A 61,228-nucleotide genomic window follows, 5' to 3' on the forward strand; every position below is an offset into this window, starting at 1 on the left:
TTATAAAGTGCGAACGCAATTAAAGACTTTTCAGTAGCATCTATTTTTTTTGAAATTTTTGCACATTAAAAAATATTTCATACATTGTCCTCGAGCGTATCACTTGCAATGTGCTTACTATATGCAGTGTTATAAGTCCTGGTCCTGGTCCGGATCCCATTAAATGAATGCTGTTAATCTAAGAAATTTCGTTATGCTTATGTTTTGTATTAAAAAAAATACAAACGTAACAGGAAACGTAACTTCATTCATTTTTTAAAAAGGCACAATATTATATGATTTAGAGGCCACGCTTATGTATGGCATTCAATTTTTACATAACTATAAATTGTGTTCAATGATAAGTCAACAACATGCATATTTGGATTTAACTCCATTTATTCTGCTAAAATATACATAGTTTTTTCCAAAGTAAATCCTATACCCTGGAACTCAAATTAAAGATAAATAATGTTCTTAAATTGCTTACTATGTAATCTGGACGGAGTGAAAAAAAACCCACACAAAATCAGCTAATTCCTTTGTATTGACAAATCTACGATAGTACTGCATGGAATTATCAATTGTGCAATTATAAAAATTTCTATAAAATCACCATGATTTAAAAAAAAACACAAACATGAACATGTACACATTATTTACATAATGTATTATCACTAACAATATTATCACAGGTAATATATTGTATAAAAGTGTTGACAAAAACAAAAAACAAAACAAACAAACACACAACCAATAGTCAATGAGTAGTGTAAATAATTGAAAAAATTCCTGAAAAATCCTAAATATATGTCACTATATTAAAGCGATGGTGATGGGGTAAAGTTATCTACTACCGGATATGTACCACAGCTTCCGCGTCACTGTAACTGAATCAGCTGGCCTACTTCTAAAGAGACGGGTACACAGACTACGTGGAGTCCTCGACTTCCTCCGCCATTTGTCTAGACGCCTCTAGATATCCTCGTCTACAATGGAGTCCGGACATCAAAGACATTACATTCCATATCGGTGAATAACAAGTATAAAAGTAAAATAAAGAGCATGGTGACACTCAAGACACTCAAACAAATCCATGTTTAAGTTTATGGAGCTTTCTTGAAATGTATAAACTTTACATAAATGTATTACGTTTAGTGGTGTAAATTTAAATAAAATCAACAAATATCAATAACAAAATAAAAATAACACTGATGTTGATTATTGATAATGAAAAATAACATGGAATGTTACGTGGTCCATTGTTATAGGCAGTTAAAACGGTGTGCAACAGACAAACCTTTTTGAACAAACGTGGTAAAATTCAATTCACACAACCAAATAAAATGTCAAGTAAATTGATATGAATTACAATTATATGTAGGCCTACATGATTTTCCTAAAAATAGTATCACAGAATTAACGAGAGACATGATCTATAAATAAGTTCATAATCCATACACCTTGAAATAACAAAACGAATTTGGGACATTTCAATTCAAGAATAAAATGCAAAGACATCGAGAATTGATACTATTATGTATATAAAGAATATGTAAAATTATATTATTTTTGTATCAACATGCTTTTGGATACAAAATATAAACAACAAAACCATTTTTTTTCCAAATCTTGCCATGTATTTTTATGTACATGTACCTATAGCTTTATTGTGACTCTTTTCAGAGAAATTTTACGAAGGAGACTCATCATTTTCTGCTATCGGTGGTTTTTTTTTGCTTTTAAATCGTAAAATATTCAGTTTTTCTCAAATCAATGACTTTACATTAATATGCAAGGATATCACAGTTGATGATCATCTTTATGATGAAAGCAATCTAGCACCATGTCACTAAGATAATATCGCCGGTAACTAAGTCACGGTCATTTGGCGCTGGGGGTCACCCTGACATTGCCGCCACCACCTGATTGTCTCACTACTTCTTATCCTGTCCCGTGGAGTCGGGACCTTTGGGCCTCTGACTGTTGAAGTACCCCCTCCTGAAATAAATGCAAGGATTGCACACAGGTGATGAAACATACAGGTAAACACACGTGATTGGAAGCATTCTTTACTTCTAATATAAAAAGGACACTCTCTCAAACAATACAAATATTATTTCCTTTCCATTTAAATTGATTTATCATTATGCTAAACAATTTTTCTTATAAAAATTCAAATATTGCTACCTTTACCAAATCAGATGCTTATTATAAAAACAATGCTGTCTACAGTCTCAGAATACCATCAACATCTTTTTACAATTAGAATTTCATAATATTGTTCTGCCTGGTTAAGTTCTTATGATTTTTTCTCTTCTTATCAGTGGGTTAATAAAAGGTATAACATGTGTCTCACTTTCTGATTTTGTACTACATATATCCATTATCTCGATAAAGGTACTTTAAGTAGGATTTTGCTGCAATTAATGGTAGCAATGTTTTGGACACAGAAGGAACAGGTGCTTGTTGTCATGACACAAGGGTAAGTGGGTGGACAGTTATCGTTATCACTCTCCTTACTTACAAGACAATGTTTCCGTCAGACAATTCTTGCACCTTTAACTGTGCTTGTGAAAGCTGAAAATTTTATCAATAAAAGGAATGAATAATATGATCAGAAAAAAAAGACATTGATGGTATTCCGAGTAGGTTGAATTATTTCAAAAGTCCGATGTTTTCTTATCTTTCATGAAACTGGGTTAATATTGATATCATATTTTACCGCGTCAACAATATTGTTGCAGCAATTTTAAGCATAATATCTAATAATTCAAATTTTACGCCGAAGTTCAATTTTGATTTATTTTTTCTACATCGAACGATTGAAACAATTCAACCATTATGTGTCTACCAGTTCCCAGGCTATCTCAACCGTGTAGAAACATATATAAATAATATGTGTTCTCTGTACAGAAGAGTCTACAGTATAAGGGAGTTGTTGTCCCCTCTACACAGAAGAGTCTACAAAGCCGTGACAACTGCCCGTGGCAGGGGAGTTGTCTGCCCCTCTAAGTGTACAGACACTCACAGCATGGTGTTGGCCTCCTGAAGTTCGTGAATTTTATTCTCTGTCTTCTCCATCCACTCTTTGTACTTCTCTCCCCATTGCTTGTTCAGCTGTCAAAGTTTTCATAACATGCATGTAATTCCATACTTTACAGTAATACTACATAAACTTATTCGACAAGGAAATAATATTTATTGCTGAAGCCTTTTTATTTGACAAGGAAATAATATTCATTGCTGTCAAACCCCACCTCTTCTATTTGAAAATGAAATATGTTATATTTATTGCTAAAACCTCTTTTTACAATTCTTTTAGAAGAAAGACTGCAGTATTCTGATGTTTAGTTTGTACATTTTTTCCAAAGCAGTACAAAAAGTTTGCATAAAGTGGTAATAAATGAATCCTTAGTTGTAAATCATGAATGAATAAAAATGCATATCTTTATGAAATAGTCATCTTAAAAGAATACGCATCAGCAAAAGGATTGGCTGCACTTTACTGATAGAAATAAGAAATTCTAAAGAATTATCATTATCCCTAAAAATGTAATAAGCATATTCAAAGAAATGATCAAATGTGTTTAATATCGAGCCAATTCCTCTTAAACTGGTGTTATTAACTCTGAATGTTTGCCTTCTTTCACTTTACGTTCTCTTAAAGCGGAAATCAATTATTCTCTCCCTTCTTAATAGTTCCATTTCCAAATTAATCTTTAAAAACTGATTCCTTGTCTTAAAATAAGTACTTATTTATTTACAATATAAATTAACGTTTGCAAATGATTAATTATTCAAAGTAAATAAAAAAAATTGTCAGATATTTTCTTAATTTATGTGACATAATGTATCCATAGTATGTTAATTATGTCACGCATCATGCCTCTTCCTCGTTCGATGCCAACTATAAATAAAACCAAACTACACCTCATAAGTGGAGTGCTGTTGCCATAGAACCCCCTTGAGCACAAGTGCAACCCTAATTCAAAGAATGAACCTTATGAACTCTAAACGCAAACTCACAAACTTCGTAAACTAATTCAATGAACACATGGGCAACCACCCAACTCATGCCTATGGCGTCACCCGCACTTCATATTTTTAAGATGAAACCCAAGAGAGTATTTTTTTTACTATCATTATATCATTGTAGTCAGATGTCAAGAAAACTAACTGTGTATGGATTTTAAACTTCATTGATTTTTTTTTTAGCAAAAAAAGTTAATAGTTTCTCTCTCTATTGTATGTTAAGCTACTGAAATTTTAACTGAATGTTATGTTTTCGTAAGATACTAGTATGCATTAACATGAACATAATGCCATGCAGTGTAATCAAATCTGGTAAAGACATTAATAAGTTATTGCACATGTGCTATTTGCTTCATATCACTGTTGAATTTTTATATTAGGTTTACATCACACTTTACATCATCTTTTTTCATATCTTCCCTGAACACTGTGATATCAATGTTCCATACATGGTAATAATATTAAATATTTCTTTGCAGAAAACAGATGACTATGCTTATAAAACGAAAAGTTTATTCTTATCTTAGAATATGTGGTGTTTATTTTCATTTAGATTAACATTGTACTCTTCTTCAATGTTTATCATTTAGATTAACATTGTACTCTTCTTCAATGTTTAGCATAACAATTCAAATGGGGTTTTTTTTAAATATATATAACTCTTGTATATATGTTTGTGTATATACATTTGATAACGTATCTAAAATATTGCAGGGTAAGGTATGTGAAACAAAGCTTTTATCTGTTATTTTTTCTAAGACTTAGTTGATGTTTGTACACCATTGAAAATTTATATGTAACTGTCATATGATCTGTTGACCTAACATGTTGTGTTAACATTATTTGTACTGCGTTATATCCTTTATATACTGTGAGAGGGCGGTCTAAGTTTTTGAACTTGTGCCCAATTCCAGTTGTTATTTTTAAAAATATGTTCAAATCAAACAAAATTTTTTCTGAAATTTTGGTTGATGGTCACCACGATTATTTCTAGTACTGTTTTACTAAGAATAAATATTTTCAACAGTTTGATTTTAATTTCTACATCCATACTTGTACATAGGGTGTAGTGTTGTTAATGAGTTTTTCAGTTGCCAAGCGATGTTTGTACACTGTTACGCAAATAGGAGAAAATAAAGGCAAGCATTGTCGGTAATTTACACATCATAAAAGAGAATGATTTTAAACACTTAAAGTGAAAATGAGTACAACTTACAGAAGGGTGTACTCCACTTAATTCAAAGATCAATAAGTGAGATTTATACTGAGGGGTATACATTATCGCAGAAAAAAATGCCTGTGTGCTTTACAGAGTTTTTGATAGTTTGCATGCTCTAACATTTCCAAGCTGTAGAAAGCTTGAAAATCGCAGTCAACATTAAGTTTGCAACAACAAAAAATTAATAAAATTCAACATTTAATATCATGAACACTAGTTGTATCTTATAAATGCATAATGAGGGGTGTTTTTTAGAACTTGATATAGAACGATATCAATGATAGAGACAGGTAAATATTTTAGCAAGTAATCGATCTACCGCATGCAAAATCCAAGTCCAAAATTGGGAAATGTCACGTGGTGTACAACTGCTGTGTGACACAGTATCATTTTTCCCATTCACAAATTAACGAAAACAGTATTGATTGTCTTTCCCTATCAGTTTATATCAATTCATTTCCCTTCCTCATAAGATTTTCAAACTAGGGATAATGTTTGATTTACTATTTATGATTATCCCCCTTTTTACAATAATATAATAAAAATTAATGCCTTAAAAATAGCTTTCCGATATGAAAATAAAAACTTAATAATTTACAAGATAACTTATCACACAAAGAGTGTGGGGGGTGTGGGAGGGGAAGTGGGTGGATGTGTTTGTTCATGTATGTGTTTATTTATAGTTCCCAGCATTATATTTTAGTGGATATGATAATATAATAACAAGAAGTGCACCTGATATTCTCATAATCTTGATAAGGAATCATTCTTTGCTTATTGAGGTGATAATTTTGGTTGGGGCATGGTCAAACCCAATAAAACCTGAAGGGCTTTATGATAGATTTGCTCACATCCCGACTGAAATAATCACCTCATAATATTCAAAAAATGATTCTTTATTATTTATATATATATATATATATATATATAAATATCAGCAATTATATGATTAAATATTAGAAAATTATTTGTGTGATTTTCATTCATTTCTTTTAATTATGCAAACCTTGCTCATGCATCAAAAATACGTTATTTGAATTTATTGGACTCTACATTTCAAAATTGATTCACAGTACATGTATAATCACAGACAAAGACACTGAAGAATGTAAATATTGAATGATACTGTTGGCCCCCATCCCCATCCCCAAGCTTAAGCTGGAAGGTGATTCATGTAAATTCTAAGTTCTTGGATTAAAATGAAGTGCAGTAGACATCACAGACATGAGAGGGGCCGCTCTCTCTTCAATTCTTCACCTAAAGCCCTTACCAACATGCACAATGAAATCATATATCTTTAACATTTAAATTTCAGATTATTATATACATATATCTCATGCTTTCATTCTGAATTGACTTTTCTGATTTCTTGCAAATGTTCTATGGCAAATGCACTCCAATGATAACACATACTGTGGTGTATTTAATTGATAGCATTTAAAGAAGAGAACATTCAATATGGAATAAAATTTACACAGCATTTATAAAATCATTATGCATAAACAAATAGTGTCTGATAAACTGTTTTCGTTTTCAAGCAATAATAAATCTGTGTATTTTATAACTTATCTCGTAAATTATTAGGTTTCATATTTGATAATGGAAGATAGCTTTTTAGAAAACAAAGTATTAACTATGCAGAATGGGGATAATCAAGATAAGTAAATGAAAAATTGTCATTTATGTTAAAGAATATTTCTTATTATTCTCAGCAAGCAATTTTTTCGATGAAAGAAATTTGATTGAAAATTAAAACTAAGGATCATATATCAATAGAATTATTTAGATGTTTTTTCCTCATTCCTACTAGCTGGTATCTATAGTATTTTATAATTTTTATTTTTTCACAAAGCAATACTAACTGCACCAAAGTAGTAAATCAAATTTACAATGAAGGTGTCTCTCAAATGGCATTATCAAGATAAATTTAAAACTTATGAGAAATTTAAGAAATTTCTGTATGAATTATATAAATTGATTTACTTATTACTTGCAGAAATTATCCCTTTTATATCAGTTCTCTACTAGTCATTCACAACAATGGCTCAAGCAATAACGTTACAGAGGTTAATTGACCTTAATTACTTGCATAAAGATAATCCAATTGATTAAAAGGATAGAAGTAGCACAAATCTTTCTCGAGACATATTTCTTGAGAAAATGGGGTGGACGCTAATTTCTTATCAGCTATCCTAGTCAACAAACTTCAACAAGAAATTGATTTTATGAATAATTAAGATTATTGAGTGTTAGAACAAAGCATAAACATATTTAAAGAGCAGTGTACAGACATACATTTACTTGAACATATATTTGGAGAATAGTAATCTGAAACAACCACTTACAATTTGCCCACAGACCAGGATGGAAATTAATAAAAATGCACAATGTCTTTTCTTTTGACTAACCTTTTTGCCATGTAAATTTTTTTTTATACTTTTTTAAAATACAGACATCAAAATTTGATTAATTTTAAAGACACAGTGGCTCAGTTGGCATTTTTCAAATTGTAGAGGATCTCATGAGAACACCTAAATTTCATAGTTTATCTGTTTTTTATGAATGAACTGATATGAAAGAAATTACTTATATGATCAGAACTCACCTCTATTTTCAGTTTTTCCTCATTCTCGCACCATGTTGCCTCCTTTATGCTGAGTTCTGTGACAAGGGAGTTAACCCTATCTTTGAGATCACTGTTTTCCATCAGTAGAGCTGTGTTGTCTGCCTGTAGCTCCAACAACTGTTGTTGTAAGGCCTCAATGAATGGTTGGTGTCCACACTCCAAATCCTGTCCAATGAAAAGAAAAAAAAAATATTGAAAACACTCTACATCCTGTCCAGTAAAAAGCATTGTTAGATTATTAGTGATTGACTGGTGACAATTCTAAATTTTAAAAAAATTTGATATATATGAGAAACCAAATCAATGTAAAATTTTGTAAATAGACAGTGATTACAACTGAGTAAGGTATAGGATTTGTACTGCAAGGCATGTATGTGCACAGTGTGCTTACTGTGTATTCAGGGAAAAAGTACTAGAGATTCCTAATTCTCCATGAGTACGTAATTCTGTGATTCAACTGTTTTGCATCAAATCAAGAAAATATTAAATTGTGGATGTCATATAAATATCATATTTTCATTTAGTTCATATCGGTCAGAAAAATAAAAGCAAGATTTTAAAATCCCTGAGATGTGCTTCTGGCCATTTCATGAGGATATTAATTCCTCGCAATGATGTAGGAATCTACAGTATCACATATGCCTGTCTGCTGTTTATAATCAGAGAATATATGTGCTTTCTTGTTAAAGTACTACTTGTACCTCTTCCATGGCCTTCCTGAGTGCCTCCATGTCTTTGGCAAACTGTAGCCGGAGTGTCTCCATCTCCTTGGAGCTGTTTCCCTGGAGGTTGGACAGCTTGCTTTCTGCGTCCTTCATCTGACTGGCATGGTTTTTCTCAGCCGACGCGAGCTGAGTCTTTAGATCATCCAGCTTCTTCTGGAAGTCTCCCGGTGGAGCGGCCGGTGGGGGTGGGGGAGGCACGGTCTGCTTACTGTCCCTGTATGTGAAATGTTTAAAAGAAGTAAAATCATAGTCTCTACAGCTTTCTCGTAAGGGGATTAATAACGCATTTAGATATCTGTAATTGTGTCATTGAACAGATCTACCGTCTTCCAAATGGTGTTCCCACTTCCAAAATTTCCCTCTCGCGTTTTAACACTGTCGTATTTTTGGCTTTTCGTAGCTCATCCAGTCTCTTCTTTAGACTAACTATTTCTTCCTCAAGCTATAAGATGAATACACATGCATGAATAAATTGTTGACAAAAACACGGTTCGGCCAGATAATAGATAGCTTAAAATTGCTACAATTAATCACATGGTTACAGAGAACATAATAAAAACACATTTTATTAAGTTTGGCCTCAGTAAAAAAACTTTTATGTATTAAGATTTGGTGCAATTCTTTGTGATGGAACTTGAATTAGAAAACTTAGTAAAAGGTATTCAAACTCTCTCTCTCTCTCTCTCTCTCTCTCAAAAATGGGCAAATCTTATCATTTTTTAATGTTTTTAAAAAAATATCATTTCTTCACATTGACTTGATATGAAAACTTAATGACAGCATGTTTTCGTTGTAAACACAAACATACAAGGACCAGTATAACAATGAGTTTTGTTTTAACCCTGGCAACTTAGATCAATAATTTAATTTAATCATCTAGGCTCACACATTGAACTTTTATGTGACGCTTGAAATTTGCATTGAAACCTGACGTAAGAGGGTCTTTTAATACTGAATAATATATCGTTTTTAGGAATATCAAATATTTATGAGAATGTGCTGAATAAATATCTTGGAACATAGTATAGCAATATATCTAAACAAAATTATTTAACTAATGCATTCACACAGTGTTGGAGATATCTGTTTTATATCTTTATAATATCTTTAAAAATATAAATTATTTCAAGTGTTTTGCATTATATAATCAAGAAATTATAATAATTTTTTTTTCATATGTAAACTAGCCTAAGACCAATTTTTGCCAATACCTATTATCACCACTACATAATTTGCATGGTACAATGTGACATTGCATTGCAGCAATGGACAAATACAGTTTTATGAGAATTGGTCCTCAAGCGGTAAAATTTACAATATAGGTGACTGCGGCTGATACTTGATTTACCCACCTCCTTGACTATCTACAATATAGGTGACTGAGGCTTATACTTGATTTACCCACCTCCTTGACTATGTACAATATAGGTGACTGCAGCTGATACTTGATTTACCCACCTCCTTGACTCTGTCTTTGAGGAGAACTTCATTCCGTTTGCTGTCATTTGTCAGAACAAGTTTCTTTGATGACGCCATCATCTGATTTCACACCTAAATGCAATCTAACAGTATTACCTTCTGTCAAATAGTTTTAAATTCCAAAATGACAATCAGTAAGCTTAAATAATTCTTAAATTATTCGATAGTTATAAATACTTCTTGATTCAGGGATGTTCATTCAAAAGTATAAAAAAAAAATCCTAAGATTTCCCTTTAAAAACGCCCCCTCTAGCTTGTCAGGTTTCAATACAAGGCTAAAAATAGAAAGTCGACGGGGATTTTGCATTGCATCAGCCATTATTAAGCCCGGATGATAACGCTGAAAAATTGTGCAAGGTATTCCGAGTTACTTCCGAATGGAGAAAAGATGTAAACATTATAATTCTCCGTAGGATATCTGTTTTCGTTCCTGTGAATTTTAACGAGGGAAAAATGATATTGTGTGAATGAAGTTATCTTGGAAATTTTCCCTTTCATCAATTTCAATTGTACTTCTTTCACAGGTATGTGTATTTTCTATTAAAAATCGTCCAAATGTGCAGCATAAATATCTTGGGACAGACTATAGGCTATATACATTAATTAGGTTAAATTATAATAGACTGTCAGTTAGCAGCTAGTAACTATATATATATAAGATGTTTGAAACTTCATGCACAAAAGGTTGATATTATTATTCTACATGCCTAATTTAAATATTTGCAATCATAATATATGAATAAATTAATTTTTTAATCAAAAATTATTTTTAAAAGTTTAGCTGGATATATGTATTTCTGTTTGGACTTTTATAAAATATATTTAATTATTACCACAACAACAAAAATGACAAATTTTTACATTATTTAATTAAATATATTCATTACACAAGTTTTTTTTGTATTTAATTGGGGAAAGTCATAAAATGCCACGGAATCAAGTTATGAAATTTTACTTAATGTCAAGTTTAGTTACGTAAAAGCAGGGACGTATATACTAAATATACTATATACTATAGTATATACGTCCCTGGTAAAAGTTAATATGGTGAACGCTTGTTGAATATTGCAAAAAGTTCTGAACTTCACTTACGCCTACACGTAAAGGATTCAGATCGGTTAACCTCTTGTAATGGATCCCAAAACTAGAGTAGAAGTGACTTTCCCTGTTTGAAGTTTGAACATGCAGGTTTCGTTGTTGATGTAAACTTGTTTGACCTTTAACCTATGGGTCACGTCAAAATTCTAATAAAAAGGGCTCTTATGATTACAGTCCACTAAATCTAAGAAGAAGGTAAAAGAAATGAGCAAAAATATTTTTGTTTTAATTTTTATAATGGATTGTTTTGGATCTGACATAAACAATATGACTTCCTGTCTTGCGCATATCCTACCGACTCCGGCCTAAAGAAGATTTTTTCTAAGAGGAAGGGTACTGTTTAAATCTTTGACCATCTTGTTTGTTGTGTTGTACATTTCATAAAGTCAGAAAAATATTCAAAACATAATAGATTTTTACCCTTATTTTAAAACCAATTAACTTTGAATATTGATAATTAGACTGAAGAATGGACAATGAATGTTGGATATTTTAAAGTTAACCAAACTCAGTTTCAGATGTCTTTCTTGGCAATTTTTGTAAAATTCATCAATATTTATGTATACTGCATCATTTACGATATATGTCACACACTAACATGAATTACTGTGCAAAATAAATTGCAATTTTTGAATTGGACTAAAGATATCCAGACTGTAATCCGAATTATCTCAGCAAATATATTTGAAAATAATTTCAAAGCAAATAGCAATGATATGCTCATTATCTGTCGATTTGTTTTCAGTTTCATGTTTTCGAAAACTGCATAAGTATTTTTTACCCAACCACACCAGCATATTGAATTGTGGATGTAACCATGGCTTCGGCTACTATTGAGCAAAACTCTGGTAACCATACCAATTCTTCAGATGCAAAAACAGGGTATGTCCAAGTTTAACCGTGAAGCAATCTTTTTGAAAAGATTTTAATTGTTTTAACAGGGAATATGTCATTAAATATGCTTGAAACAGTTCAAACCTGTTCTTAAAATTTCATTATCTCAGTTGACCAAAAGCGTGATTTTTAGACTTGACAATCTTTTTTGTTCTGTCCCCTCAGAGATTCTACTGGATGGAAATCTAAGCTGAATCTCCCACCAAAAGACTTGCGAGTCAGAACCAGTGTAAGTTGACATTACTTTTGTTTCATCATGTTGAAGAATGATGTGTTTTTTATCCTGTGTAAAAATGTAAATTGTTCATGCATGCATAATTGAAATTCACCCCGTTTTAGGATGTAACAAACACCAAAGGAAATGAGTTTGAGGACTTCTGTTTGAAGCGAGAACTTCTAATGGGGATTTTTGAGAAGGGATGGGAAAAACCGTCTCCTATTCAAGAGGCTAGCATACCTATTGCTCTAACAGGAAGGGATGTATTGGCTCGGGCGAAAAATGGCACAGGAAAAACAGGAGCCTACACTATTCCAATTTTGGAGAAGGCAGACCCAAGTAGAGATGAAGTTCAGTGTGAGTATTTTTATGGTTAAACAATATCTTTCTGCCTTTTCAGGATAGCGATTGAACCTTTAATTGCAGTATCCAAGTCCCTTTAGTTTGAGGAAATAATAGTTTTCAGCTTTTAAAAGATAATTTGACAAAATCAACATTGTTAATTAATTAGGGTTTTACTTAACATTTTATAGCACCCAATGAGCAATCTTTCAGACTTAACTCAGTTGTTTTAATTCAAATCCACCTGTCATCTCTCTTACTCCATGTACATAGTCAGGAGATTAACAAGAAGTCCAGTAGATATTGAATGTTTTTGTTGGTATTCCAATTAAGAATGGTCCCATTTACTGGATCCAAATAGAATGACGGCCCTGTTTTTTTACTTGTTTTATACTTCAACCTCTCTGTATTCAATGTATAGTGTGATGGAGATTCTTGGAATGATGAATTTTGAGATTCTGAGATGAAATATGCAGTCACTCACCACCAAGATCTGACAAGATCTCCATTGCCTTTAAGTATCCTTTCTGTTGCATTGTTCTGTGTTATTTGTTACAGCTCTGGTCATCGTGCCCACCCGAGAGCTGGCTCTCCAGACCAGCCAGATCTGCATTGAGATCAGTAAACATTTGGGGCTCAAAGTGATGGTCACAACAGGAGGAACAAATCTAAAGGACGATATAATGCGACTCTATGAACCAGGTGACCTTAACATTAACATATGGACCATAGGGGGGGGGGAGCCCCGGGAAGGGGACAGAAATTGGGTGTGGTGCCTTGTATTTGACTGAGAAGAGTCTCTCTTTCTTTCAGTGCATGTGATTATTGCAACTCCCGGTAGAATATTGGACCTGATGAACAAGAATCTAGTCAAAATTGGTAAATGTGGAATGCTAGTTCTGGATGAGGTAAGTTTAAATTGTCTTGCCATTCTGTTCCTCTTTGTTAATCAGATTTGACAAAATCATATTTGTAAACTTAGAAATGATACCCAATAGATTTCTATTCAGGTTTTATTAAAGTAGATGTGTCATAGTTCACAAGGAAAGACAAAGTGAATTAAAATATTTCCTTGAAAGATTTTTTAAAAATACCTACTTATCACTACAGTCAACTTGATTTCACATATTATACCACATGCAAAAAGTACAAGTTAAAGAGCAATTGGTTGCAAGATTGTAACGTCATTCAATTTCAAAAGGAAAGTTTTGTGCCAAAATATGATGAATTATGCTTAACGGTTGGTACTGCTTTGATTACAGGCTGATAAACTGCTGTCTCAAGACTTCAAGGGGATGCTGGATCACATCATTGCCCACCTCCCCCCGGACCGCCAAATCCTCCTGTATTCCGCAACCTTCCCCCTGACTGTTGAACAATTCATGGTGGGTAAACATGTCAAGTCTATGTCCCAGTTATATTAGCTGCGTTGTTTCTCTGCCACTCTCTGAGAATAATAGTACCGTACATAACATGCAATCTGGTTTATATACATGTACATGTATCAGAGGGGCATGCCTTACAATGAAAATTAATTGAAATTTATCTCTTACTTTGGTCCTGTCTGTAGTTTGGGTTAATAAATGAAGTAATGACACACTAATTCTTTATGCAGGTTTACTTGGAATAAACTTAGAAACTAGTTTTGAAACTAGAGATTTTCATTTCTATGGTTTATGGTTGCACTGGCTTTATTTATGATTGAAATAGGTATTGATTTTCTTGGTTTGTGTAATCTTTTGTGCAAGTTGAATAGTGTTTCTTTCTCTCTCTCCCTGTCTCTCTCATTATGAGTAAATGATCTTGGAATGATGAAAACCTTTGTCAGTTCTGCTGCTGAGTGAGATGTGCTGACACTTACAGTTTCTGACAAGATCCAAACCAACACTGAACGGACCTGCTCTTAGTTAAAGGATATTTGAGAATTTAGTTACAATTTGTTTTTTTTGTGGTGTTTTTTTTGTTTGTTTGTTTGTTGTTGTTTTTTTTTTGGGGGGGGGGGGGGGGGGGGGGGTTCTTCACGATTCCATGAAACTAAAATTACCAGAAAAGAAATAAAACTGTTGAGGCTTTGTAGATGGGGACATTTTTTTCCCAAGTTGCATGATAATGATTAAGTTGAAAATTAATCTAAGCACAAACCAATTTCAAATCAATAATATGTTTTGAATCTTGAGTGAAATACTTTCTAGTTGGTCAGTCTGAGAGGGCAAACGTTCAACTCTTTAGGTATATGGGTCATTGTTTTCCTTTGTATTTTTCATTATTTCATCCACTTAATTATTGATTGGATTTTTTTCTCTTAAAAGCGCATACTTTGCATTTTAGCAATAAAATTATTAGAATGTATTTTTCACCGACAATGGATCATTGTTTCATCATAGTCTTGGTATGATGAAAACCTTTTGTCAGTTCTGCTTCTGAGTGAACATGCTGACACATTACCACTTCTGACCAGGCTTTGTTTGAACTGTAAAAGGATGTGGCAACTTAAAAATTCTGTCTTTTAGATCAGGCTACCTTTGAGAAATTGATTGTTGCCCTTTTCTGGCTGATTGACCAAAAAAAAAAAAAATAACCAATCAAAATGATTTTAATCTGAGTAAAAAGGTTGGGGTTTTCTTGGAGGGGGTGGGGGTATTTTGTTGTAAGTGTATCTGTTGCATGACTTGGAAAAATACTGATTCAAGAGATGACAAGCTACCCTTTTACTTAATAGTTTTCTTGCATTAATTAATCATAGATGCCACTTAAAGGTTCACAGTTTTACCCAAAGTTGTCAATTACAAAATGCATGATTATGCTCTCTCTCCCCCTCTCCCTCTCTCTCTCTCTCTCTCTCATCATGTTTTGAGTAAATGATCTTGGAATGATGAAAACCTTTGTCAGTTCTGCTGCTGAGTGAGCTATGCTGATACCTTACCACTTCTGACCAGATCCCAATCAACTCTGATTGTAGCAACCTTCATACAATTAAGATATTTGTGAAAGGACTATGTGCGGTATGGTCAAATATCTGCCCCTGATTTCAACCAATTTTTAAATACACATGTAGTATCATATAAAAATCAAATCTTCACAAATCATTGTATAGAGGATGCCTATAACTTTAATCTTGATTTTAGTCATCATTGCTCATTCGCTGTTTATCTATAAAGTCACCTAAATGGCCTAATTCTTGCAAATTTACAAACAAATGAAAATATTCTCATTTTTGCACAATATTTTGCATTCGGAAGGATAGAGCGCAGGTCTGCTCAAGTGCAATTTTAACATATGTTTTTCTTCAGATAGTTATACACATTATACTAAAAAATGGTTCTTGAGCAAGCCTGCGCTCGATGTTTCCCAGTCAAAAAACCATCGGAAAACGACCATATTTTGCTACAAAACATCCATTTATCAAAATAATGTAATCTTCATGACGTCATTTCTACATTATGACGTCACTGTGGTAATAACCTTTTACACCTTTATTTCCAATATGATTTTAACTATCACCTAATTGTTAATGTCTTTCGAAAAAGTAGATTTTGGGGGCAAAAAATGCATAAAACCGCACATAGTCCTTTAGTTTAGATGAGTTGGATGAATTTCATTTTTTTTCTTTTCTTTTTTTACAATTTTCTTAAAACTTGTGCACCCTTTTATTAACGCAGAAATGAAATTATTAAGAAGTGTCGTCTTGTGGCCTACAAGTAAAATGTATATCCAAGAAATTTTGTCCATAATTGGGGTTTGGGGAATTGAAAATTAACAAAATGTGGCTCCACACTATCTAACGATTCCACAATAATTAAATGATTGATGATGTTAATTTTTCCCGAATAAAAGTATGTGAGTAGATCTTGGAATGATGAAAACCTTTGTCAGTTCTGCTGCTGAGTGAGAAATGCTGACACCTTACCACTTCTGACCAGATCCCAATTAACATTTTAAAAAAATAATTTTTAAGGGAATCAAAGATAATGTTAAGTTTTAGGTTTTCTAGAAGGTTTTCAAAACCTTTAAATGTCCTGTTGTTAAGGTTGACATTAAACAGATTGAGCCTCTTCCCCTTTCCTCTTTAGATGACACAGTAATTGATTTGATAGAAATATTTTAATGTAGATATATACCTTAGAAACAAGAGTTTGTTTTTTATTTCACAGCGAATGAACCAATAGATCTTGGAATGATGAAAACCTTTGTCAGTTCTGCTGCTGAGTGAGATATGCTGACACCTTATCATTTCTGACAAGATTGATATATAGAAGAATACTTTGGAAAATTCAGGTTGGTCTGATTTATTCCATTAATTATTGTATTTATTTCTTTTGCAGAGAAAACACTTGAATAACCCATACGAGATCAACTTGATGGACGAATTGACTCTGAAGGGGGTCACACAGTATTATGCCTTTGTGCAGGAAAAACAAAAGGTCCACTGTCTCAATACTCTATTTTCAAAGGTTAGTGCAACAAAATCTGGTTATGTTCTACCACATTTGATTTGTGTTTGTTTGCATACCTTACTAAAGACAGGGTTGTCTCTAACAATTGAAGCAGAAGAAAGAAATAAAAAAGGAGAAGGGGGGTCAGGGGGTCTTGCTTATAGCTCCCTTGTGTTTAAAATTGTATGCAATAATAGCCAGGTAATTAAGGCATTATAGGTGGGGGAATTCCCTGTCTTCCGGGTCTTAGAGACAACCCTGTGAAGATGTCAAAATTTACTGCTTAGAATCCTGCAGGGTTATTTTTTTCAAGAGAAACTCTTTTTTAAAACATTATTTTTCATGGAAGCATTCCTTACATATATTTTAGAGTTGTGATGTTTATTTTCCAGTTGCAAATCAACCAGTCGATCATCTTCTGTAACTCGACCCAGAGAGTGGAACTGCTTGCCAAGAAGATAACCGAGCTCGGCTACTCCTGCTTCTACATTCATGCCAAGATGAATCAGCAGCACAGAAACAGGGTTTTCCATGACTTCAGGCAGGGTCTCTGTAGGAATCTGGTGTGTTCAGGTAGGAACGGTGCTCAGGTGTTAAAATCCTTTACAGCAGCAATGGCCCTCTGTGCTCTTTTATAAACATTCTACTTTTCTTGGTGGGGTGTTACCAACAATAAAAACAAGATGGAGCAACTAAATGCATAATTTGACACTTTCAAAAGGGATGGAAAGTAATACTTGTATTACATTCTTAGAGTTGTCTTTCTTAATGGAGGGACAGTGACACTGAGGCATTCCTATGGTAGTTTTGATTATTGCTCACATTGTGTAGTTTAACAGCTGTTTCACTATTTTACACCTGTCCAATCTTCAGATCTGTTTACCAGAGGAATTGATATCCAGGCCGTAAACGTTGTCATCAACTTTGATTTCCCCAAGCATGCCGAGACATATCTCCACAGAATCGGTCGATCAGGAAGATTTGGACACCTGGGAGTAGCCATCAATCTCATTACTTACGATGACAGGTATTTATTAGGATCGTTCAGTCATGTAGTCAAACAAAAGAAAAACTTATCTGATGTTTCATGTTTTGATTAAGAATCAAGGGCCTAATTTTTAAGAAAATAAAATTCTTAATACTACATTGGGTTTATTTTGTTCAATTTTCAACTTGGATATTTGTTTGACAGGTTTGCCTTACACAAAATTGAAAGTGAATTGGGAACAGAAATAAAGCCTATTCCAAAGAACATCGACAAGTCTCTGTATGTAGCTGAGTTCCACATGATGAATGACCATGAAGAGGGAGGGGACACGCACTCACAGCGCGGGGGTGGACACTAGAATGCCCCGCCCCCATCATCAGCTCATTGTTTCATCATTTTTTGTCACAACATGCTGAAACCTCTTGTATTCTAATAAGAAAAACTTTCAAATGAAAGCCTTGAAGATCAACATATCAACCAAATCAGCTGTCAAGGGAGATCAGCGTGTATTCTCATTGTTATCTCATCTCATCATGAAATGGCATTATTAAGAGACAGGAGTGTACCAAGGGGAAGTAACTAGTGCTGTAGTTAATATGTCTCTAGATTTTGTAGACATTGGAAACAAGAATAAGAAATGTTTAGTGACATAAAATTCATTAATTTGCATATTTTGGAAAAAACAATTGTGTAAATAGCAAGGGAGAGAACAATTGTTGATACTGAATAGAAGAATCCCAATTTAAGCAAGCTGTCTATGCTATGTGAAGCACAAATGAGAAAGAAGAAAATGAAATCAAGTTTGAAACCACAAAAAAATGGTGCACTAAATGGGAAAACTACATCAATGTTATTTAAGGATGCTTTGTGTGGAAACCAGAGTAGAAAATGAGTCCCTTCACTTGATGAATCAGTTAAACTCTTCAGTTCATTCAGCAGACTCTCCAAAAAGTAATATATATTCTTAATGCAGATAAAAACTGGAACAATGGAATCTGCATCTGAATAAGATATTTATTGTGTTGATCTCACAGAAAGTGGAAGCATGTATATGTTTAAGCTCAGCGTCTCGGTACCCATAAATTTTGTAGTGAAAAAATTTGATACAGAAATTCACATTTGTTTGAAAAAATTCAGTATAGTGTCAAGTTACAGGCAAAATTAGGAATACACTGCTTTATATCAGAAAAAAAATGCTGTGCTAAGTGAGAGTATTATGGAAGAATATATGGTGGAAACCATGATTTACACTGCGAAATGTGATTTTCTGTAACAAATTTGACAATACCTCAGAATAGCTGTAACAGATATATGCTTCCTTACGAAACATTTGTACATTATTTATATTCATAGCTGTCTTTATTGTGGTGTCACAAAGTGACCATACAAGGAGAAACTCTCCCCAAATCAAAAGCAGCCTGAGCCTCTTCATCTGAACAGAACTCCCCTCCATTGTGGGGCTTATTCTCTCCAGCAAAATCAGACTTCTTGTACATAAACTAAGCCCAGTTCCTGGTGAGCTGGGTCCGACACTGGATCACCGTTGATAAAGTGCTTATGCGAATGTAACTTGACTGGTCGAGGTTGTATGTGTGAGCTAGTCAAATTTTGTATCTGAAATCCACTGTCACCACTATATATTCAAATGATGTATCTTGTTAGGGATGTGCAATTTTGTTTTCACTGTGAGAGTATGTTCCTGCAGCAAGATGTCAATGAGAACTTTCCTGCATGGGAGTTCTAAATTTAAAAAATGAAATAAGACAATTGAATAGATAGGTGAAGACTGAAGAAGAACTATGCAAACTGATGAAAAGAGCCTGGTTTTGAGTCTCACTGACAGCTTGCTGTATGGACGTACTTCATTGAACCAAATAGTGGTGTGTACATGTTACCATATGTGAAGCCTTCCTTTGGGCTGCCAGTCAGACGGCTTGTATGTCCGAACCTTGTTTTGACTGGATTTGTCTTTTGTACAGAAAGAGGAAGAAGTGCTAGTTAAGAACCACAGAAAGTACCATTTTTTTTCTCTGTCAGATGATCTCAGGGGTTAACTGTTAGTTGTCTACGAGCATATGTGTGTGTGTGTGTGTGTGTCTGAGTGAACGTGCAAGTGTGATCATTTGTGCCTTAATTAAATCTTTCTCTGCAGGATAGGAAAAAAGCACTTGCAGTCAAACTTGGCTTGTGACATGAGCTGGATCAAGCCAGGAAAAGAGAAGCGTGCTCAGATAGAAAATTTGACCCGTTTGTACACACTGATTTTTTACAGTAAGAGGACTGCTCCTTTTTCTGTGAATATACATACATGCATAGTGAAGATGACAAGTGCAGAGAATTTAGCAACAAATTTATTTGAAGGTGTTTATCAATTCTTAAACTGTGTTTTACACGAATGAAGAGAATGGAAAATACAAAGGCTTCAACAAAATAGGAAGAAAAAGACTTCCGAGTTATTTTGTGTCGTCCACGGAGAGCCACACCTTTGTGAGATTGTGTTCCAGAGACAAACTTCCGTTGTGACCTCTAGTGACCTCTAGCACCAGATAGTGACTGGTCCCATACAGGCAGCTTTCATATAATGCCAGAGATTTCAGTCTCCCCCCAACAGAAGTTTCTCAACACTGAAGGGCTAACACAGCTTATAGCAGCACCTTTCAGATGGACAAAGTCTTTTTTGCCAAAAAAACTTTTTTTCGTTTATTGTGCTATGTTGAGTTGTTTCCTTTGTGTATTTGTTAAAGTGTTTGTGATGATGTGCTAATGTTTGGGAGGGGGAGTCCTATTAGGTAAAGATTCTAAAAATGTGAAGAAATTGGGCAAAGTTGATTCAATTTTTTTTTTTCAAAATAATTTTAACTGGGGTATATTTTGATAAACATGTTTTGGATTATTTTTTTTTTCTCAGAACAGGAAGAAAAGTAATGTGTCAACGTGGAACCCTTATGGTTCCTGCTGCAGATTGAACTAAGATGAGAATGTTGCAGCTACGCTACATTCCTAAAATTTTACTGACCAACTTTCTTATTTCACCGTTGTCGAGGAAAACATTGCAATATTTTTGTGTTTAGAGGTTTGCTGACCATTTTAAATATTTGATTGAGTTGTAAGACTAGAGACCGCGTTATCAATCCAAGAGACAGTGCTTGCGTCCGCAGGGTTCTTGTTATTAATTATGGTTTTGACAGATATTTTTTATGCAGATGAAATGTTGACAAACAAGAATACTGGCGGTAAGGGAATTTTTTTTTTCTCGTGGGATTTTTGCAAGAAAGAAGCTTAAGATAAATTGTAATGATGTAGGAATGACAAGTCAAGGTCTCAGGAACTTTTACCAGTTCATTTAATCTTCAAAAAGTGGGACTTGCTGTGAAATGTAGGAGGGCACAATTTGGAACTGAGCAAATTTTGGAGTTTGTTACAAAATTTTAGGGTCTGGGATTTTGGATGGGGATGGGATATGTTAAATTGGATTTAATTGTTTCTAAGTAATTGAGTAAATTTTAGAAGTAACTTTGTAAGTTGCAATTGAAAGAAATGTGTTAAATGGTCCCACCTTGCTCAGATGTGCTCTCCAAAATAATGATGGGGCAGAACTGTGAATTGTTGAATTTTATCCATTGTTCAGCTATTTTTCTTTTTTGACAAACTGATGTTCGCCATGACTAGATTCAGAGTAGTAATGTTTCAACATGCTTCTAATCTCAACTTCTCAGGCCTTCCCAGCTAAGCTCAGAAATTGTCACCCCAACTGAATCACTTCTCAATAGTAAGAAGTACTGGTTAGGCAGAGTTTAATGTCTACTCTGTAGTTTACTTTATGTATTACAACAGCATCTACACGTGACTGATACAGCATTTCCCGTCTTAAGGTAGTCCATCCTTAACTAAGGCATATTTAGCAATTTTGATTGATCTATACTACACCAAATACGTATTTTAAAATTGTCATGAGGCTGACATAAACCAAACTCGAGAGTATGTATATATTCAATTAAATGAACTTATAAAGAGTAGCGTGCCCATTAGGGAAAAATTTATTTCTGAAAGTATGTATGGCAAATTATGAATTATTTTAGCATATTCGAAGAAAGGGAAAGCTTTTGCATGCATCTTTTTAACAAGAGAAATGTGAGAAAGTTACTTGTACTAAAAATTAATTTAAAAATGAATTTTTCCCCATAGACCTCAATGTTAACTTAAACATATGATAGATTTGTTAAAATTCATTTTTCCCCTTAATTTCAAAGGTGAATCTATTATTTAATAAACCCCTTATAAATCGCACTAAGGTTTTGTTGACCAAGCTTGTAATTTATTTTATATGGAATATAATATTTATGGATGGATTACCTTAAGAAACATTCTTCATTGATGCCCTCTTTATACTACCGATGAAGTTTAAACGGAAAGGCCCGAGAAGTTAAGATTCGACATGGCCCATTTCAAATACAAATTCTGAAATCGTTGTCATTCGAAAATTTTGAAATTGCTAAATATTCAAAAATGAAATCTAAAATCTGCATTTGTGTTGTTTTTCTTAACAAGGATACTAAAAGGAACTGGTATTTAAGTGGTCACAAAGAAATTTCTTCTGAAGTTTGTTGCCGTGTTCAAGTTATTGCAGAATGTTTTGGACATTGTCCAAATTTGTATCAGAATCCGTCAGTACGTAAACAAGACTGCTTGCCTAGCTTGGTCTTAGTACGACGTTTGCTCACTGCAGACCCGTGGCTGTGATCTTGCAATGATCTTTTAACTTGAATTTTTCAGTAGAACTACAGATCTTCAGCTAAATCGTTGTGGGTATTGCAGTAAAGCAAGATGCTGGGGATATGGTGTAATGCAACGAGTATTGGGGGTGGGGGCATATCACTGAGGAAGCCTATGGTATGATAAGGCTTAAGGAATCATTCGAACATTAATCATGTTAATTGTCTACTTACAATGTACACTATAGAAAACGGACGTAAAGACTCCATTAATTGTGTCGTGTAATTGTGATACTACTATAACATGGGTCACTTGTGTACGGTACTTGCCAAGTTCAGAATAGATGCCTGTTGGTGAATACACCATAATTATGTCGACGTCACGCACAATGGCCTTAATGACGTAACACGTAGTAACTTATGTACAAGATCATTCATGGCCTCGTAGCCATCCCCTCGGTTCAACTTGTCCCCCCTGGTAGGATTACTCGCTCAACTCACTCCTTTACTTTTCGGCAGATTCAAACAACAAAAAATGTTTACAAATATTCTTTCTTCCCTCTTACCATAGTCCAATGGAACAGACTGCCGGACAGTGTTGTCGCACTTCCAGATGTTGAACATTTCAAACTGGAGGTGGGCAAATTGAACCACCTCAGGCCTTAATTTTGCAAAAGTGCTTTTATGTCTTTTAATTGTAGATACTATTTATCTTATCTTTTATCTTCACTAAAATGTAATAATATTACTATCCCCTTTTCATCCTGTTGAAATCTTACTTTACTCACTTCTATTATTCTTTTAACAAGCAGCGCACCCTACTCAGAGTACTCAGAATTGAGGGCGAGTAGTATCGAGAGATAGATAAATAAAACAAAATGTACAGGTCCATCTTGGTAGGATTTTATCATTATAAGATACGTTCGTTAGCAAGGAAACCATTGTTTATGATGAAACGTCTGGTAAGTTGAAGACGAGTGAGCGGTCCTTTACCGCCTCTTGTAGACTTATACGAAGGATGGTGGTCGTTGAACGGATCAGTATAGAGTTCCCTAGGGCAAGCGGTACATACACAGGGGCCAAGCCCGTTTTAACATTAGTTTCAATGTAACCATAAATAAAGATGGTTACATTGAAATTGATGTTAAAACGGGCTTGGCCCCTGTGGGTACATACAGTAGAACGAAACCACAGCAACTTCGCGCGATCATAATTCCTACTGTCCAGCTTTTTTGTGCTGACAAAGTAAAGAATGCATTGTACCTGTATGTATCGGGGCAAACTTAGTAAAACCGTACTTGCAGAATGTACTGTAGCTATTAAATATAAGACGTTGAACAAAAAAGGTATCAAATGACCAGGACATATATTACATCGTCCCGTCGTCATTAAATTTCTGTTCACTCAAGATATTTCATATTGTTATACTTTCATGTTAAATACTGAAATCTGATTGGTTAAGACGCAGTTAATAATATTTTCTATTACCCTCAGCGTTAGCAACGCACTTAGCAACGGGTAACATTAAAAAATGTTACATGCGCGAAAATTATGCGCGTACGGTTCGCTGTAGAATTCACGTTATTCCTATATAAAAGCAGTAAAATTTTCTTAAAAATTAAGACATTCAGTATAACAAAATAAATAGTGCCTGTTTGGGAGGATAACAGTTGAAATTGACACCCCTCGAAAACCATTGTCAACCTCCGCTTCGCGTCGGTTGACAATGGTTTTCTCGGGGTGTCAATTTCAACTGTTACCCTCCCAAACAGGCACTATTTATATAGTAATACACAGGTCAATTCGAATTTGGGCCAAATCCAAATGAATGATTTTTGACAGTTATTCTTGTCAGAACTGAAAAAAAAAATTCAGTTTAATTCCGCGCTTCAACTTTTAAAGAGATGTGTACATGCAATATATATTTACATCTACCAAATATGATTTCCTGTAGACTATTTCTTACGGAAACAGTTCTTTCATAGCTCTATAGAAACAACCAGACTGAAATCTACTCGTCCCGTTTATTGATTGGTTGAAACCTACCGCGACCTAAGGAAAATCACGGACTGCACGAGATAATCGTGATGATTTCAGACTCGGAATCCCATATGCGTAGGAGTCGAGTTGGCTGTTTCTTTTTTTTTTATTCATTTGTTAAAAGAGAGATGTAAATAGAAACAGTAAAATGCTTTCTTTGATGATTCATGCAGGTCATTAAGGTAGCGATCATTGCGGAAAAATAATAAAACCCGCTAACGAGGGTGATGTATTTTTTCTGCGATGTCGCCACCTTCATATCCCGCATGAATCACCAAAGATAGCATTTTATTTTTTAAATGTATATAGGCTAAGGTTGATAAGGGGTGGGGGAAGGGCGGACCCCCTATTTAATTCATTTTTTTTTTTACATTTACACAGTGAATGTTCTTGAAATATAAACAAATGTTTTTACACATAATACAGTTAAAGTTCGAATTTGGTCAAACTCGGGGAAAAAAATCAGAAATGTTTAGTTCCCCTTCATTAACTTTTGAACGGATGTATATACATTTGCATGTATAATTTTGCAACTACAGGTATTTTACCAGAGAAATACAGGTCAAGTTCGATTATGGTCCAGGGCAAAGTTTTTGCGCTTTGAACTTAGACTTAAACAAACATTAGTAAGTAAGAACAGGTTTTCTGAACCCCAAAATCGTAGCAGCGTTATGAAGAGACCAAGCTAGGTACCAGTGATTCAAGGGTCTTTATTTACACCCACCAAGTAGGATTCCCGCTGCATGTATATTTTTGCGGAAATAGATGATAATTTATATTAGAAACTGGTAGACAAGACTAAAACCTGCACGACCCGTTTATCGATTGGTCGAAAGAGGGATGTGCGGCCATCTTGTACATTTGAGGATGAAAATGTATAAAAATTTCTTGAACTAGCTCGTCTCTGCCAAAATAAGTCTGCAGCTGCACAGTTCTACAGCTGATTTTAGTGATCGAAAAGGCATTGTTCTCTTCTTGAATGCATAATTTGCATACAAAAGAACATGGTCGGAGAACTTCATATCTTATGCTTTTTGGGTCACCTGAGGTGAAGGAGAGTTAAATTTGTGAAATTCATTGGCCCTGTCCCCTGAGGGGTACCGTAGTGCTAAAACCATCAAAATTAATGCAATTTAAAAAAAAATTCTTCTTCCTTACTAGTAACTACTGAACATCAAGCAGTCAAACTGCTGGCATGATTGTAATAAGCAATAAATAAGTTGTCTACAGTTTGGCTTTGTCTTTTTATGTCTCGGGTAAAGGGTTTGTTTCAGTACGGTAAATAGGGTTTATTGGTGTCCAGCTAGCGTAGCTTTTCACCGCTGCGACCCGAGTTCGATCCCCGTGATCGACAGTGGTTGTATGTGATAGGGTATGGCGGTCGCCCGCTTGGACACGTGGGTTCTCTCCGGGTACTCCGGCTTCTTCCCACACCAATGACCCCCTCGCGCTAACATCCGTGCCAACGAGAGATATTAATATAAGTTGTAGAACTTGCTTATCAATCGTTGTAAAATAAATAAAGTTCAGTTCAGAGTTTATTGTAATTGTTAACCTAAAGGACAGTTAATTAAAGTGTTCTTCCACATGAGCATAAAAGTCTGCAACTTGAACACTATTTTCTTGTGACTTTTCCTGCTGTTATATCCAGGATGTCCTTATCAGATGAAAATGGGTTTTTTTTATATATACAAAACAACGTCTCTGAGGTTGCTGAACAGACATTCAATACAGTCAAATTTTGACCTGAAAGTGGGCGATTTTTCGGATTTTTCCGTTCTGTTATATATAAGACATACTTGGTTTTTTTTTCTCTCCATATTTTCTCTTTTTTAAATCCAAAATAACACGAAGAATGCTGCACCAACTGCATGTATTGTTCAGCAACCATAAAGTTAAACATCTGATAAGCTTTCTGACATCCTAAAAGTCACAGGGCAAACGTTCTAAGAATAAAATACAAAAAAAAAATTATTTTAATACTCCCCAAATAGAAAAGGGAGCTGCCGCATGATAAAATAATTTTTTAATATGTAAAATATTAAAATTGGAAAAATTATTGTTGCGAACAAAAGTGGGGGAGGGGGGCCAACAACACGATCAACAAATCTTAACTATACTTAACTGATGAAACTATAGTTAACTAATCTTTAACTAAAGTTTACGGTTCATAAACTATAGTTTACAGTCGATTAACAGGCAGTCGGATTTTATTTAAATTAACGCCCTTGAATATTTCGCTCTTTTGTATTGAGAAACAAATTGTGTCTTAAAAACTAGTTCCCGTATTATTGATATTGGATACCAGCTAAGCGATTCGGCTCGGTTAGATTGGAGGACGGGAAGAGAAAAATCTGAAAATGAACGATGTAAGAACTTTTATTCAGTAGTTAGTAATTTTTATGGGATTTATCGGGGTTTTTTTTATCATATTTAGGGGTGAAATGTTGGCTTAGAATTTCGTAAATTGGGAAATACGAGATGCCGATTATCAATTGCTGCATTATCTGAAAATCGAAATTGTAACATTGTTTGTGAAACCTTTGCAAGATAAAACAGCTCATATTTTGTAGTAAAACTGATTGTAGATGGAATTTTCAAAGCGCAATAGAAAACCGTAATCCCTTTTGAATTGTATGTCTAAGTTTATTCTTTCGTTTTCACTTTTATTTCCCGGATATTGATAATGTCTGTTCTCTTTTTTTGAAAACTCAGACCAATGCGCTGGTATATACATGAATGTTTATTTAATAATTAACAAGGATGTTATGCTAACTCACTGACTCAGCACTGATTTTGCAAATTAAACTTAAATACAAGCCTGAAAAGTGATATATTGTCTGCTTATAAAAGGCAATAAATGAAAGGGCCATGCATAGACTTAAAGGTTCATCCGCCCAACCGTTGATTATAAGCAGATGATTTTATATCAAATGTTTAATGAAAAGCATTGATATCTATTAGAGCAGATGGTAATTATATGATGTAATGTACATGTAAGAAAACCACAGAATGGAAGGGATTATCTCTTGTTTGTTGATAAGCATTATGCAATATTATGTAGGGTTAGATGTAAATGTGACCTTGAAGGGAAATCCTGCAAACATTGATTTAAGTTTGCATTAGCAGGCAGTATGCATTAAATTGACATATGTTCTCACTGGATTAAACATGTTAAAGGAAATAAGTAAAAATCAATAAATTAAATTTCTTGATAATTATGATGCATTATGGGATGTATGAATTTGATTTCAGATACCTGAGTTAAGCTTACAAAATGTGCGGATAGCAAATCCAGAACATGTCACGGAAGTGCTACAAAACATGATCAGAGATGGGCAAAACAAACTACAGGTAACTCTTACACTGCTTTGATTACTTTCAAAACTGGAAATTAGTTTGTTAAGCAAGTTATAACTTTTGAAGATATGTACAATTGTACATGTACAGTACCGATCAGACCCAACCTTACAGAAAGTAAACCCAAACTAAACCCCGGGTTTACTTTCTGGGTTTACTAGAGTGGACCCAGAGTAAACCCAGAGTGGACAAAGAGAGTAAACCCCGATCAGAAGTATAACCCTGAAAGCAGACGCTACATGTGTATTCGGAATACACAAGGGGCAGGAATCACAGGCAGTAGGATGTTAAGATAAAATACAGGTCTGCTTCACACTTCAGTGCGTATAGTTGACTCCAAAAGCAAAGTAAACCCCGAGTGGACCCAAATTTTCAAAAAGTAAACCCAGAAAGTAAACCCCAGGTTTAGTTGGGGTTTACTCTGGTGTTAGGTTGGGTCTGATCGGTACTGTACGTATCATCAACATGTGATTGGTCACGCAGGGTTGTCATGCACTGAAATTTTTGGTACAGGGTCTGGGTCCTTTTAGAAGGAGAAAATGACTTAATTTTGGATGGTAAAACTGAGAAATGTTTCATAATCAATTAAAAAAAAAAGAGAAAGTAAAGATGAAAAGAGATATGTAATGGCTATTTTCATTTTATAGTGACCCATGTATCAGAAGTATTACACCTTCTTCCTCATACTAGTATATTTATATTCAGTGTATATTTCCCCTTATGAATCTGCGTTCAATTTCGTTCAATTTTCTATGAATACACTTTGCTAATTCATGCGCCATGAGCACAAATATAAACATCTTCACGTGTTTTGAGATTATTTTTGTAAGATTAAATGAAACTTTCAATCTTGCATAACTAATTTGATAAGTACTTTTGAAAAATAATAATTAAATTATATTTACTCCTTAATAAAAAAACATTTTTCTCTAAAAAGTTTCTACCTCTATATTTTTAGTCAGTAAATAACATGTTGATATGGCTGTTGCATGTATGTTCCTATCCCTGCCTGGGTGCGTATATAATGACTTCACAGCGACGATACACATATATATTTCATACAATAGACATAAATATAAGCATTGAATACCAGTACTAATTTGTGGATGTCTTTGGTCCTGTAACACACCAAGCGGTGCAGACAAATTATCATACCGTGCTAACGTGCGGTATTCATTTTGTCTGCACCTCTTGGTGTGTCATAGGACCGACAACATCCACAAATAAGCATTCATTGCGTGTACATAAGCATTCATTGCATGTACATAAGCATTCATTGCGTGTACATAGTATCATGAATTGGATTTATTAGACTGAAAAAATTGGAAATTTTCGAAGGTCCCAATATGTGACAAATGATTTAATCAGAGAGACTGATGATCTGTAGTCTTAGTGATTTAATCAGAGAGACTGATGATCTGTAGTCTTAGTGCGCAGACTCGTATGTGTAGTCATGTTTGTGTAATCATGGCATATTCTTAGATATATTTACCTGAATGAAATAAAATGAAATGAAAGTCTGAGCAGATCATTCAGTATTTCAATATTTCAATATAAAGATAATGTTTTGGGTAAAATTGTCTAGTTCATTAAATTTCATTGGATGTTTCAATGATTTATTGGACTGGTGTATGGTTTGGGACACTGCTAGCTTGTGTAGTCCTGTTATTGTGATGCCTTGTTAATCTTTTGTATCAGGTCACAGCTGATTTTGATTTCACGTTGACCAAATTCAAAGCAAATGGCACTCGCTGTGCTGGAACTCATAGTAAGTATGGATTAACTCCCCCTGCACCACCAACAGTCTCTAATCTAGCTAGCAAATGTCTGATGTTTCACACCACAAACAAACTTTATCAGCTGTAAAATTAAATTTTAATTGCTAAAATATTGTGGATAATTTTACTTTGTACATGTCAATATTGTCCAAGAAGGTTTCGTGTGTTTGAGACATCAGGCTGTGACCAGACATGGCTGTACAACCCCTGTTATGATGCAGTTAATCCACTGGTAGTGTTGTAACTCTGTGGTACATGTACACTAGTAGAGAACAAGAGTCCTATAGGATAGCAGTACAGCAGCGTTGACAGCTACCAATATTGATACTTCAAATTCTCCCTCTGTCAGTACATGTTGTGCATACAATTACCACAAAATTATCAGTTTCTAGATTTCTGTTTTAGGCTAGGAACAATCCAGAATCTAAATGTAATGAAAAAAGAATATACCCGGTACTTTTTATCAATTTTTGATCACAATATTCTTTAATGTGTTTTTTTTGCTAAGCAGTACATGTACTGGTATATGTGTTGTACCACAGAGTATTATAACACTGCCCTTAGACATGGGGTACTTAGACATGGATAGACCTGGTGTTGTATATGTTAAGTCAATCTGTTTCTCTTACTTGCAGGTGGTTGCTGACTTTGATAGAACTCTATCCAAATACACACATCGAGGCCAAATCTGCTCCACGTGTCATAGTACGTGTTACTGTAGCTGTCACAGGGTGATGTGATTTATGCACGCGCTGTACCCTTCAGATCTTCACTGACGGGGGCACATGCTGTACCCCTCAGGTGTTCCCTGACCGGGGCAATGTGTAAAATCTGTACTGACTGTGATTGAGTGGATGTACATTCTACAGTTTATTGAATGCTAGAAATCCCTTAATGATTTGAATTTTGTTTCCTCAGTTGATTTTACTCTTTAGTGGAGCAGTTAGATATGGCTCTTTCTGCAGATTTCTGTAGACAAGACTAGTTTGATTATTTATGATAATTATGATGGTTAAAAAATTTTGATGTTAAAATAAAGCATCAGAAATACATGTAATATGAAAAATCACCAAAAAAATGACAATAATAAATACAGTAAAACACGGTTATAGCGAACATGCTTTTATGAATGGACGCTTATAGTGAAGGGATTTTCATACCCTGAGACTTTATTACATGTTGTAAATTTGACGGATATAACGAATTACGCTTTGTACGAAGCAAAATAATCCGTCCTTGGCTTTTTGTTATAAGCATGTTTTACTGTATAAATATCTTTCGTGACTCTTGAATAGAAATAATTACTTTCACCTCCTAATACATTGTACTTGTATTACTGAGATACAGGGACTTGGTATAATTCAAGCACCATTTCTATTCTGATTCAGAATCTATTGGTTCTATCATACTAAGATAACCGGTAACTGTACTCATCATCACCAAGATTTTATTTATAATGTTTTTGTCAAAGCTGTAGACTAGCTGCCCTTTGCATGTCTCGGACTCCCATTAATTTCACAGCGATATGTAGAAAGTCACTTGTCTGTAGTGTACTTCATAAGATGTGACGTCATAGTTAACTTTGACGTCAGGATCTGCATTCCTTTCGATCGTTTTTAGGGAATGTATCGTAATGTAATAAGTGATATTCATTGTGCATAATAAAACCGCTTCATGCCTTTACATAGACACTGTTGTAAATACTAGTGATACTAAAATCAATATCACCGATATGGAGTATAAAAATATCAACAGTTTTAAAGCTTCGTAATAGGTAAATAACTATTCATAAACTAATGGTTTTGAGACTCCCCCTGCTACGTGTAATCTAATGAATGGTGATATGTATATGCATATAAAAAACGGCTTGGCGGAAGTGAAAGATAAAAACAATCTTAGTATATTTTACTGAAATGGGGAGAGGAAATAAGTACCAATGTGAATCTTTCTGGGGGAAACCTACCGATTGACCCGATTTTGTGTAAATCGAGCCTAAAAGGTAAAAATGTGCCTAATTTCGATGGCGGTGCGAAATGTTTTGACAATATTTCAAATAAACGAAATATTTATATGAACCCCCAGCAAGAACTGCAAAATACAATACTTATAGAAGGATTTTTCAGGAAAATATTTTTGATTTAATGTCATTATTCACTTGCGCCGATGCGATTGTTATAAATTATTTACCGTGTTAGAATACACCCTTCACGTGCTTAAGAAAAATATATGACGTCACAAAAATACATCAAATATATTGTTGGATGTCACTGTTAATTTATGTAATAAAAGTTTAAAGAAACTGGCTCGGTTAAAGTATTTTTCGATAATTAAAATAGTATCATTTTTAAATATATATTTAGCTTCGGACAGCCTTAACATAGCCGCGCTGTTCTGGAGATGTTATTATTCTTGGACTGTTGTGGAGGTGTTATTATTCACGCTGTACCTTATATTCTTTCACATCTATGTTATCCACCCACCCAAAGCTTTTTCTAACACAGCGTCACTTTAAATTAAGTCACTCGAAAGGATTGATGATGGTGTTGAACTTATTTGATAAAACATTGATAAACTACATTTTGTCATGATAAGAAATGATAGAGTACACACTGTAAATTAATTTTTTCTTAATTTCAAATCATCCTTGAAAATGTTGTTTACATTGAGAAGTGAATCAGAAATATTTGAAACAAGTTAAATTTTTAGATTTTGTTATACATTAGTGTTTTTATTTAAGAATCTAATCTCCAGTAATATTTTGTTTTTGTTTTAGATGTTTTAGAAGAGGGCCATGTTCTGCCGGAATTCTACAAAGACGAGGTAAGTGAGTGTATTCCCAAAACAAACATTAATTGGTTCAAATTATTTTGTTGTTGAGAGTTTTGAATGAATAATAAATGAATGTGTTAGACTGTCAATTAAAAAACTTCTGTGGTTTCATTAATATTTAAGGGTATCAATTTTCGTGGATGAAATAAAAATCACAGTTTCAAGGAAGGTAAATTCGCGGCCAATGACCTTTATCAATACAAAATGTTAATAGAATTTGCACTTCAATGAACATTTAATTTCGTGGATTAACTAAACAGCGAAATCCATGAAAATTGGTATTCAACGAATATCCATGAAACCCCAGTATATACACCGGTGTTGCTAAAACGCTGAACGGAAAACGGAACAGAAAAGCGGAACGGTAGGGAAAACAGAAAATCTTATCTAATATTATTTACCTCATAGATTTGTTAATCATGCTAAAACGATATACTTTATGTACCTTTTTAATTTTTTTTTTAAAGATTGGCAATTTTAGATTATTTATTCAAGAATATTTATTTCCTCAAAATTAACAGTACATGCATTGACCACTATATCTGTCCCAAAATATCCTCGATTCACTTTTTGCTGTATATTTATATATACCTCAGGGTTCAAGCGATTCTCTTTTAGAAGCATTAAACATTCTCATTATTCTTTCTTTAAAACGTCCTCTCTAGCTTATCAGCTGGTATAAATACACGGCTAAAAACAAAGAAGTCTAGGGGGTTTTGCATTTCAACAGACCAGGATGATAGTGTTGAAAAATTGTGCAAGGTCTTCTGAGTGACTTCCAAATGGAGAAAAGATGTCAACATTTTCCATTATAAATCGTCCAAATGTGCTGCATGAATATTTTGGGATCGACAGACTATAGTCCCAATATATAATCGGAAAATCAAACCAGGCAACGTCTAGAGCTCTCTATTCGGATCATATGTATATAGCTGCTAAAATAAACAACTGCTTAGTAATGCAAACGTAAACAAAATTGCATTGGTAAAAATACTAGTTTCACAAATTACCGGGTATTTTAATGTTTACTGTATTTTAATTTTTTAATGTCGTCAGTCCTACGGTTTTTTTCTTCTATCTCAATGATACTGTATCGTCTGTATGGTAAAAGATCGTCTAGAACACCGAAAATTCAATTTTGATGTAAGTATATACATGTACATCATATTTGAAATGTAAAAATACTCAAAACACGCATAAAACGCTTTCACTAACTGCGTACGTTATGCTGATATGCCAGCAATGCCATATAAGAAAAATAAGTAAAACGTTATAGCTTATTTGCTCTTTTAATCATGTTAATATTTCACAATTCGTATACATTTGATTTTTCCTTTTCGTACTTGAATACAATGCTATAATTGATAGCCATTCATATGAATATTGATAAGATAACAACATGTTCATAGTAATTCATTAGATATAAATAAATGATACAAAGTAAATCGTTTCTGGCCAGTCTATACCCTTTTTAAGCGATAAACGTGATGATATTTTCCATTCCGTTCCGCTTTCCGTTCCGTTTTCCATTCCGCGTTTTAGCAACACCCGTATATACACAAAGGTTTTTTAATGATTTAAATGTTTTAAACCTCAGGCCAGGGCACTTCGAGATCATTATTTTCCTATTGAAATGAATCCTAAACTTACCATAGAAGAGAAAATTCCTGTAATGGTGGAATGGTAAGTTGTCTTAAAATCTCTCTCTCTCTCTCTCTCTCTCATATGTATGGTATTCCATTGTCATGCACACTATCCACAGGTGGACCAAGTCTCTCCCTCTCTCTCATGATTTGGTATTCATTGTCATGCTTTAATACTATCCACAGGTGGACTAAGGCTCATGACCTTCTATCAAAGTGCCATATAACTAAAGACGATGTAAGAATAATGGTGGAAAACTCCACAGCCAGACTAAGGTGATTTAATATGAAAGTTCTTAGCTGCTTGTTTACATGCTGGTGCATAAAATGGGGTTAGACAATTTACAGTGTTGATAAACAGCAAAATAGTTTGCCTAACTTTAATTCATAAATTGTGATTGCACAGAAAATATATTATTTTGTACCACATACTTCAATTTGAGTCGCATACTGTAGATTGGCAAATAATCACAATGGTTTTTACTTTACTGTAATCACAATTTATCATTTTTCCACATATTGTGAATATTTTTTTCCAAAAATGTGCTGTATCCATGTAGGAACAAAGATAACTCAGTGTGAAATTAAAACCATTATGAATGGTATTTTTTGAGAGTACTTTTGAGAAATCGTAATCTTCTAAGTTCTAACATCGTGGAATTATGGAATTAAAATGACTTATAGTACACTGTGAAAACATGCAGATCATACAATATGTAATACGAAGTTAATTATCTCACAGATCATACAGTATGTAATACGAAGTAAATTATTGCATTCAATTAACTTTACAATCATAATTGAACTATCTCACAGAAGAATAAGAGCGGCCCCAGAGCTTAACTAGCAGTGTAATAAAATGATTACCGGTAATGACTAATAATACTACTGGTATATATAAGTAAATATAAGTAAAAGTTTTGTATGATTTATACTAATATCTGCTGTATTAACACCACTGTTCTGTGTTGTGGTCAACAGGGACGGTTGTACTTGGTTTTTTGACCAGTTACAGGCAACTGACATCCCCCTCCTGATTTTCTCTGCGGGGATTGGTGATGTCATCATTGAGGTCATCAAACACCAAGCTACTCTCCATGACAACATGAAGGTCGTGTCGAACTATCTGGAGTATGATGATCAGGTTTGTCATCAAGCCAATCTCATTTCACATGCAGCATAAAATACCTTGGATAAAAGATTATTGTTCTAATAAAGAAGACTAGACTTTGACCCGTACGTGCACGGGTTGACATTGCATATCGGACATTTATGAAATAGGTACATTGACACACCGTATTATTGACATTTACATAACAAATCTATAAGCCTACAACAATGCTATTAATTTCACTACACTTTCCTTAGTTTGAATAATCTAACTGTGTCTCGGAAAAGGCCCTCACCACAGTTAGAATGCCTCCCATATACCCGTAATGTAACAGAAAATTGCAAAATCGCTCCGGAACAATTTTGGAGATAATTAATGAAGTTGCCTTGAAAAAAAACCAGTCAAATTCATCATAATAAATCTTTTTGAGACTGTAAATACCTTTCATCTAAAAAATTTAATCCATATAATGGAAGAATTCAACACTTTTTCACCAATGTACACATATTTTCTTTGCTACAGAGACAATACACGGAACGCATTCTATCATAAAACTGGGTCCGTAGGACATAGTTCTTTTTTACAATAAAACATATTCTATCTTCACTCTCGTAAGAAATATCATGTGATTTTTTTGCATGTAATCAAATATTTTTTGTCATCACGGTAACAAAAGTAAGTACATGTACTTAGTTGAAATGTATATTTGTTATTTTATACTTTCTCTCATAAGAAATCAATAATATTTATGAACAGAATATATAGCAAATTTCCCATGAAAACTTACCTGTATTAGAATTATCATCTCTGAGCTTATTCATGCAAATATGATATTGTGGAAACATAAACTAAAGATCCCGTTAGCGTATATGTATTGCGCAAGCGCAAGATTGTAAAATCCGAAAAATCCAGATGATTTCTGGGAATTTTTGAGGAATTTTTCTTGATTATTAACAATGCTTAACTGAGAATAAATAAAAACAAATTGATAATCTTCAAGTACCAATGATGTTTAAAATATATAAAACAAAAGACAGTATTCTTCCGATTTATCGGTATTAAAGACCAAAAATTCGAGTCTATTATTTTAATATATTAGTATAGATATTATGGAATGAGAGAACATTTTCATCCAGTTATGTCTTGTAATTTGAGAACTGTTTTATTTCAGGGAAAGATGACAGGTTTCCAGGATGAAATGATCCATGTGTACAACAAGAATGAGGGGGCCATTCACGATTCTGATTATTTCCAGAAGCTAGAGCATAGAAATAATGTAATACTGATGGGGGATTCCCTGGGAGACCTACACATGGCCGACGGAGCTGTAGGTGTCCAAAACAAGCTAAAAATAGGATTCCTAAATGTGAAGGTCAGTCATACCATGGATTACCAGTAAACGTTGATCTATCGTGAACACTAGGGAAAGCTTTTATATACGATCTACATGTACCATGATTTATTATGTTATGAAACTATATTTAATTAGTTGTGTTTTTTTTTTTATAACACAAGTTGAAAAAAGATTATGGAAGATTCTATCCAAAGTTTTAGTTCCTTTATTGAGAGCTATTTTAGTAAAACCATGGACTTCTGGTATGATGAGTGGATGTCAATGAAGTAGACAGACTAGCATCAAATTGCTATTTGACATCAATTACCATAATTCCATGGTCTCGTTAAAGTGGCTCTTATATGTGGTATTATTTTAAAGGCAGTGTTATTGTGAAGTCATCTCCATCTCAATCTCACAATTCTGTGAATTCAAAAATTAATTATATTAAGACTGCTATCTACTGCATATTGAAGTTAACATGTGATGAAGAAGGACAAAATGAACCATTGCTGATAGACCTACAGATTTGCTGTTGGTATAAATGTTTCTTCCTCAATGACAAAGCTATGGTTCTTATTGGGAATTTAGGGTCATTCGGTAGTCTTTCATCTTATTTTGAGAGCTTGCTTAGTCTCTATAATCTTGGGTTTGACACAGACTTTGTCATCAATAAGTTAGTCAAAGTAAAATAATATTATTGGATGCAATAGATTGCCAAGGATGTGTGTGTCTGTACAGAAAGTTGACCCCCTCAAACAAATTCATTTATAAATAGCTTCAAAAATACTTTTACTTTTGCACAGTTATGTGGAAATAATGTTGTTTTAATCATTGTACATTACAGGTTGAGGAAAGCCTTGAGTTATACATGAAGAAATACGATATTGTAATTCTTGAAGACGAGACGTTGAATGTGGTCAATGCAATTCTAAGAAAAGTGCTCCAGAGTAAACAGTAGATCTGAGTCCTGCCTACAACAGAATTCGAGTCTTTCATTGCAGCGTGAACCTGTGTGCAAGTCCATGGAATGAACGATTTTAACTGTAGTGGAACTAGAGTTGTGCCCCTTGCAATAATTTTTTATATTTGTAACGAGAAGATGTGGAGTGAATTAACCCAGTTTATTCGGGGTTTTTTCCTGGGGCTTAAAAGCACTTTAGGTATACCTTAGAATTAGCATCAGGTCAAACCACAATTTTTTTTATACATGAACCCAATAGTTATCATCAATTATTTTCAGTATTGGTATCTTAAGGTATAGTTACAATATTTTTCTTCATGCCTTTAATATTTTCCCTTTTATAAACTGTTTTCCATTTTGATATATTTCTCTATGCACAATGTAATTTTTAACAGCAAAAAACAAGATCTGTATTGTTTGACTGTCAAAATGTTTCTCAAATTGTTTTGTTCAGATCTGGATTTATTTATGGGTGTTTTTTTTTCATATTAGTATGCAATTTTAGACATTTCTTGAGTGCTGAAAGCACCGTTCTATGAAAGGTTTATTCCAAGACATGTTCTTTTATACAGATGCATATTAGCTGATTTTCTTTTCATTTTTTCCCATTCGTTATTTCTTTAATGAAAATAGATATTAAAACGTTCATGTACAAAGGATTCATCATTATTCTCTATGGACAAATTTTTAAGACTTTTGTAAGTCTAATTCAAATTTTCAACAAAATATGACAATATATATTGGAAGAGTAATTGATATGAAACAAATCCTTAAAACCTGCATGTGTTATAAAATCCATGAAAATTGATGCCAAGGAATATTGATAAAGCCACAGTACTTTATGGTAGTTTATCTGTTGCATACATATTTACAAATTTTACCTATTTATTTACCTGTGTATGAAGGAAATAGACTGTCTCCCTGCCCCAAGCAGTATCTACACACCTCTACTAGAATTGGGTGGAGTCAACAAGGAACATATCTTTTTGTTACAAACTTTTTGTTAAGAGAGCTGAAATTTATCCTCTGAATAGTATTACAATGCTATACCATTATTAAAGTATTACTGTACTTTATAACAAGTGTTTTGATATTTTTAGAAATAAAACTGTATACCCAGACATATTTTTTTTTTCATAAGAAATCGGGGGTCTAATGCATTTTGATAAGTTTTTGGGAATTGTGACATTGTTACGTGTTCGAGTTACGTCCTATGTTACTAAGTGATATTGGTCCTGGGCCTCTTTTTTTTGGTGTAATAGATAAATACATATGTGGAAAGATTTAGGGACTAAACTATTTTACTTATTTTGGCAACATGTAAAAATAAACAACACAATGATAAAAAAAGTTGAACTGTATTGCAACATATGCATAGTATGTACATTGAAAATATATTAATGTCAAGAAATTTATAAAAATGAGTGCACTGAAATAAAATGTTTCCATTCAGTTCATTATTTTTATGGATTTCAAATCCATTAAAAAACCAACCATGATGAGATAAATTAAAAACATTGAACATCACATGAATAAAGCAGTTCACAGTAAAGAATTACACCGTTGATAATGATATATAATACAGTATTTAAGGTAGGTCCCTACTCAGGATTTTTGTGGTTAAAGTAAGGTTTTTTTTTCATTAATCAAGTAGGATAATACCTTACGTTATAAAAAAGCCCCAAGAATACATGCCTTAACTATTTACTTTTATCACTAGTCTCCAGAAGATGCATACCCCTTTCTTCGATCACATGATTTCAACCAAAATCATTATTTGGCTCATATTAAAAAAATATCAAAGCAAAACAAAGATTCAAATGTTTTAATTAATCATTAATAATGTAAGAAAGTAATAACAGGTGTGATTATCATTATTTGATTGATTAAAATTAAATTTTAAAATGAAATGTTACAAAAATGCTATTTCATAATTTTTACATAATTTCACATTTTTTAACTTATCTTAAAAATTTTATAGTTAAACACCATTTTTTAAACTTTAAAATATTAGATTTATGTCTACTGCAACTAAAAAGCAAAATAAATATAGGACTTCACATGCTTCTTTTTTTTCTACGACCTTTAGAACACATATACCCCCTTATCAAAATGCAGCTTTAAAAAAGTGTCACGAACACAATTTAAAAATACATCAGAAAACAGCATTTTATTTCTTTGCTTTGATAAACCCCAAAATTCTTCTTTCAAAACTACATGTATTGAGTACAAATTAATTTTTTGGATAAACAGTACCTTTTCTCTGCATATATAAACACAAACGTACTAAAATCTCAGTAAAAAAAATTCACGATTTCCAACTATTGGACTCAATAAGATCAAAACATTTATATACTTGTAGACATTATTTACACTTGACTGCTTCTATCAAATTCAGAATTATCAATTAAACATTAAAAATTAGGGCAAATAAGGGTAAATCCAAACAAATATCGTTTTGGATTTTAAAGCTTATTATATTTGCTACATTGATGACGCGTCTGAGTAGGGATCCACCTTAAAACTGGGACAGCATAGCAAAGAATATTCTGTCACCAAACACTGGTGTAAGATATTGATACTGGTCTGGTCCCACTGTCACCAAAATTCCTCAAGCCATTACTCAGCCTCAAGTCTTAGTTTTGACCTCAAATTTATGTATCTTTTCTTTCAGGGTCTGAGTTGAGGAATATATTTGAAAAGGTGAAGGCTGGGACTGTTATACCATGACAATTGCAATGTATCACTATTTACATGTTCTGTAATACATTACATAGAGGTAATGTTATGTGACAAGTACTACTAACAAACAGTGGCAATTTAAAAAATTAAACAACATGCACAGTTGTCAAATTATGCTGAAACAGATTAAGTTACTTGTTATTCAAGGATAATGTAGGGATGTTATATTACAACCTATGTTATCTGTGCATTTAGTGGACGGATATTTCAAATAACTAAGGAATCTATTTACTAGTGTGAGATTACATCCTGTATTCTCCTGTGTGTAGCAGCATGTATCATATGCAATGAATACTGAGTGATCAGTGACTGTTGGTATGAGTATAGAGCAGCCTGGAGGTTCCCTGTGATCTGTTGACAGATCCCCAGGATCTCCCAGGAGATGTCTCTGCCTAGATCACGTACATAGAGTCCCTGATCATGGTGGACTAGGACCTGTAGCTCATCTAGAGCTGCTTGTGATAATGTTGTATCAATGTGTCTGTAACACAAGAACTCTAGGAAGTGTAACATTACAAACACTGGGATACATAATGAAGGAAACTTGTTCTGTAGAGCAGACTGTTGTTCTGGTATTAGTTCACTGATATAAGAGATTCTGTTGTCAAGAGTGATTTCCACTGCTACAGCCTGTCTGATCCTTGTAGACCAGGACTGTCCCCCTACAGCCTCAGTATACCTCTCTCTGTCTACATGTCCCCTATACATCAGATATGGCGGTGCCAACTTGACTTTTGTCATCTTTATAACAGATAAAGCTTCCCTGTATCTGAGTGTCTTGTAATAATACATGGCAATGTACAACATATCAGAAATACACCCAAACTTTGCTGCTAGTTTCAGCATGTGACAAGACATTTTGTCTGCAATATACATCTGCTTATTGCAACCTGTGTAAGTGTACATGTTGTGGAATTCAAATGCAGTATTTTGAAAAAAAGAGGCTGTAAGTTTCTGTATTATAGTAACTTGATATTGTGTCAGAGGTGACTCTAACAAGTGTTCTATTGTGAGTATGGCTTTGGTAAGACCAAATAGTTCTAATGTAGGAAATACAACTTTAGAAGACTCATTTACAAGTTCTACATCACAATCAACTTCAGACCTCATTTTACTTTCATCTGTACAAATAGATAGTCTAGGATTGTATAGGACATTAATGATGTAGGACCTGATAGAGGAACTCTGTAACAGACAGGCCAGACCTTTCTTGTACAATTCATGTAACTGTAGGAACAATCTGTTTTGTGCGGAGCCATGGACCTTTGTCAGAAACATGTTGTTTTGTGGGATAAAAAAGTTTGGACAAACTCCCTCATACACCCATTTAAGGAGGAGTTTAAAGCAGACCCAGAAACCGGCCAGGAGATTTTGTGGACACCAGTGAGGTAGTGTGTTTTGTTGAATCGCCCAAAAAATTGTTGTCTTCATGTGATAGGAACACAACAGTTTATTGGTTTCTTCTGATTGTTGGTTCATTACTTCTTTTAAGAAAAGTTTTAACAATCCATATATCAGAAACTGACAGTGGTTCATTGAAGAAACAAGTTTATATTCTGCCTGAGAGAAAGAAAGTCTCCATTCTTCATGTTCATGTGGTCCTAATGGGTGTCCTATTGCTACAAAGTGACAGCCATTTCTGACAATATCATGAACAACTTCAGAATCAGGCCATAAATGACATCTGTCTAACCATGATGAGGCAAACAGAGGCCAAAAGTCACATTCAAAACACCAGGCAGTGTCATATTCTAAACGTCCTCTAACACCACTACCACAGGGTCCGTGTGCAGTAGAATTTTGAAATACTATAGAACAAGTTAACTGTCTCCATATAGAACTAGATATATAGACTCTGTCATTCATTCTGACACATGCTGATTGGACATCACTGTTTGTTGTTGGTGTCAGTAACTGAAGTAGAGTGAATCCTGGTGGACTCTCAGAACTGTCAGAGAGAATCAAGGCTGTATTGGCTGTGTTGTAATACACAGACTGAGACATGTCCATGATCACTCGGTGGTTTTTTGGCCAGAACATAAAGTCGATATCTGATCCCTCCAGTCTGAAACCTTCTCTGTGACTTCCACTCAACATCATAATGGTACTATCATAAGATTTCACTCGTCTCCCCACCATCTCCATAAGGTCCTCTGTCTCCCGCCTGATGGCCACCTGTTGTGAGGTCCCCACTATCTCACACATCCTCACGAACACGGCCTCTGATATGTGATGCATTCCCCCACATCTGTTATTATTAATTTACATATATTTGAAAACTGAAAAAGTTGAGATAAATATTGATTATATTACTCATTCACATTTCATACGTCATGAAACATGAAATTATAGCTGCTGTTCCAAGAAGCTAGTAGATTTAATAAATAATACCTGTACATGCGTACTTTATTTAAGATAACAAATATGAACTGTGATATCGACATCAAATAAAATGTAATTCGACCATGTTGTCAAAATCAATCATCTTTCCTCACAACATCAGAGTTGTGTCGGCCACGTGTTGAACTAGTAAACTCTAGATATAGAGCTATATACTTGTTTTGAAAAGATTTGGGATGTTTACATTATTATACCAATTTCACATGTTTGATTGACCTATTATGAGGTCAGTAAATGCATAACTTTTATTCTTTTATTGAACTACATGTATGTTTAAAACAAGAAATGGCCAGATGAAAATTAGCCTTATAATGTATCTTTAAAAATAATAATAATAAACGTTTTGTTTCAAGTTTTTGTCGCTTTTAAAAGTAGGAAAGGGGCTTCTTCAGTGGATTTAATTAAATAGCTTGGTTTGCTTCTGGGCCATCTTGGATATCCAAGACATAGGTCTATATCTATTGACTTTTCATTGTACAGTTTAGAATTATAAAGAAACATTAAAAAAATATCAATTAACGCACAATTTTAAAATGGGCATTAACTACAGCATGGTGAATACATTTTGAAAAAAATGAAACTTACATTCTTGTTGGAAATGACTCCATTTTGAAGGCAATATACTATTAACTGTGGAATTATCGTGCTATTTTTAGATATGGTAATTTTCTTATCCATATGTTGTACTTTCATTTTGATTGAACTTTTTATTTATTTTCTTTGGTCTGTCTTGAAGTCTCGTGAACTTGAAAAATATATTTTCGGATATAAAATATGAATAGTTTTAAAATGAATGTTATTTTCACTTTCCTTCAATCGTTAAAAAGTTATCTAGTGAAATGGAAACTTTGTAACACATTGCGCGGGGGTGTTAAGGAAGGATATGGGCAATTTAGCGTCTTATTTTGACTGTTATATTCAAAATCGGGCAATTAAATAATTATTTTTTATAAGATCAAAAACTAAGTATTATCCTTTGAAATAGATGTCAGTGCAATAAAATCGGGTAGTACATAACTGCCAAATTGGTGCATTATCATGTGCCAACTATAATTGTTATACTTTCATGTTAAATACTGAAATCTGATTGGTTTAGACGCAGTTCATAATCCGTTCTATTACCCTCAGCGTTAGCAACGCACATAGCAACGGGTAACATTAAAAATTGTTACATGAAGTCAAACACCGTGAATCAGAAAAACTCCAACTGGTTCCCTATCTCCCAAGGAGTGAGGCAAGGGGGAGTCCTTTCAACATTCCTCTACTTAGTCTTTATAAACGATCTCCTACAAGAACTACAAAACCAAAACCCAAATACTGGAATCCACAGCATTAGATCTTCAAATCCAGCACTTGCAGATGATATTTCTTGTATAGCCTTATCACCACGAGGTCTTCAAACCCTTCTCAACACAGCTTACGACTTTTCTATTCGATGGCGATTCAAATTTAACGCAAGCAAATCTAATGTTCTATATTTCTCTCCAACAGGCATCAACTACAATTCTCTTTCCTGGAAACTTGGCCACGACACCATTAAAATTTCAAAATCATATAACCATCTTGGTATTCTTCTAGATGCTAAGCTTGACCCAACAGAAAGAACAGCAAAAGCATGTAGAAAAGGTCAACAAACGTATTTTGCTCTCAAAATAAGTGAACACCTCAATCCCGCAACTCTTTCCAAGCTTTATAAACGGATTGTTCTTCCTAGTGTTCTGTACGGTAGTGAGCTATGGTGTGACCTTAAACAGAAGGACAACCGCGCTTTGGATGTATTTCAGCACTTCATATGTAAACACGCCATGAATCTTCCAAAACATACAAGATCAGATATGTGTGAGTCAATCTTTGGACTTTTACCAATAGCCTCCGAAATTGACAAACGTAAATTACAGTTGTTTGGCCGTCTCTGTTTAATGGACACAAAATGCCTCACGAAAAAGATCTTTCTTCATCGCCTATTTTCATACCTCGATTCTCCAAACTGCAAACACTACGGCTTTATTCCCGACGTAATTCACCTTCTGGATAAATATAATCTGCTAGAACATCTGAACTCGTATCTACAAAATGGATTGTTTCTAAATAAGCTTGAATGGAAAAAGACTGTAAACTCAGCTGTGTTCTACCACTTTACAACTTTTAGATCAAACCGCATGCTCCGAGACAACGACTTTACTCAATTTAGACATATAACTGGAAACAGCAGACCAGACTGGATATGGAAACTTCCTAGCGACGTTCAGGAAGTTACTCTTTGTAAATTTATTGTTAAGCTTTGGACTCTCCAAGACCTACCCCCGCACATTTGCAGTTTATGTCAAAAATTGTTCACAAATATTTTTGAACATGTTACTACTTCTTGTGATGGAACCTATTTATTCAGAGAAGCCTGGTGGTTTAAAATGAATGTTATTTTCACTTTCCTTCAATCGTTAAAAAGTTATCTAGTGAAATGGAAACTTTGTAACACATTGCGCGGGGGTGTTAATTAAGGAAGGATATGGGCAATTTAGCGTCTTATTTTGACTGTTATATTCAAAATCGGGCAATTAAATAATTATTTTTTATAAGATCAAAAACTAAGTATTATCCTTTGAAATAGATGTCAGTGCAATAAAATCGGGTAGTACATAACTGCCACATTGGTGCATTATCATGTGCCAACTATAATTGTTATACTTTCATGTTAAATACTGAAATCTGATTGGTTTAGACGCAGTTCATAATCCGTTCTATTACCCTCAGCGTTAGCAACGCACATAGCAACGGGTAACATTAAAAATTGTTACATGGGCGAAAATTATGCGCGTACGGTTCGCCGTAGAATTCACGTTATTCCTAAGTAAAAGCAGTTAAGTTTTCTTTAAAATTAAAACATTCAGTATAACAAAATAAATAGTTGCGCTATAAATTTTGACGCTTGCCTTTTAAAGAAATTTGTAAGGCAGCCACGTGACGCGTTTCATCCAATGACGTCGCGACATTCTAGTCCGAGGCAAAACAAAGTTATTTATCCGGTTCTCGTAAAACCTTCCCAATTTTTATATAGTTTGCACGGAAAACGGCAAATTGCATCAAAACAACACACAACATGGGATTCTAGCAGCACTTTTCAATTTAAGCATTGATCAAACTAACGATACGTATAAAATTTCAAGTTCAATATATACGGGATAGTGTTGTTCTAGTCGGATTTTTATATCGTAAACAACGACAGAGGAAAGCCTGGCCGAGAAACAAAAGCAAATTTACATACCTTTTAGCGAATGATTGATAAAACTAACATCTCCCCCAGTATTCTTATGTTCAGTTCTCAATAAATCCCACCACAATACTTTATTAGAGTTCTTAGATTAGTTATATTTTGAATATGTTTACAATGCTTTCCGATCAAATTCACACGACATTCACCTTTAGTCATGACGTCATCAATGTGTAAATCTACGTAGGGTGATTTCACCATGCATCGGACACCTTTGGATTTTTCCCTTTGTTCACGCATTAAATATCGTCCAAATACAAATAAAACTTGTTTTACAAGTTAAAGTAAAATCTTCGTAACTAAATTTTCAATAATGGCGTATTTGATGTCATTTTACGATGCCTATATTGCTATTTCTTTGACAATGTGACTGTCAAATTCTTAATAATGATAAAGTTCATTTGTTCTAATTCAGGAATATACGAAACAACACATGAGCGCATGCACATTTATTTGCATATTTATAAACAAAGTTGTCCGATCCAAGGTTTGTGTCCGATGCATGGTTAATTCACCCTAATACAAACTTATTTCTGGAAAAAAATTGTCTTCAGTATTTTTTTGTTTTTGTTTTTGATCTACGTTTCGTTGCTTGGATGTTTGAATATGTACATAATAACTAAGATTTGTGATTTCACGGAATTACATGTAACTCAGATTCCATATGCTTCCTTAACACCCCCGCGTGGTGGAGGAAGCACAGGAGCTCGGTTGTTAGACACAGAAATTTATAACAATTTATTCCCGAGTAAAAAAATATACATAAATGGTCAAATGGTCATTCAAAATACGTTCCATGGTATCGAAATAAAATCCGCTGTTAAAATCGCCCTTTATCGTCGTTATATTAAAAAAGTGTGGGTGAAAGTGTGTGGTGGGGGGGGGGGGCAGACTACTCAGCTAGACCAATCATCAGAAATCTTGACTACCAAAAATCTATAAAAAAAAAAAAGGTTAGTTCCCCAAATCATGAAATTCCTAATCCTTTGGGGGGGGGGGGGGGGGGGGTATATTCAAATGTTTTACCCTTTTTAATTTTTTGTGCTTTAATATATCTTTATATAGAGCTCTCCAAAAGGATGTCAGTACAATCTGAAAATGATCATGGCCCCTTGATTCCTCTTAAATAATAAATTTCCTGTTGGAATGGAGCTGAAATTGAGAGTGGGGGTTCATCAAATAAAATACATTAAAAAACTTTATCTTGTAAAAGACATGTTGCAAGCTATTTTCATATATAAATCTCCTTTGTTTAGTTAGTTTTTACCGACTGCCCTTGGGGTCAAAGACGCCAGTTGGGGGAAGGGGTATATGTTGAAAATTCTTCTTTAAAAGTGTAGTATGTAGATTTTAGGTCACCTGAGTCACTCAGTCATCCGCTGTGCATGTGACAATATTAACGTCAAAAAGGTTCTCCAATCCAGTGAATGAGTCGCAAAGCATGACGGTCTACTACGTGTTTACTTTTCAACACATACACGTGGTTTGTGGCTGTTTTATAAACAATATTTAATTGCTTGTGGGAAAATTCGTACAACTTGATTTTTACTTTAGAAGGTAAAAAAGGAAAGATTACTTACCGTAGACATTGTTCCATGCTCACATTGAAAAATACTGTTGTTTTAATTTATCAATTGTTGCTTCAAAGATCGATCAGTATCAATAGACTGGTATACATACGCATACAAGTACAAGCAAATTTTGATAAGGAAAAACTGCCTAATTGTTTATTGGTGACTTAATTATTGTACACCATTAATAAATGCAGGTAATTCTACATTTATAACATACATAAATAGCCATGATAGTAGAAATGCACAAATATACAAATACAGAAGTACAAGTTATGTATCGTGTAGTATTTTGTACACTAAGCATTCTGATGAGTGTCCCTGAAGAAACTTCAAAATTCTACTAATAAATGTTGTCACAAACCTAAGGTATCACGTGAAAAACGTACTCACTGCTTCTAATATAATAGGGCGTACATCTCTTTTGAACTTTGACAATGATGTATTTAGTTGGGTTGATAGAAGGCCTTATAGGCAATATTTTTCAAATGTGAGCATAGAAATGAAAGATCAGACATGATTTTCCATGTTTATTTAAAAAATTATGAAAAATAATTGATAATGGGTTTCCAAAGGACAATTCAAAATGGTAATATATTTTCAGTACGCTTTGTATACACTGAAACTTGTAGTAGCCCACAATGCCTTGCAACTCATTCACCTGATTGGTTTGGCAATAAAAGTAAACAGATACCTAATTTTGTATGCAAAGTTATGATGACGTCTCAAAATCTAGTGGTCTCGACCTGTTTAATTTTTAACAGCAAAAACAAGATACTGTATTGTTGGATTGTCAAAATGTTTATCAAATTGTTTGATAGATACCAAATTTGTGTAATTGTGAAAATATTGCGAATGTTCAGATAGGTGTTAATTCATTTTTATCATATTTTCTTCTTCGTATCAGTCTATAATTTTAGACATTGAGTACTGAAAGCACCTCTCTATGAAAGGTTTATTCCAAGACATGTTTGTATACAGATGTAAATGAGGTGAGTTTTTTTTTTCAAATTGATAATGAAAATAGATATGAAAACGATCGTGTGCAAAAGATTCATGTTCAACAAACTATGACAATTTATGTTGGAAGAGTGATTGTATATGAAACAAATCCTTTATAAAACTGCACGTGTTATAAAACCTATGAAAATTGATGCCCAGGAGTATCCAGCGGTGTAACAGAGTCTCTTAACTGAAATAGTCACCAGTAGTACAATCTTTATAAACTCAAATAGTCATAAATGGTCATAAGTAGTAAAGTCTCTCTAAATTCAAATATACTGGTAGTTGAGCTTTTAACTTGAAACCTTCACCAATGGTATAGTTTTTATCAGCTTAAAACGCCTCCAGGGATGGCGTCTACAGAAACTCAAAATGTCACCAGTGGTAGAGTCTCTCCAATTCAAATACTGCAGTAGTCACCAGTCGGAGTGTCTCCATAACCTCAAATAGTCACCAGCAGAAGAATCTAAACTTAAATAGTCACTGGTCATAGAGTTTCTATTTGTTCATAAAGGCAACAGTAGTATGGTGTGGATTCTCAACTTAAATTGTCACCTGTAGTAGAGCCTCTATATATACACTTGAATAGTCACCAGAAGAAGTGTTTCTCTGAACTTAAAATTGTCACCATTGATATCGTCTCTAAAAACTCAAATTGGATACAGATAAGAAAAGCTGCTATTTAACACCACGTAATCACCCATATATTCGCATATAAAAGCATCTTCATAAAATCAAAAAGTCTCCAGCAGTAGATTCTTCATAAACTCAAATTGTCACCAATGGTAGAATCTTTCTACAGTCTGTCCCAAGTTATTGCTTCCATCGCTTTTTGATGATTTTTAATAAAATTACACATACCTGTTAAAGTTATACAGTTGAAATCGTTAAAAGGGAATATATCCAAGATATCTTCACTGAACAATTATCCCTTTTCACTCATAAAATTTCGCAGGAACGAAAACAATTTTCTTACGGAGATTTAAAATGAGAAATGTTTACATCTTTTCTCCATTCGGAAGAACTCGGGATACCTCGCGCAATTTTTAACGTTATCATCGGGGCCTATTAATGGCTGATGCTATGCAAAATCTCCGTAGACTTTCAATTTTTGGATGTGTATTGAAACCTGAAGCAGAAGATGGGCGATTCAAAACAGATAATCTGGACATTTTTCATATTAGTGGATGAACGTAGTTTGAGCACAAAGGTATTTAATATTATTGAAATATCAAGCAAAAAGTGGTGGAAGCAAAAACTCGGGACAGAGTATAAATTCGAAAAGTCTCTAGGGATAGTGTGTCTCTAAACTTAAAAAGAAGTAACCAATAAAAACGCTTTCTTAACTCAAATAGTCACAAAACGAGACTAGCGATAGTGTGTCTCTAAACTTAAAAAGAAGTAACCAATAAAATGTCTTTCTTAACTCAAATAGTCACTAAACGTAATTTTTTAAAATCAACTTTAAGTTAATAAGTCACCCCTGATAGAGTCAAACTCAAATAGTCACCAGTAATAGAGTATTTCTAAACTTAGAATATTCCATGTGGTAGACTCTAAACTAGACTTATCACCAATTGTCTCTTTAAATTGAAATTTTCACCAGTAGTAAAATCTCTCCGCAATAGAAAAGTAGCCAGAGACAGCGTCTCTCGATGTCTAACATCAAGTTAGCACCCATGAGAATGTACATTTCTCTAGTAACAAGTATTCTTGAATGAGAATGTGTATCTAACAAGTAGTTATTGAAGAAAACACCCTTTTTTGTAAATACGTTGTCATCCATGAAAACGTCTCTTTATAATCATCAAGTAGTAGGAGTTGAGAGGCGATGTATCTCCCAGTCTCCAACACCTCTCACAAAATAGTCACCAGTGAAACGTTTGATTAAGACCAGGTAGATATAACACAGAACATATATCTATCAAAAAGTGGTCTAATATTGCCTTCTTTCTGTTAAAACAAAGAAGTTCCTGTAGAAATATTCTGTATAAAATCAAGATGTCACCATGTATTCACCATTCAATAGTTTTGTAACAATTATCATCCTGCTTTTTCACCAACAAAAACGTCTGGCCCTCTACTGCCAAGAAGTCACGAAGAAAGGAAGAAAACATTTCTCTATAAAATTATTAAGAAGTCGCTTTTCATCATATCTCTCTGAACTCAACCAGCCGCCCGAGGGAATATTAATCAATTTAAAACTAAGTAGACACCATAAGTACATGTAACGCGCCTCTCTCTATCTAATATGAAGTAGTAGCCAATACTAGGACGTCTTTTAATAACCAATCAGTCAAAATGTACAGGCTCGTAGCCTACCCCCCCCCCCCCTCACTATTTTGCACAACAAAGATTTTTCTTAAATTTACATACAAACGATTGAATTAACATGAAGCCCCCCCCCCCCCCCCCCCACTTTTATGGGACCATGTAAAAAATTGAATTGAAATAAGGAAAATATCAGTGAAAATGAAGTTATGAAGCTAAAAGATTACCCCCCCCCCCCCCAACGGATTAGGATTTTCAGGATTTTGAAAAGTAACCCTTTTTTTTTTGGCTTGTCCGAGATGAGTCCCTCCCCCCTCCTACTTTCAAAAAGGATGCTACGTGCCTCATGTAACTGCATGAAGTGTAAGAAAGCCGTTACCAATGACGCCATGTTTATTCATAATTAGATTGGAGAGATATAAATTTATAACTCATGACAGTTAGTTGTCTGTATTCCTTAGTTACATTTAAATATACTTTTGAGACAAAATTAAGTATTTAATTAAATTATGCTTATAACTGATGTTAAAATAATTGACTTGAACACATTTTGGAGTTTTTAAAAATATATCTTTGAACTCAAACTTCATTTGTATTAATTATTTGTAATATGTTGGGCATGCAGGTAGGCTGATTCTTAGGTTAGCGATGTAGTCCGCGGGCCTGTCTCATGGACCACGTGTTTGTGGCGGATGCATAATGCTCTCCGCTGCGCTGTTGATCATGAATCACAACATTTAAACTTGTTTATTTTTTTTTTAGAACAGGGGAAAACATTTTGACCCCTTTCTCACAGGCTTAGCAAGTATGAAGAGAAAATTGCAATTAAAGTACTTCAAGAGCAGATTCAGTGCCAAGTTTAAGAGTCTGGTTAACATGGTTAATTTGTAGCACTTTCTAGTGACCCATTTTATCTTTGAAATCTAGGTGACATGTCGCTATCAATTTATTCCGACGAAAATCAGACGACAGCGCGAACTGCGTGGGCTATAAATAGACGATGCTTTACTTGTCGGGTCCAAGACCATCAGCCTGTTGACGGGCGAATTTATCAGATCCGGACAAATATTGGATTAACAGGACACAAATCGTAAACACCGCGCCGCTCAACCACGATCAATAGAAAAAACCTAATATGGAGATGATTTAATTCTTTTCCCCTGAATTTCCTTCCACGAGGTTGTAAACTGAAAAACACAACCATGTCCTCCCTGATTCCTGTCCTTGGGCTCGGCTGATCTCTTTCCGGGGGACTGCATTGATTAGGAACAATGTTTACCTTTGGGTTGACAGGTAGTGTAATGGACTGGTTGTGGGACATTAAAGCAATCTGGTCTCTGTTTGAGATTGTGATGAATCCCGGCCAGTGATTGGATGAGAAGTACCGCTCTGTGGTCGGTGACAGGGGGTCAAGAGACTCTTAGCAATCAGAATTAACCACCGATTCATTATCACTTAATGAAGATGAATGACTCTCTAGCTGCGCAAAAAATTGGAAGAAAAAAAAAATTATAGTTTTTTTTAGTTTTGTATACATGATTGAGAAATAGGCTAGATTTGTTGTATACTGTTGGTGGGAAAAGAAAGTGGAAAATGGTGAAAAAATATGTTTTACCTAACCATATACACATTTAGTACATCTACACCTACATGTATTTATGAAATTACTTGAATGAGATGGATGGAAAGGTTAAAAATTTCAAGTCATAAGTTTAGATGCTATATTAACAGTACATCTACCCCTACATGTATATATGAAATTATTTGAATGAGACGGATGGAGAGGTTAAAAATTTCAAGTCATAAGTTTAGGTGCTATATAAACATGTATAAAACTATTATTTATTGTAGCTCTTGACTGGTAGCTCTTGAATGCTTAACTGGTTTTTATTTATTTATGAAGGAAACTAATGTAAAGTGTATGAGGAAATAACTGTATAAAGCCTGCTGTGATCTGGTATGATCATATTTGTTTGTTATTTATGGTTCTACCTGATAAATTAAAGCCCACACCGAAAACTTGAAAACTGACTGAGAAAAAGACAAAAGTTTAATCATGCTTTTATTTGCATGTTGTTTTACCCAGGTAATAGCATTAAGTTAAGTACTTTAATTTAAAAGAACTTGGAACAGCTAGATTATTGGAGCACTCGCCTGATTAACAAGAGACCCTAATAATAGAAATCCGTTACTAATTCTGAATTAACCGGGAACATGAAATGACTTTTTAATAATCTTAATTTTGTTCAAGGTCTTGTGTCACTTATCTCACTGAACAAACCCTGGTGTATAAAGAATAATTGATCAAACTTTGGAGGAGTGACATTATGTGTTGGTATGTAATTCCTTTATGAGTGGCGATTTAATCCAACAACACTTTATTATTTTATTATGCCTCCAACAGCGCTATCTCTTTTATAGGGAAATGATGGACAGAAATTAACAGGAAGGCTTTTCCTCGATCAAGGAAATGCTGCAGACCATTCAAAGGAATTCCCCAGAGGCCGTCTGGACGTGCATTTCTCTCAGGTAATTAATCTGTTTGCAAGTTGTCAAATTAGTAACCATGACATAGATTTAAAATAGGTGTTTCATTAACATTTGCAGGTAAGGCTGCATATTGCTTATAGCAGCCTGTGGAACTATTATAGCTGCAGGTAATGGCAGTGAAATCCCTGAGCGTTATTGTTGGCAATGAGAGAATTATTGGTTTTAGGTAATACTCGGTTAGTGGCTGATAGAATGCTTTATAATAGTCCAAGAGTTGCTTGATAAACTGGATCTTATCATGCAATATTGCCTGAGTCAGTTCTAACAGTCAGGCTCTCTCCCATTGGAAGTACAGAGGATCCAAGGTGGCTTTTAATTTTAGCCTGCAATAAAGTTGTTTACAGGTTTTTCATTTAGTGTCACAATATTCTGAGCATTATAATCTTAGAGCCATTGTTGTCAAGTCTTCGACTTTAACACAGAACTAACAATAACTAACTCTGATCCAGCCATATTAGAGCTGCCATTCTCCAGCCTTATCAAGAACCAATTGTGAGGAGTTAAGTCCCCTTTGTTCCCCCTCCTGCTTTCTTCAGAGCAGATGATGAATTAAACTCATTTCATCTTTCTCTTCTCAGCTTCTTGCAATAATCAATTGCCATAAAGATGAAGGGGTTTCCCCCGCCCTAGATCCTGAGAATTCTTTCCAAAGCTTGAATGTTTAGTGAGTTTGAGTTTCTGAAGAAAACACACATGTAGTGGGGAGTGAAAGCTAGATTAGCAGCAAAGTCTGGCCAGATACCTGGATAAATCTCCACAGGTAAGTTGTTTAACCACTGTACAAGGTTGTTTGATGGGTTAGGAAATGAAAGCCCTACTTTGAACTATCGATGGTTATTAGATTGAAAAGAATCGTTATGATAATAGTAATTGGTCTAGCTGTAACACAAATTAAATATGTCCAGTACTATCTGATTCTCTCCATAAATCAGGGACTTGCATGTATTAAATGTTTCATCAGTTTGTCAGAATTGATTGTCTTAGTTCATGACAGTTGTACCTAGTTATCAAAGCATGGAAGGAGATCATTAAAGATTCTAGATATACACAGAGGAATGGTTAGAGTATGTATTAAATAAATATTTCATCAATCTGTCGCAAGTGGTATAAATCATGACAATTACCAGTATATTAAAATTAAGCACTGAGGAGTCAATAATTGTATGACATCTCGGAGGAATGAAAATTAAATGGAGGGAATGTTATGACATCAACCAATAAATTTCACTAGATATTGCCGCTTTAATGAAAATAAAATGATCGGAGATGATGCAGATGTCTCGATTGAAGTTAAAGTATTGGTCGGGCTGCCTGCTTCCTCCTCTTCTGATACTGAAGAATGAGACAGAAAGATCAGATAGATACCTTTGTATTTCTATCCTGTGATCTATGGCTGCATAGATTCAGGGTGTCTTTTAGAACATTTTCTCTACTATCATTTACTAATTTGACCATTTTTTAAAATTCCTGGTAAGTTTGAAATTAGAAAAGTGTATTATTAACTACACAGATTGTTAGTGGTAAAGGTTTTACATTGAAGATGAGTTTCATTTTATTTTAATCTGTCCATTTTATAAGGAAATAAGAAAGTTGTATGTAAAAAAATATTATTATGAAAAGCCTTCTGTTTTTAAACTTATTCAATTACTTTCAACAAAGAATATCAAAGAGTTGTGCAATTTGGGAAAATACCTATATAAATGCTCAAAATTATGATAAAATTATATTAATTAGTTTTTGTTTTGATAATATATTCTTCATTATCCTGTTTACTTCTGTCATGTACATTTTGCAGACTGCTATGTGCACACGCAGTCTAATACAAGATTGTGATGGTCTTTCTTTTTTGTTTTTGTTTTTTGTTTTTAAAAATGTTTTCATATGTTTGTTCACTTATGTATATATGTTAAACCTATGAATCGTATGGTTCTTGGTAATAAACAATACAATACAGCCTGTATAGATTCAGGAGAGGGATGGACAAGGTGACAAGTGTTATAAGCATCCAGTCAAGGGATTTATCATATGTATGAGTATTGAAGCTCTCTGTGGGTGCTCTTTACCTTGGAGCCTGCCTAAAGTTGAAAGAAGTTGAACACAACAAGCTCCTAGTCTTGTTCAATACATGTTTGTAAATACAGGCTGTTGAAACTTGATGGAAAAATAAGAACCCTCAGGAGTCAAGCACCTTTCTGCATAGATTGAAGTATTTTACATAAGTCTACAGTGCATGTCAGGGAAATGTTTGTTCATTTTTTGTGAGGTGTGAAAATCTTGGTATCATCAGAAAAAAAACATGATTTTATCTCTTAAATTCTCATTTATCAATTTGATGTTTATGCCTTGAATATCTGAAGTGGAGGCTGATACTGGTAAAATATATATCTGAGACTGTTCAGCATTCAATGCTTCAGATGATTTTACAGTCATAGTAAGTCTCAAAATTTGTCAGTTCATTTTATTTGTAAGATCCTTCAAATTTGTCAAATTTCACAATTTGCTACTTTGTCTTTTAAAACTAGCTTAGCATTTCAAATCAATGCTTAATTAAAAAAGATAGCTTTTTTACTTTTTGTTAGAGAAATCTTTTTGTGTGTTTGTGCACATTGTGTGTCTATAGCTTGATACTTAATTAATTACACCACTATTGTACATAAGTAAAATTAGTAACATAAGTATTACAAAACAGTGAAGCAATAGGATTTGTGTGATTGAATAGAGATCAGTGACCCAGGACATTGACATTTCCTAGAGTTGACCACTGGATCTGTAACTTGATGGTTTATGATAGAGTCAGAAGTAGTGATATATGGTGGTAAGTGTAGCTATGTGTGAGACCAGCACCTCTCTGGGTGGTTTCTGTGTGAAAACAGTAATGTAATTGAAAAATCATGATAATTTCTTGGTGGTTTATGGCTCCAAACTAATAGCAGGGGTACCGCTCTCTAGCTGTAGATCCCAAATTAATATATTTGTCTGCCTCAGAGCAGCTAATGTAATGTTTTCACTTACGAAGTAGATATGACTGTACATTTTAAATATTATCTATGTTCTTGCTGGTAAATCAAAATGTTTGGACATGAACAGTTTTCATTCATTTCATCCATGTGTTTTTCCCAGTTATTAAATTTTATCTGATCAGCCAAAGCTAGTAAAATTAAACCTTGTTTTTATTTTGTCCTTTTTTTCTGATAAAAACATTTAACATTAATGGAATTTACCATGTTCCTTAGTGTATCAATTCAAATAATTAATTAATTAATGAGGATTAATGAGGTTGGGCATCATAAATTGATATTGTGTATTATTCAGTGGAAATAAGTCGGGGGGGGGGGGGGGGGGAGGGTGGGGGGGGGGGGGGGGGGGAGTTGGGGCTCTCAAAGATATTTCACACAGAATAAATCAGGACTTGTTGGTACCTACCTGAAACCTCTCAGGTGTTTGTTTAATACCTGTTGACAGTTTGATCCCAGATAGGCTCGGTAAACATTTCTGATAGATACCTCTTATATGGTCAAACTCTTTAATTTCTGTCACGTGTGCCACTTGTTAATTAGTCAATTCATGTCCAGGGGGTGATATTGGGATAAATACACAGGAATCTCTGTATTAGGTAAGAGAACTATGACAAAGTACTAACACAGGTTGAACCATTACTGGCCGCTGAATGCTTGGTGGATCAAACTTCATAAGTTGTAAGTTAACAGTAAAAAAACTACTGTATATAAGGTTGTGAGAGATAGTTTCTTGTTTTTTTTCCCTGCAAGATTTATGATCATTTAAAAGTAAATTCTTAACATCTAATTGCTAATAAAAGTGATATAATGTTAAATAGATATGTTTGAATTCAGTATTTAAAGTTTCGGATTGTATGACTGTTATGTTATGGGATTGGATGGGAGAAATAATATATGTATTATTGACAGAGTTAGGTTCAAACCTAGGCCCCATGAATCTCTAGGTGATCTACCTACTGGGCCATTTGGCTCACAGCAATGGAACCAATTTGTATGTTTCTTCACATTTGTTCCCCCTTAAATGATCTTTACCCTTTAAGAAGTCATCCCAGTTCTTTCCCCTGGCAGGAATTAGCCTAGCTGTCGGGTCCAGGTGTTGGTCAGGACACCAAATGTAACAGGATTGGAGAAATAATGACAGACAAGACCAGGATTCAAACCCACGTCCTCCGAGTGAATGTCTAGTTTAATAGGTGCTATTCCCACTGAGTTATATGGTGTCGGTGTTAGGAATGGCAAACATAATGACTACTCAGACTCGGGTTTGATCTCCAGCACCAGGTAGCTCAGTGCAGAGTTGAGCACCAGACTAAAATTTCAGGGGGTGTGGCCATGCAGAGTCATGGCTCCACGATCATGAAGCATTTTTAGACTTACGTAAAAAATTGTACACTCTTAATGTCTCTTGATGGAAAACACTGACAAAATTCGAATGCAATTAAAAGTGTTTTTATATAAAGTTGCCAACTGCAAATTTTAATTGTGATATTATGATAAACAATAATTTTATAACTGACTGAAATTTTGAATAGGTCTGTAATTGCTTGATGATCCTGAGGCCAGATCTGGTCTGTTATTATTTCTCCCATCCCTTAATATTTGCGAGAAGTTTTTATAGCATAATATATCCTGTAACTATCTGTCGCAGACTTCCTCATCCAAGATACCGATTTATGCGACATACTGATGTAACTCTTTACTTGACTAGGTCAGTGGTAGAGCACCTGTCTCAGATCTAAAGGATTGGATTCCTGGTTCACCCACCATCTTTTCCTCTCCAGCAGTAAATTTGGTGCCATTGTAACCAATCCAAAATCAAGAAACTTGGTTGTGTTTTCTACGGGGTTCCCCAGACTTGAGACATTTACCCCTTCCCCACTCCCACACATAATACATAAACTCACAGGCACATGTTCATACCAGTACTCATTGAAAATAGACATTATCACATGCAGATATCATCTTTATTTTAATTTTGCATCAAATTAGGATTGTTCTCAAGTTTCTCATGTTGAAAACTGTGTGAAGAATGTTCTGAAACAGTAGAACTCGCTTTCGTTAGCACAGTAAACACGGTAACAAGCTTAAGTAGGGCCTACACTTGTGTTTGATGAATAAATCCAAATGATATACTAATTTGGGGATAAAGCATCCATTTTCGAGCAGAAATGTGTTATTTTCAGTAAATAATTCAGAAAATAAATTGATGCTATAGAGTAATAATTTGGTTATATAAAAGATAATGGAATGAGTGTAAACTATGTTAAAGTAGGGTTTTCATAATTTTCCTCAGATTACAGAATCCAGAGATAACTGATATGTTTCCTGAGCAGGTAAGCTTTCTGTTACCATGGTAATGGAAATAAATTCAGATATTGTCACACCATTATGTTAGAAATAACAGATCTAGAATTGAAGGGATGGTGGAGCCCTTGGAGACAGAATTGAGATGCATGAGTTTACAGGATAGTGGATGTCTATTCAGAGATCTTTATCTTGATTGCGTTGTCCATTGTCACAAACCCCTGTCATTTGTATCTGTTTGCGAAATGTTGTCTGAACATTTATCAAATTGTCTGCTGACAAATGCTCTAATGACAGAGTTTGCCCAGTTTCATCCACATTTCATCATTGTCAAATGGAAGTTCTAGACCTTGAATGGCTTCAGGAGCTGTACAGATGTGAATGTTTATAAATGCAAAACTCATTAGCTCTCCTCGTAATGTGAACACCTCTTTTTTTTTTTTACCCTTTTTTTAAATCAATATTTGTAGTTTCATGTTTCTTTTAGTACCAGGTACTTTTTAATAGCTTTATTTATTTATTTAACAACTTTCAATACCATTTTTGTACATGATTAAAAAATGTTAAAGGGAGGGGGGGGGGGGGTTGGAGAGAGTGAAACAAAAATGAAAAAAAGAGGCATTCTGGTACAATGGTACAATGGTACTACGTGCCTCACCAACAAAAGACACACCTTAAAATCAGTAAAATGGTAAGCTTACCAAATGTTACTACCCCTAAAAGTGAAATGGTAAGATTACTGAATGCATCAAAACCTTATAAGTAAAGTGTAAGCCTACCAAAATTAGAACTTTTAAGTATGAACCACTATGGAATCATTTTTAGCCGGACTCTGCTTTCAGCAGAGTCCTGGCTGTAGGCAGGCAAATCGCCAATGTTACTATAAATAGCACTACTTCAAAAGTAAACAATAGACCAAAAAGCGGCAAAGTAAAAGCTTCCGCTATACCAAATAGTTACACAAAGAGCCACATTTTTTCAAAAGTGTTGGTTTTTTGGGGTTTTTTTATTTTTAATTTCGAGAGAATTGTCTTTCTTTTTAGTTTTCTTATTAATTACGTGTTTTAAAAACAGGACTATGCATTTTGGACACATACAATGCGCATGAATTTCCATGAACTACTTTGCTGCGCATTGAAGAAATGGGGATTGAATTTATAACGCTTGTTGCAAAATTTAAGGCAGCAACTGTTGAATTTTTTTCTACTAGACAGACATATTTTTGTTTATAGCCGCTTACAAAATTTAGTCGCTCTCTAACGCTTTGCCGACATTAAAAGCATGAGAGAGAGAAAGAAAAAGAGAGAGAAATTTTCAGTCTTTACTACACAATATGCATAAAGACACATCAAAAGAGCCCGGTTTTCAGTACTTCAGTACTTTCATTAATATTAATGGGGGTCAATGGCTTTTGGTTGTTACGTAATTTCGTTGGTAGAAAGTTCGGGATAATTTTAATTTTTTCTTTTTTTATTATAATCAAGAAAACACTTGTTAAAGTAGTTTTAAAAGGTAGTTAATAAAATGGTGCATTCAAAACTGGATGAACTTTCTTTGATGCCGGCTGGTGACCATTGAGGCTGAGTTTTACAGAAAAACTTTCAACTCAACCAAATTATTAAATTATCTATTAGTTTCAACTTTGAAACGTTGAAGTATACTATGAAAGATTAAAAAAATTTTGGAATCAATAATTTTTCCATAAATTAAAAAAGAAATATGCATTGAGATGGAGAATCATCCCATTAGACTGAAGACATTTTCTTAAACATGATCCGGACTTCTGGGAGGTACATCAGACTTGGTTTCTAGAACCATTTTAACAAGGCCTTGGACTTTCAGTAGGATGTAACTATCTATTTTTTGGGTCAAAACAAGTTAAAAATGATGCTGGTTTCAAGTGATATATACACCGATTGCATAGTTTTATAGCTCAAAAGCCAGACAAATCTTGTTGATTTCAAAGAGCAATGGCTGACTGGCTAGCCATGAAATAGACAGGACTTCGTCACAATGCTGTTTGACACCAACTACCCAAAGTCCAAGCTGTTGTTAAAATGGTTCTAATGTAACGCCAAATACAATTTCTTAGTAGTCCTTTATAGATATTCAATTTGAATGGTTTAGGGAAATAAATTGAAAGTTAGATTATTAGTTGGTGTGATTTTATTACTTTCACAGGAATCATTTATTTACAGAGAAAAGCATTTCACAGAATTGAAGTTCACTTTTTCCCTGTCTTTTCATGTAAGACTCCTATGGATTTCACTTTGTTGTGTGCAAAGTTTTCATGTTTGT

General features: G+C 34.1%; 4 protein-coding genes, 1 long non-coding RNA gene and 1 other non-coding gene across 14 annotated transcripts; 4 read left to right on the forward strand and 2 right to left on the reverse strand.

The window, feature by feature from the left end:
* Positions 1-356: 356 nt before the first annotated feature.
* LOC128192017 (golgin subfamily A member 2-like) lies at positions 357-11,302 on the reverse strand. Of its 6 annotated transcripts, none has more exons than XM_052864412.1 (8): positions 11,156-11,302; positions 10,043-10,135; positions 8,908-9,026; positions 8,561-8,798; positions 7,839-8,024; positions 3,011-3,099; positions 2,507-2,559; positions 357-968 (listed from the first exon to the last, which is right to left on the reverse strand). In XM_052864412.1, exons 2-7 carry the CDS (start codon positions 10,121-10,123, stop codon positions 2,541-2,543), a joined length of 732 nt encoding a protein of 243 aa, XP_052720372.1. In that variant the 5' UTR covers positions 10,124-10,135; positions 11,156-11,302; the 3' UTR covers positions 357-968; positions 2,507-2,540. The 6 variants fall into 6 exon arrangements, with proteins under 6 accessions (XP_052720372.1, XP_052720373.1, XP_052720371.1 ...); XM_052864413.1 differs by having other exon boundaries at positions 2,503-2,559; XM_052864411.1 differs by lacking the exon at positions 3,011-3,099.
* On the forward strand, positions 1,943-3,032 carry LOC128192019 (uncharacterized). 2 transcript variants are annotated; one of them, XR_008244497.1, is made up of 2 exons: positions 1,943-2,024; positions 2,896-3,032. It is a non-coding gene; the product is annotated as an uncharacterized LOC128192019 (long non-coding RNA). The 2 variants fall into 2 exon arrangements; XR_008244496.1 differs by having other exon boundaries at positions 1,987-2,464.
* Positions 11,303-11,355: 53 nt separating the features above from the next.
* On the forward strand, positions 11,356-22,558 carry LOC128192016 (ATP-dependent RNA helicase me31b-like). Its single transcript, XM_052864408.1, has 11 exons — positions 11,356-11,494; positions 11,907-12,043; positions 12,221-12,284; positions 12,395-12,629; positions 13,173-13,316; positions 13,428-13,522; positions 13,877-13,999; positions 16,937-17,065; positions 17,440-17,620; positions 17,921-18,074; positions 18,240-22,558. The coding sequence occupies exons 2-11, from the start codon at positions 11,979-11,981 to the stop codon at positions 18,391-18,393; spliced, it is 1,344 nt and encodes a 447-aa protein (XP_052720368.1). The 5' UTR covers positions 11,356-11,494; positions 11,907-11,978; the 3' UTR covers positions 18,394-22,558.
* On the forward strand, positions 15,001-15,071 carry LOC128157562 (small nucleolar RNA snR61/Z1/Z11). Its single transcript, XR_008239835.1, has one exon. It is a non-coding gene; the product is annotated as a small nucleolar RNA snR61/Z1/Z11 (small nucleolar RNA).
* Positions 22,559-27,014: 4,456 nt separating the features above from the next.
* On the forward strand, positions 27,015-38,928 carry LOC128155925 (7-methylguanosine phosphate-specific 5'-nucleotidase A-like). 3 transcript variants are annotated; one of them, XM_052817811.1, is made up of 9 exons: positions 27,015-27,156; positions 28,043-28,141; positions 29,846-29,915; positions 32,699-32,745; positions 34,352-34,437; positions 34,584-34,673; positions 35,379-35,541; positions 36,680-36,880; positions 37,689-38,928. In XM_052817811.1, the coding sequence occupies exons 1-9, from the start codon at positions 27,148-27,150 to the stop codon at positions 37,800-37,802; spliced, it is 879 nt and encodes a 292-aa protein (XP_052673771.1). In that variant the 5' UTR covers positions 27,015-27,147; the 3' UTR covers positions 37,803-38,928. The 3 variants fall into 3 exon arrangements, with proteins under 3 accessions (XP_052673771.1, XP_052673769.1, XP_052673772.1); XM_052817809.1 differs by lacking the exon at positions 29,846-29,915 and adding an exon at positions 30,561-30,630; XM_052817812.1 differs by lacking the exon at positions 27,015-27,156 and adding an exon at positions 30,561-30,630.
* A 152-nt stretch (positions 38,929-39,080) lies between these two features.
* LOC128155924 (uncharacterized) lies at positions 39,081-43,588 on the reverse strand. Its single transcript, XM_052817808.1, has 2 exons — positions 43,533-43,588; positions 39,081-42,795 (listed from the first exon to the last, which is right to left on the reverse strand). The coding sequence occupies exons 1-2, from the start codon at positions 43,553-43,555 to the stop codon at positions 40,779-40,781; spliced, it is 2,040 nt and encodes a 679-aa protein (XP_052673768.1). The 5' UTR covers positions 43,556-43,588; the 3' UTR covers positions 39,081-40,778.
* Between the last annotated feature and the right edge of the window lie 17,640 nt (positions 43,589-61,228).

This window comes from Crassostrea angulata, chromosome 7, assembly GCF_025612915.1.
Source record: "Crassostrea angulata isolate pt1a10 chromosome 7, ASM2561291v2, whole genome shotgun sequence".
NCBI lineage: Eukaryota > Metazoa > Mollusca > Bivalvia > Ostreida > Ostreidae > Magallana > Magallana angulata.

What these genes read in the sequence shown, in the direction of transcription:
- LOC128192017 (XM_052864409.1), bottom strand. Translation starts at nt 10,123, where the DNA reads ATGATGGCGTCATCAAAGAAACTTGTTCTGACAAATGACAGCAAACGG. An exon ending in TCAGGAAGGCCATGGAAGAG is followed by an intron (nt 8,025 to 8,560) that starts GTACAAGTAGTA and finishes TTCATTGGACAG; the next exon opens with GATTTGGAGTGTGGACACCA. An exon ending in CAGGAGGCCAACACCATGCT is followed by an intron (nt 1,981 to 3,010) that starts GTGAGTGTCTGT and finishes CATTTATTTCAG; the next exon opens with GAGGGGGTACTTCAACAGTC.
- LOC128192016 (XM_052864408.1), top strand. Translation starts at nt 11,979, where the DNA reads ATGGCTTCGGCTACTATTGAGCAAAACTCTGGTAACCATACCAATTCT. An exon ending in GAATGCTAGTTCTGGATGAG is followed by an intron (nt 13,523 to 13,876) that starts GTAAGTTTAAAT and finishes CTTTGATTACAG; the next exon opens with GCTGATAAACTGCTGTCTCA. An exon ending in CTCATTACTTACGATGACAG is followed by an intron (nt 18,075 to 18,239) that starts GTATTTATTAGG and finishes TTTGTTTGACAG; the next exon opens with GTTTGCCTTACACAAAATTG.
- LOC128155925 (XM_052817811.1), top strand. An exon ending in CGGAATTCTACAAAGACGAG is followed by an intron (nt 32,746 to 34,351) that starts GTAAGTGAGTGT and finishes TTTAAACCTCAG; the next exon opens with GCCAGGGCACTTCGAGATCA. An exon ending in TAGGATTCCTAAATGTGAAG is followed by an intron (nt 36,881 to 37,688) that starts GTCAGTCATACC and finishes TGTACATTACAG; the next exon opens with GTTGAGGAAAGCCTTGAGTT.
- LOC128155924 (XM_052817808.1), bottom strand. Translation starts at nt 43,555, where the DNA reads ATGGAGTCATTTCCAACAAGAAT. An exon ending in GAGTCATTTCCAACAAGAAT is followed by an intron (nt 42,796 to 43,532) that starts GTAAGTTTCATT and finishes TAATAATAACAG; the next exon opens with ATGTGGGGGAATGCATCACA.